This window comes from Aquarana catesbeiana, linkage group LG03 (genome assembly GCF_042186555.1).
Source record: "Aquarana catesbeiana isolate 2022-GZ linkage group LG03, ASM4218655v1, whole genome shotgun sequence".
Lineage (NCBI taxonomy): Eukaryota > Metazoa > Chordata > Amphibia > Anura > Ranidae > Aquarana > Aquarana catesbeiana.
In genome coordinates this window covers 576877993-576950081 of record NC_133326.1, presented here as the reverse complement: position 1 = coordinate 576950081, position 72089 = coordinate 576877993, and the positions used below count along the sequence as shown (strand labels likewise).

At 45.0% G+C, this 72089-nt stretch overlaps 1 protein-coding gene across 1 annotated transcript; it reads left to right on the top strand.

The window, feature by feature from the left end:
• The first annotated feature begins 36545 nt into the window (after positions 1-36545).
• On the top strand, positions 36546-69520 carry LOC141132936 (patatin-like phospholipase domain-containing protein 2). Its single transcript, XM_073621945.1, has 9 exons — positions 36546-36820; positions 55578-55810; positions 57712-57777; positions 58978-59187; positions 60141-60201; positions 61766-61966; positions 63284-63416; positions 64330-64431; positions 65967-69520. The coding sequence occupies exons 1-9, from the start codon at positions 36634-36636 to the stop codon at positions 66235-66237; spliced, it is 1464 nt and encodes a 487-aa protein (XP_073478046.1). The 5' UTR covers positions 36546-36633; the 3' UTR covers positions 66238-69520.
• Positions 69521-72089: the final 2569 nt, after the last annotated feature.

Genomic DNA, 72089 nt, shown 5'->3' with positions numbered 1-72089 from the left:
CTGTTGTGCCTCTCGTGCCCACGATCTCTCGTGGCCGGCGGTCATCGCGAATGCCGGTCATGAGCATTGGCACCCCCACTGTGCAGCGCGCGCCTGCTATCCCGCTTAAAGGAACCGACGTATAGCTACGATTGACGGCAGCTGGTCGGCAAGTGGTTAAACCCTTCCCAGCTGCGCTATAGCCAAAAGACGGCTACAGAGCAGAGCTCCAGTTCTGGGAGGGTGTCCTTGGACGTCCCCCCAGAACTGCACCCCCCCTAGGGTGCACATCGGATGCGCTCTGTGACCGCTGTGTCCTTTGGACACAGCTGATCACCGATCATAGTAAAGAGTCAATCACAGCAGCCCTTTACTATATGATCAGCTGTGTCCAATCACAGTTGATCACATGTAAATAGACTTGCCACTTATCGGCATTTCTTTCTTCCCATGTTGTGTCTGTGTGAAGAAAGGAGAGCCGGTAACCAACAAGGCTGACAGGGCACAATTAGTACATTCTTTACACTGATAATCAGTGCCCTGGTTGTCAGTGCAGCCCCATCAGTGCCAATCAGTGCAGCTTATCAGAGCCACCTGTCAGTGGCCATCAGTGCCACCTCATCAGTGCCCATCAGTGCCGCCTCATCAGTGCTTATTAGTGCAGCCTCATCAGTGCAGCCTCATCAGTGCCGCCCCTCAGTGCTTATTAGTGCAGCCTCATCAGTGCAGCCTCATCAGAGCACATGAGTGAAGAAGAAAAATTACTCATTTGCAAAAAAATTTAACATTTTTTTTTTTTAAATATTCGCTTGTTTAGCAAAAAAAAAAAAACAAAACCCCAGTGGTGATAAAATACCACCAAAAGAAAGCTCTTTCTGTCTCAAAAAAATTATAAAAATGTCATATGGGTACAGTGTTGCATGACCGCGCAATTATCATCATTCAAAGTCTGACAGCGCTGAACGCTGATTATTGGCCTGGGCCCCCTGTACACTTGGATAGGAGGGCGGCGGCATGCAGAGGAACCGATCCCTCCATGTAGCTGCTGAATGTCCACTTCTCCTCCTCTCCCTCCCACAGGCATTCAGCAGCTGCAGGAGGGAAACAGAGGGCATTGGTTCCTCCACATGCTGCCTCCTGTGTGCTTCCCTGCCCCCCCCCCCTCGCCAACACCCCCCCCCCCCCCCCCGCAGCACTGCTGGGTTTCCCTTTGCAGTCGGCTGCTGTGGAGGATCTGTCAGGATGGAGAGCGGGAAACAGCCGGTAAATGTGTAATTTACCAGCCCCTATTTTGTCTTACTGAATAGAGTCAGTGATCAATAGTGTATTTGTTTTTTTATTCATTCATAGCTGAGGCATAGTAAACTGTGATTACTATGCTTCAGTTTATGAATGAATGGGAAGCTCTGTACAGAGCTATTCCTGTTTATGCATTCTGTGTAGCTGGGGCTGCAAAGGATGGGACTGGTGAATCTGTTTTCAGTCCCCTTCTCTGTCTCAACAGTGAAGCATCATGGGTCTGTTTAGACCCAATATTTCACCAAAGCCCCCCAAGGGGTCCTAAAAATCTGTAAAAAAAAATATTTAAAAAATTGTAAAAAAAAAAAAAAATAATATAGAATGGTAAAAAAATTATTAAAAAATAAAACAACAAAAATGAAAAAAAATGTGTTGTGCTGTTATATCCTATGCATAAATCACTGTGAATGACTTATTAGATGACAACACCAGTAATGAAATAAAATTAATAAAACCAGTTATTAGTAAGTGTCCATAGAGTCCATAGAAGGAGATTCACAATCAAGTGCAGATGTCCTCCGGATCTTAAATGGTGCAACAACCAGTGCTCCCCATAGGAAATAAGGGCAAATATATCCTCTTACCAGATTCTGAGACCTTTCAAGGTCTGTACTCCCAAAATAAAAAAACGGCTTACACCAGTGGTGGAACTACCAGGGTCACAAAGGTCGCACTTGCGACTGGGCTCTGGAGTAGGGTTGCCACCTCATCCCTTTAAACCCGAACACATATTAATTACACAGGTTGTGTGGCTGATTAAGGTGGAAATTAAACTCACTTGGTACCTTATCTGAATTAAATTAGCCTCAAAACCTGTGTAATTCATATGTAAAGAGGTAAAAAGGGCCAGATGGCCAAATGCTGCACTAGAAATATACACTTAAAATATAAAATGAAACAAGAATGAAAAGCTGCCAGCACCAAGAGTCTACAATACAAAACCCAAAATCATGCAATAAAAATTAGTGCAGCGCTAAAATCACTGAATTGATATTTCCAAAAGAAATTTCACCAAAAATAAATATTGACATAATGAAATGGTGAAAACAAGCTGAAAGAAGAAAACTAAAGCGGAGTACTAACTCCAAAAAAATGTTTGTACTTTTATATTTCTGTGTTCTGGTGTGCTAGTGAGTAGAAATTGTAAATATTAAATTACCAATTATTGAGGGCATTCAAAATATGGGTATAAAATAAATACATCAAAAGTATATTAAGTGTATTCATATAAACAAGTGAAAAATAATATGTCTCAATATTATTGTGGGTAAAAACACTCAAGATATAAATATCTCTGGATCTAAATCATGATACTAATCTTAAAATCATAAGTGAAAACATAAAAATTAGAAACACTGTAGTGATGAAAATTTAAACGAGTCCCATTAATCTTGCAAAAAGGAAATTAGCCAGTGAATGATGCAGCAAACTAATCGTGAAAAAGAATCCCTCATCCAGTGAGACGGAACACCCAAGGTGAGTATGTATTCTCCTTACCAACTGAAAAGACTAATACGTTGGTCTCACCGAGCCCAGGGAATTCGGTCTCCCAAAAGCCTATAGGACATCTGGATCTGTATCAATTTGTGTCACTCAAAACATAAAAGCAGAGAGGGCTCCCATAGTGTAGCATTTGAGTAAAATGTTATTGCGCTCAAAAGAATTGCACTTACAGAAAAGCAGCTGAATGAACATGATCAAACACAAGCATCACAGTGGATCCGAACGGCGGCATCTCCCAAGGCTTCCTTCGCTCACTGTCCGCTAACAAACCTTCACCTCTGAAGAGGCAGTTGTGATGACGTCAGAGATGCATGCTCCTACCTACGCGTTTTGTCACTAGCGGACGTCGTCTGGGGATATGTGTTCGGCTTTAAAGGGATGAGGTGGCAACCCTTCTCTGGAGTTCTGCCACCGTGGGGGACCTCAGGAAAGGCGGCCCACTGTGGGGCAGTAATAAAGGTTCCCACAATGGGAGTAGAGGGTCTCAGGATCAGTGGGAAGGGGCTCAGTCAGGGGCCAGGGGGGCCCTTCATGGTTTTTTGCATCGGGGCCCTGAAGGTTCTAGTTACACCTCTGCATCTCGGTCTAACTGAAAATCCAGGCAGTGCTGTTTTGTGCAGAGCAGAGAGGTCGGAGGGGGTAGGGTTCTCCTCTGACTCATTCAGCTGTGAGCATAATACCTACATAAACGAGGAATGATAAACCCCTTTATTACCAGATTTAAATGCTTCTCAGGGGTAGTACAGTCTGTGGAACACCCTGAAATGTAGGAGGAAAATTTTACTGAGGAACGTTTTTAGAGGTGACTATGGAAAGGGTGACGTTTTCCTGCAAGGGGCTTTATTGCTTCAGAACTAGAACTGTTATTTATCAAGGTTATTTTGTTTGTTTGCTCGTGTACAGTGCAATCTCTTGCCATATGCAATATCAACTTAAATGATGTAACCGCAATAAAAGATTCAGGATCCAAGTTCACTATCCTATCATGGCTCAGAAAATGAAAGAGTCAGCGTCTCAGACTCAGGATTTCTTCCCAGCCTTATTAGGAGGAAAAGTACCTTCTGTGTCCCTCTCTGATTTAGTTTCACTTTGCTGAGGCCTGATTTACAAAAATGCAGCTGAAATCTGACAGTCACATTGTACTAGGGGCGGATCCAGAGCCTAGTCTCGGAGGGGCACTGCCAGAAAATATATTTTTTTGGGGTACATCTATCAGGGAAATGGCTGGTGTTGGGGCTTCAATCATCACGGCACCATGGTTGTTATGGTGTCAGGATGATTGAAGCGCATTATTACTATTATTACATTGTTATAAAAAATTAAATAGTTAAACTCACCATAATGCAGAATCAGTGGGAGCCCCAAGTGTGTCACTTGCCACATCGCCTGCCACCAAATGCAGATTGTCACTTGCCATGTCACTTGCCACGTCGCCTGTCACCAGATGCAGATTGTCACTTGCCACGTCGCCTGCCACACGTTGCGGATTGTCACTTGCCACGTCACCTGTCACCAGATGCAGATTGTCACTTGCCACGTCGCCTGCCACATGTTGCGGATTGTCACTTGCCACATCGCCTGTCACCAGATGCAGATTGTCACTTGCCACGTCGCCTGTCACCAGATGCAGATTGTCACTTGCCACGTCGCCTGCCACCAAATGTGGATTGTCACTTGCCACGTCACCTGTCACCAGATGCAGATTGTCACTTGCCACATCGCCTGCCACCAAATGCGGATTGTCATGTGCCACGTCACTTGCCACGTCGCCTGTCACCAGATGCAGATTGTCACTTGCCACATCGCCTGCCACCAAATGTGGATTGTCACTTGCCATGTCACCTGCCACACGTTGTGGATTGACAGTCACTTGCTGTGTCACTTTCCTGCTAAGGTGGTCTCTTGTGTCCCAGAGTCAGGCAGCAGAGAGATGACGTAATCTCTCTGCTGCCGCGGCTGCCTGCATGGTGAGGGGGGAACTGCAGGGATGCAGGGCGGGCGCTGGGCAGTGAGAGATGATGTCCAGCAGCCCACAAACACATCGAGCCGCACAGCTGCTCATCCGCTCTTTCACCTTCCCGCTCACCAACTGAGCCGCCGGGCCCGCCCGCTGTCTCTCACCTATGGAGCCGCCCGGTGGCTCCCTCATCCGCGGAGCTGCCCGTCGGCTCTCTCACCTACGGAGCCACCCGCCGGCTCTCTCACTCACCCGCATTCTCGGAGGGGGCAATTGCCTCGTTGCCCCCCCCTGGATCCGCCCCTGCATTGTACTTGTAATTAGAACCAGTATTAACAAGAAATGAATGGCCCATTATAAGATTTAACAGCAAAAACAGCTTTTGCAGAGATTTCCTCCGCAGAATCTTTTTTTTGCCTCTAGATGTCTTCAGTCTGATGGCCAGTATTAATCAAACCCCTTCCTTTGAGCCCAGGTTTTCCTGCACCTGCAAACAAACAAAAGATTTCCCAGCACACTTACCAGCCAGCCAGCAAAACAACTTGCCGACCGGGCACTTTCATCCCCTTCCTGCCCAGGCCAATTTTTTTGAGACAGATAGAGTTTTTTTTTGTTATTTAATCACTACTGGGTTTTTGATTTTCTTGTTAAACAAACCAAAAAAGACCAAAAATATTGGAAAAAAAATAGTTTTTCTTAGTTTCTGTTATAAAATTTTTTATAGATAAGTAATTTTTCTCCTTCACTGGTGGGCACTGATAGGCTGACAATGAAGCAAGACCCCTGTGTCAGGGTCTAACATTGCCTATGACACAAATTAAACTATATTTATTATATTATTATACAAGATTTATATAGCGCCAACAGTTTGCGCAGCACTTTACAACATGAAGGCAAACAGTACAGTTACAATACAATTCAATACAGGAGGAATCAGAGGGCCCTGCTTGTATATGATTTATTAAATGATAACAAAATGAATGACACATGAGAGAAAAACACATCCACTACTAAAAGGACACATTATAAGCAGATGCACACATTTTATAGGACTGTATAATTAGGCAACCAGTATTTTCAGGTTTTGTGGACTTTAGCCAATCTGCCAACTGAACTTGTTGGAAGTAAGATAGCTTACCATGCCAAACCAAGATCAATATATTATCTATTAGCTCATTCCAAATCACTTCTGGCAGATTCATAACCTAGGTTACTGATTAAAAGGAAAAGGAGTGCTCTAGGCAGGGGCATTTACTCAGTGCAGTGGGCCTGTGTGCAAGGGCCACACTAAGCAGCATATATGCGGCCATTGATTTGTGCCCAAGAAATGCCTGTGCTCTTTATCTCTCAGACCTTTGATTAAAGTTACAGATGTGGCTGCAGATCAAAAGACAATGTCATGGGAGGAGCACTTCCTATAGTGTGCACAGTGCCCCCCCCCCCCCCCCCCCTGGGGCCTGTGTGTATTGCATCCATTAGGAACACACTAGAGGCTCCAGGTCCCTTTGCATAATAAAGCAGAGCTCCACCCAAATGAGGAAGCTCTGTTTGTTTGCTTCCTACCCCCCTCCCCTGCTACATTTGCCACCTTTCGAGGGTGGGGGGAAGGGAGGGGGCGGGTACCTGTTTTTGACAGGTACCCGCTCCTACTTCCAAGTGACTTTGCCGAGGCGAAGTCACTCAGAAGTTTGGACCCCCTACTCATTCCCTGCCGCCAATCCATTTTTAAAGTGCAGCACACTCTCGCGCATGAACCGGCTGTGAAGCTGCAAGGCTTCTCTGCCAGTTTACCTTACAAGAAATGGCAGTGGCAGCACCCGAAAGCAATTGGAATATGGGCTGGGGTGCAGACATTGCGAGATCCCTGAACAAGTAAATGTCCTAATATTAAAAGTTAGCAGTACAGTATTTGTAGCTGCTGACTTTAACATTTTTGGTGGGGGGACTGGAGCTCCGCTTAAAGGTTAAGGGTTACTTTTCAGTATAAGGGCCCATTCACACCAGAAGCTGGGCTAGAACACAGGCACAGGTGTGCTGTAGGATGACAGCGGTACTGATGCTCCGATCAAGGCGCATCATACTGTTTACATTTTTTTTTTTTACGAGCTTTATTAAAATGTCAAAAGTTGCATTTCTTTAACTCCTATTGGCCCCTTTTAAAGAAAGAATATGCATAAATAAATGAAGTGTAACATAGAACCAACAAGGAGTGCAGCATAGCAAGGAACAATATAAAACGAAAGATGCTGAGTATGAGTCAGTGTGTGATAAAGTCTTGGAACTTTGGATTGGGTTTACACACTCTTCCAGATCGAGTAACAACTTGTGTGGCTTGCGAGTCTGAAACCTCTTGCCTGTTGCCATCATAATTTTGTTGTGGTCGTGTGTTACATCTGTTGATGGAAGTGTCAATTGACACAGCAGCAGACGGGTGTGCTTGGGGTCCTGAAGTGATCATAGGCAGCGGCAGTACAGTATGATTCAGGTACTTGTAGGAGCTGATGGTGGTTCCTTACATAGGTCCTACCATCAGAATGGACAGCATAGCTGTTTGGTTGGCAGGCCTTTCCATGAACCGTGGCCAGTTTGTCAAGCCCACGGTTGTCTCCATCCTTACCACCTGCCCAGGCTCCAGATGGGAAAGGCGTCAGGCCGATATATCATGGCTTGTCTTTCATTTTTTGCCTGAGTGTAAATAAAGCAGCCTGAACATCAGTCTCAACTCTTGGCAGGAGCTGGGATGGGACAATGGGAATCAGAGTCCTGGTTCTTTGTGATAGTAAACGTTGTGCCGGGGAAGGCATGCCATCACTAGGTGTGTTGCGGAGGTTGAGTAGGGCTGCATGTCAGAACAATCACGTGCACATTTCTCTAGGAGATGCTTGGCCGATCTTACACTACGCTCTGCAAGACTATTGGATCTGGGGTAATTGGGACTGTTAGTGACATTCTGAAAATGCCATTGGTGAGCAAAGTTCTTGAATTCTCTACTTGAAAATGATGTTGCATTGTCAGTCATCAATTGATAGGGAATTCCATGTGTGAAGAATATCAGCTTTAATGTCCTGATCACTGTGTTTGGGAGGACATCAAATTCCCACCAGCCAGAGTGCGAATCTACCAAGACCAGGTAATCCTTGTTTGACCACTCAAATATGTCAGCTGCTGTGATAGACCATGGTTTGTCAGGTATTTGGTGAAGAGTTGAAGGTTCTCTCATCTGGTGCTGCCGTAGAGAATTGTATGGTGCACATCTGGAAACTTCTCTTTCAATGTCAGTGTATATAGTGGGCCAAAACATGGTTTCACGTGCCCTTCGCTTAGTGGAATGAATGCCAGGGTGACCTTGATGGAGCTGTGTCCAATAGTATTATTGAAGAAAGTGAGGGATTACATATCTCTTACCACGCAGGATTAATCCATCATCCACTGTCAATTCATCCCTCAGAGTAGAATGTCGGATATCATGTGGGAATTCTTTAAAGAAGTCAGGCCACCCATTGAGCATAATATCCATGACACACTGACAGGTGGCATCTGCCTGTGTTTCTTACTTTGGTTCCTGTCCTGAATCCTTCTGGATGACAACACCCCATCCAGAGCCAATACATCATAATCCTCAATAACTACAGAGTTATCAGAAGTGGGAAGGTGCGCACGTGAAAGAGCATCCGCAACAAACAGTTCACGGCCTTGTTTATAGATTACATTCAGGTAGTAGTGTTGAAGCTTTAACATCATTCACTGGATGCGCGCAGATGCTGTGTGCAGGGGTTTTCTCAGTATGGTTGTTAGTAGCTGATGATCCATCTCCACAGTCTCAGGGCGGCCATAGATATAATCATGAAATTTTACACAGGCAAATACTAGTCCTAATAGTTCCTTCTCAATTTGTGCATAGCGTGCTTCAGTCTGAGTGAGCGCACTTGATGCAAAAGCCACAGGCCCCCCCTCTTAAAGACAGGCTGCGCCAAGACCATGCTGGGAAGCATCAGCAGACAATACCACCGGCTTATGCACATCTAAATACTGTAGTACAGGTGGACTAGTTAATTGTGCTTTCAATGTGAAGTAATTGTACAATTACAAAAGTACAATAAATATTATTCGAGGGTGGTTACGGATTCCCTCTAGTTATTGCATATATGTATTAATTAGTCTATTCCCATAGTTAGCTAGTCTATTAAAACTCTGATAAGCACAATGATATAAGGTTAGCTATGAAAACAAACACACTGCTTAGTAAAACAATGTCTTATTTATTTCCCAAGAAAATAGGAATATACTAGCATGAAAATACTACGGAGAATTGTACAGAGTATATGACTAAAGAACATCAAAGATCACAATACTTTCCTCAAGATATTGTTTTGTCAGCTGGGCTCAGGATAGCAAAAGAGGGCTCTGTGCCTCAGTCAGCCCTTTTTAAACCTCAATCACACACTGTCCAGACCCACCCCATTGCCAGCCCATCTCGGTTTTTGGACGAATCAAAGTGTTCACGGGGCAGTCCTCCTCAATAGATTATATTACTGTCCTTCCTGCCATATTGGCCTCCAGGGGCAGCAATGTCCATGTATCATCTCTAAGTGCCTGTTGATCCTTTGATCTTTGTCACCCACCATCATCAATCATCCTGGCAGCCATGGCTCTCTTTGAAGGTTGCTTGCAGTGTATTATCACAGCAGTCGGCCCGGAGCCAAGCTCTCATTACAGCCTTGCTAGCTTTCAGATGCAGATTCTGATATGCTACAAGGCTTTGATGCGTAACTGGTAACATTCCAACTTGGGGCCATCTTCCTGTATCAACCAGGGAATGAAATACCAGAAATATAATATTAAACCATGTTGCCTCCCATCACAATGTATCCACAGCAACAGCATGTTGTTCAGTCCAACACCAATCGGCATCTTGGCGCAGAAGCTGACGGAGCTGAGATGTATCTCCCATACAGCGTCATAACTGTTGTAAGTAATGATGATTACTCATCCAGAGGGATTTGCCAGAATTCACATTTTGCATCTAGAATGCTGAAGACCTTTGCCTGTGGCATGTCAGCAATCACTTGCTCTACAGTTTTGTTTTTAATGGGTAATAAGGCCTCAGAAGAGCCTTACTGAGATAAACAGGACCAATGCATATGCAGACAGTGCCATCTTTCTTGACTACTGCTGCCATGGCAGACACCCAGAGGGTAGTCTCCTGCACTGGTGCAATGATGCCCAGTCTAGTCATCCTTTTCAATTCTTGCAAGACTTTGTCTTTTATAGCCAGTGGGATCCTTTGAGGGGCAAACACGGTAGGCTGTACTGTTTCATCTAAGCACGTGTGATACATGACTGGAAGCTTATCAACAGTGTCAGTTCGAAATAAGTCCTCATAAGTGGTCATCTCAGGAGCCTGTTGTTGTACTGCATGTACTTCTGGACTGAGTTGTATTAGATTTAAGCGCATGCTGTCTGGTAAGCCTAGCAAACTCTTAACATTTCTATCCACAATGTGGAATAGCAGCTTGTCCCCTGATAGATCCAAGGTAGAAGTGCCCAGTATCTGAATTGTTTGACTGCCATAAGCTATCAGGTTTTCTTTATTTGACTGATCAATTTTCAGCTTTGGGGTCAGTGTTGTGCAAAATGGATAAGGACATGACATTGCTTTTGGCACCAGTGTCAATTTTCAACTTGACATGTTTGTTGCATGCTGTTGAGAGGGTGGTGAATATTTCTCCCTTATTTGCAATTAGGTCCACACTTTCACATTGAAAACAGTTTTGGTGATCATCACTTTCCACTTCATTAATTCTGTGCACATTTTGTTGTTTAGTATGAATAGATAGTGTCATTTATGCACTTCTATTTTGAGGCTTGGCCCTACAACATTTTTCAAAATGATTCCATTTGTTGCATGAGTTACACCTTTTGTTAAAAGCCGGACAGTTGTTGCGCTCAGTAGCGCATTCACTACCACAGTTACTGCATTGCCTTTTCTTCTTTTGCACCACAAACACTTCTCCCTCTCTTTTTAGTTCCTTAGTGGCCCTTTCAGAATGTTCAAACAACATACATATTCTGATGGCTGTTTCCAATGTTAAATCTTTCTCCCTGAACAACTGAGCACGATCTGCATGATTGTAGATACTACATTCAATCCTGTCACATATCAGTTCATCTGTTAACGCACCAAAATCACATTTTTTAGCCAGCGGTCTCAGTGTGGCTGCATAGGATTGTATTCCTTCATCAGGTTTCTGAACCATCACGTTAAATGCATGTCTGTCTATTATCACATTACACTGTGGTAAGCATATCTCATCAGATTTCTTGATTAACCACTTCAGCCCCGGAAGGATTTACCCACTTCCTGACCAGGCCATTTATTTTCGATACGGCACTGCATCGTTTTAACCACTTTAGCCCCGGACCATTATGCTGCCTAAGGACCAGAGGTCTTTTTCCAATTTGGCACTGCGTCGCTTTAACTGCTAATTGCGCGGTCATGCAATGCTGTACCCAAACGAAATTTGCGTCCTTTTCTTCCCACAAATAGAGCTTTCTTTTGACGGTATTTGATCACCTCTGCGGTTTTTATTTTTTTGCGCTATAAACGGAAAAAGACAGAAAATTTTGAAAAAAAATGATATTTTCTACTTTTTGTTATAAAAAAAATCCAATAAACTCAATTTTAGTCATACATTTAGGCCAAAATGTATTCAGCCACATGTCTTTGGTAAAAAAAATGTCAATAAGCGTATATTTATTGGTTTGCGCAAAAGTTATAGCGTCTACAAACTAGGGTACATTTTCTGGAATTTACACAGCTTTTAGTTTATGACTGCCTATGTCATTTCTTGAGGTGCTAAAATGGCAGGGCAGTACAAAACCCCCCCAAATAACCCCATTTTGGAAAGTAGACACCCCAAGGAAATTGCTGAGAGACATTTTGAACCCATTGAATATTTATTTTTTTTGTCCCAAGTGATTGAATAATGACAAAAAAAAAAAAAAATTTACAAAAATTTGTCACTAAATGATATATTGCTCACACAGGCCATGGGCAAATGTGGAATTGCACCCCAAAATACATTCAGCTGCTTCTCCTGAGTATGGGGATACCACATGTGTGGGACTTTTTGGGAGCCTAGCCACGTACGGGGCCCCGAAAACCAATCACCGCCTTCAGGATTTCTAAGGGTGTAAATTTTTGATTTCACTCCTCACTACCTATCACAGTTTTGAAGGCCATAAAATGCCCAGATGGCACAAAAAGCCCCCAAATGACCCCATTTTGGAAAGTAGACATCCCGAGCTATTTGCTGAGAGGCATGTTGAGTCCATGGAATATTTTATATTTTGACACAAGTTGCGGAAATGTGACACTTTTTTTTTTTTTTTTTGCACAAAGTTATCACTAAATGATATATTGCTCACACAGGCCATGGGCATATGTGGAATTGCACCCCAAAATACATTTAGCTGCTTCTCCTGAGTATGGGGATACCACATGTGTGGGACTTTTTGGGAGCCTAGCCGCGTACGGGGCCCCGAAAACCAAGCACCGCCTTCAGGATTTCTAAGGGTGTAAATTTTTGATTTCACTCTTCACTGCCTATCACAGTTTCGGAGGCCATGGAATGCCCAGGTGGCACAAACCCCCCCCAAATGACCCCATTTTGGAAAGTAGACACCCCAAGCTATTTGCTGAGAGGCATGGAGAGTATTTTGCAGCTCTCATTTGTTTTTGAAAATGAAGAAAGACAAGAAAAAACATTTTTTTTTTCTTTTTTCAATTTTCAATACTTTGTGACAAAAAGTGAGGTCTGCAAAATACTCACTATACCGCTCAGCAAATAGCTTGGGGTGTCTACTTTCCAAAATGGGGTCATTTGGGGGGGGGGGTTTGTGCCACCTGGGCATTCCATGGCCTCCGAAACTGTGATAGGCAGTGAAGAGTGAAATCAAAAATTCACGCCCTTAGAAAGCCTGAAGGCGGTGCTTGGTTTTCGGGGTCCCGTACGCGGCTAGGCTCCCAAAAAGTCTCACACATGTGGTATCCCCATACTCAGGAGAAGCAGCAGAATGTATTTTGGGGTGTAATTTCACATATTCCCATGGCATGTTTGAGCAATGTATCATTTAGTGACAACTTTGTGCAAAAAAAAAAAAAAATTGTCTCTTTCCCGCAACTTTTCTCATAATATAAAATATTCCATGGACTCGACATGACGCTCAGCAAATAGCTTGGGGTGTCTACTTTCCAAAATGGGGTCATTTGGGGGGGGTTTGAACTGTCCTGGCATTTTATGCACAACATTTAGAAGCTAATGTCACACATCACCCACTCTTCTAACCATTTGAAGACAAAGCCCTTTCTGACACTTTTTGTTTACATGAAAACATTTTTTTTTTTTGCAAGAAAATTACTTTGAACCCCCAAACATTATATATTTTTTTAAAGCAAATGCCCTACAGATTAAAATGGTGGGTGTTTCATTTTTTTTTTTTCACACAGTATTTGCGCAGCGATTTTTCAAACGTTTTTTTTGGGGAAAAAACACACTTTTTAAAATTTTAATGCACTAAAACACACTATATTGCCCAAATGTTTGATGAAATAAAAAAGATGATCTTAGGCCGAGTACATGGATACCAAACATGACATGCTTTACAATTGCGCACAAACGTGCAGCGGCAACAAAATAAATACATTTTTAAAAGCCTTTAAAAGCCTTTACAGGTTACCACTTTAGATTTACAGAGGAGGTCTACTGCTAAAATTACTGCCCTCGATCTGACCTTCGCGGTGATATCTCACATGCATGGTGCGATTGCTGTTTACGTTTGACGACAGACCGCCGCTTGCGTTCGCCTTAGCGCGAGAGCAGGGGGCAACAGGGGTGCTTTTTTTTTTTTCTTTATTATTTTTTTGCTTTTTTTTCCTATTTTTGAACTGTTCCTTTGATTTTTTTTTTTTTTATCATTTTTATTGTTATCTCAGGGAATGTAAATATCCCCTATGATAGCAATAGGTAGTGACAGGTACTCTATTTTGAAAAAATTGGGGTCTATTAGACCCTAGATCTCTCCTCTGCCCTCAAAGCATCTGACCACACCAAGATCGGTGTGACAAAATGCTTTCCCAATTTCCCAATGGCGCTGTTTACATCCGGCGAAATCTAAGTCATGAAATGCTCGTAGCTTCCGGTTTCTTAGGCCATAGAGATGTTTGGAGCCACTCTGGTCTCTGATCAGCTCTATGGTCAGCTGGCTGAATCACCGGCTGCATTCTCAGGTTCCCTGTTGAGACAGGAGAGCCAGAGAAAAACACGGAAGACGGTGGGGGGGGGCATTCCCTCCCACTGCTTGTAAAAGCAGTCTAAAGGCTAATTAGCCGCTAGGATTGCTTTTACATGAAAGCCGACCGCTGGCTGAAAAGAATGATACCAAGATGATACCTAAACCTGCAGGCATCATTCTGGTATAACCACTCAAATCGTGAATGGCGTACCTGAAGACATAAAAATGGTTAACAATAAAACACAGTAAACGGTAAAGTATAAAAAATTGCATACCTGAAAAGCAAACCTGATAAAACATAATAACAATAAAACATTGCAGAATAGAATACAGTAAAAAAGAGCAGAACAATAGAGAGAGAATAGAGAGAGATAGAACAATAAAACGACAACTATTTTTTTTTTTTATTTTACATTTTTTTTTTTTTTACACTTTTTTTTGTAACTAACTTTTATAACTGTAACCGGTTCCAGGTTCGGGTCTCTCAAAATGCGATGGCATCTTGGGAGACCTTGTGAAAGTGTGCCTAGTCTGTGCAGTGCTGTACCCTACGCTAATACTCAACTAGTGAATGGTAGCGTTCAAAACATTCACCAATGCAAAGACCAGGATTGTCAGGACAGGAGGGACAATAATAGCGGGTGTCACGCCTATATCCGCGCTTGCTACAGACACAACATCTTTTTTGGGGGGGTTCGTTGGGTAGGGGTACTCGGGAGGACATTAAGAAAATGCCTCTCATGCAGCCGACTGCATTTGGTTGGGGATGTGAATGGGGGAAGTACGGGCGCTGCAGAAGCGGTGGGTTCCCAATTAGGATTGCCGAATGCAGCAGGAAGGGCATTATGGGCACGTCGGACCTGTGTTTGTCTTCTTCTTGGTGGCAGCAGGACACTACTTGTGCTTGCCACCTCACCAGCTTGAACTGCACTTATGGGACTCGCCACGTCACCAAGTGTTACTGCAGTGCTGGTTTGACTACGACCGGGGTGTACTAGGCCGCTGGTGCTTGCCAGTTCACCAAAACGCTACCAAAAAAACTGTTAGCGATCGCAGGGATCAGGCCTGACTCTGCGAACGCTGCAGTTATGCGTTTAGAGTTTTGTAAGTGACAGTGATCGATTGATACTGCACTTGGGTAGGCTGGGCTGGGCCGGGCGGAGGGGCAAAACACAGGTGCTAGCAGGTATCTGGGCTGATCCCGCTAACACTGCGTTTTTGGGAACCCTAAACTGCTGGGGATGCTAGTATAGATCTGATCGGATCAGATATTGATCCGTTCAGATACTATACCACCAAGGGAGCTGTACGGTGCGTGTGTGGGTGTTAGCGGTACTGGCGCTAACCTGACGCTGCCTGGGGCTGGTGCTTGCCAGTTCACCAAAACGCTACCAAAAAAACTGTTAGCGATCGCAGGGATCAGGCCTGACTCTGCGAACGCTGCAGTTATGCATTTAGTGTTTTGTAAGTGACAGTGATCGATTGATACTGCACTTGGGTGGGCTGGGCCGGGCGGAGGGGCAAAACGCAGGTGCTAGCAGGTATCTGGGCTGATCCCGCTAACACTGCGTTTTTGGGAACCCTAAACTGCTGGGGACGCTAGTACAGATCTGATCAGATCAGATATTGATCCGTTCAGATACTATACCACTAAGGGAGGCGTATGCTGCGTGCGTGGGTGTTAGCGGTACTGGTGCTAATCTGACGCTGCCTGGGGCAACGCATATCACCGCCGGGCGATCAGGGGGCTAAACCTTTATTCGGTAATAAACGGCGGGTGCCCTGACACTATAAAAAATAAACGAACTAACCAGCGTCACCCGTAACAGTTATACGGTGATCAGTGGTGAAAGGGTTAACTAGGGGGCAATCAAGGGGTTAAAACCTTTATTAGGTAGTATATGGGGGTCCCTGTCGCTATAAAACGCTGACGGCGAACCTAAATATTTACCTCCCTAATTAGCGTCACCAGCGACACTAATACAGCGATCAGAAAAATGATCGCTTAGCGACACTGGTGACGGGGGGTGATCAAGGGGTTAAAACTTTATTGGGGGGGTTAGGGGGGTACCCTAGACCTAAAGGGGGCTAACAGTAACTGTCCCACCACAGTAACTGTCACAAACTGACACCATGCAGTAATCAGACAAAAAAAAAAAAACCTGCTTGGTGTCAGTGTGACAGGGGGGGGGGAGGGGTGATCGGGGGGTAATCGGGGGGGGGGATCGGGGGTGTATTGTATGCCTGCCATGTTCTACTGTATGTGTGTGTGTTGTGCACTCACATTCCAGTCTTCTCTCCTCGGCGCCAGAACGGAAAATGCCGAGCCGAGGAGAGATGACATCATTTCCTCTGCCTCTGTGTACAATACAGAGGCAGGGAAATTATCCCATTGGCTGGGAGCGATCGCGAGGGGGGGGCCACGAATGGATGGCCTCCACCTCACCACCGATCGCCGGGCAGGATTTGACGACTGCTGCAGGCACTGGCACAATTTTGAAAAAAACCCCCAATATTTCTTGCTTTTGCAATAATAAATATCCCCCCCCCAAAAAATGCAAAAAACGAATTTCTTCCTCAGTTTAGGCCAATATGTATTCTGCTACATATTTTTGGTAAAAAAAATCCCAATTAGTGTATATTGTTTGGTTTGTGCAAAAGTTATCACATCTACAAAATAGGGGATAGATTTAGGGCATTTTTATTATTCTTTTTTTTTTTTTACTAGTAATAGCGGCGATCTGCGTTTGTTAGCGACATTGCAGCGGGCAGATCGGACACTTTTTTTTGGTACCAGTGACATTTATACAGCAATCAGTGCTATAAAAATGCACTGATTACTGTATAAATGACACTGGCAGGGAAGGGGTTAACGCTAGTGGTGATCAAGGGGTTAAATGTGTTCCCTGGGAGGTGTTTCTAACTGTATGGGGGCTGGGCTGACTGGAGGAGAGAAATCGCTGTTCGTAATCACTAGGAACAGACTATCTCACTCTACTCCCCTGAAAGAATGGGGCTCCCCCTCTAGCAAATGGGCACGCGGGCACACCCACAGATGTACAATAACGCCGATTTGCGCAGCCGAGCCAACCTGACGCATTATAACTGTGGCCGCTGGTCAGCAAGCGGTTAAGACATCAGAGTCCCCTCTGTCCTCATTATCTTGAAAATGAAAGGACTCACATTTATCTACTGAACCAGCAAAATTGAATGTAAGCTTGTATCTTTTTTGACTTGTCTGAGAGTCCTGCTTTGCTGTACACTTCCCATTGCCTTTTGAATTTCAGAAAGTTGTTAGCAATGTCATTATCAGATTAGATTAGGGATATCTCCCAACTTTTTGAAATGGGAATGAGGGACACCTATCGGCAAAAGCATGCAGGCATAGGACACACCCCTTGTCACGCCCCCTTAAAGGAGAATTGTACAAAAAAACAAGATTGGTTAAACCCACAAGTGCTTTTTTTTACCACTACTATTCCTTTATATTGGCTTTGGAATTTACAAATGCAGCTATTTAGAAATCAGATGAAAGGTTTACAATTGGAAAACACTTTTGGATAGATAAAAAGTGCATTTTTTTAACCCTTTCATGACTAAGCCTATTTTTGACATTTGGTGTTTACAAGTTAAAATCCGTATTTTTTGCTAGAAAATTACTTAGAACCCCCAAACATTATTTATATAATATATATATATATATATATATATATATATATATATATATATATATATATATATTTAGCAGAGAATCTAGAGAATTAAATGGCAATTGTTGCAATATTTTATGTCACACGGTATTTGTGCAGCAGTGTTTTAAACGCAACTTTTTGGGAACAGGGACACTTTCATGAATTTTACAAAAACTAAACAGTAAAGTTAGCCCAATTTTTTTGTATAATGTGAAAGATGATGTTATGCAGAGTAAATAGATACCAAACATGTCATGCTTTATAAATGCACGCACTCGTGGAATGGCGACAACTACGGTACCTAAAAATCTCCATAGGTGACGCTTTACATTTTTTTACGGTTACCAGGTTAGAGTTACAGAGGAGGTTTAGTGCTAGAATTATTGCTCTCACTCTGACGATCGCGGCGATACCTCACATGTGTGATTTGAACACCGTTCACATATGCTGGCGCGACTTCCGTATGGGTTTTCTTTGCTGCACGAGCACACGGGGACGGGGGCGCTTTAAAAAATTTTTTTTCTTATTTTTTTTTATATGAATAAATTCTGTTTAAAAAAAAAAAAAATTTGATCACTTTTATTGCTGTCACAAGGAATGTAAACATCTCTTGTGACAGTAATAGGTGGTGACAGGCACTCTTTATGGAGGGTCTAAAAGACCCCTGATCCCTCCTTTACACTTCAAAGTATTCAGATCGCCGTTTTTGGCGATTCTGAATACTGTATATTTTTTTAAAACCGGCGCCATTGGCAGCCGAGTAAACGGGACGTGACGTCATGACGTCGCTTCCGTGTTTACAATCAGTAGACTGGCATGAAGCTGTTTTTCGGCTTCGTGCCAGTCTGTCTCTAGCCGCCGGAGGTGCATAGTTGCCAACATTGTAAAAAAAAAATGTGTGACACTTTTGTGGCTGTAGGCGGAGCTGTCCAATAATTAGGGGGCGGGGCATTCACCAGCAGGCGCGGCCTATCAAAAACAGACAAGTGCGGCGCGCGAAGCGCGCCGCGCCGAAAAATAGGCGTGGTTTACGCGAAATTGTGGGCGTGGCTTAAATGGGCGTGGCTCTAGAGGGTGTGGTTAGAGTCTGAAATGAATGAGGGATGGAGAGGGGGGGAGAGGGGGAGAGAGAGGGAAATGACGGGACAGCAGCCCCAGATCCTACACAATAAAAATATGTGTATTCTAGAAAGTTTAACAATCAGCAGATAAAGATACTCCAAACACCTGGTGTTAATGCTTCAATCATCCCGGCACCATGGTTGTTATGGTGTCAGGATGATTGAAGCGCATTATTTCTATTATTACATTGTAATATAAAATGAAATCATTCAACTCACCATAATGCCGAATCAGTGGGATCCCTGAGCGTGTCACCTGCCACGTCGCCTGCCACCAGCCGTCCGTCCTTGCTTCAGATGTCCGAGCAGAGTCCGTCCTTGCATCAGGTGCCCCCAGCGGAGCCCCCCTCACACCAGGAGTCCCCGGCGGAGCCCCCCTCACATCAGAAGTCCCCAGCGGAGCCCCCCTCACATCAAGAGTCCCCAGCGGAGCCCCCCTCACATCAGGAGTCCCCGGCGGAGCCCCCCTCACATCAGGTGTCCCCGGCGGAGCCCCCCCTCACACCAGGAGTCCCCAGCGGAGCCCCCCTCACACCAGGAGTCCCCGGCGGAGCCCCCCTCACATCAGAAGTCCCCAGTGGAGCCCCCCTCACATCAGAAGTCCCCAGCGGAGCCCCCCTCACACCAGGAGTCCCCGGCGGAGCCCCCCCTCACATCAGGAGTCCCCGGCGGAGCCCCCCCTCACATCAGGAGTCCCCGGCGGAGCCCCCCCCTCACATCAGGAGTCCCCGGCGGAGCCCCCCCTCACATCAGGAGTCCCCGGCGGAGCCCCCCCTCACATCAGGAGTCCCCGGCGGAGCCCCCCCTCACATCAGGAGTCCCCGGCGGAGCCCCCCCTCACATCAGGTGTCCCCAGTGCCCCCGCCTCACATCAGGTGTCCCCAGTGCCCCCCCCCCTCACATCAGGTGTCCCCAGTGCCCCCCCCTCACATCAGGTGTCCCCAGTGCCCCCCCCTCACATCAGGTGTCCCCCCCTCACATCAGGTGTCCCCAGTGCCCCCCCCCTCACATCAGGAGTCCCCGGCGGAGCCCCCCCTCACATCAGGAGTCCCCGGCGGAGCCCCCCCTCACATCAGGAGTCCCCGGCGGAGCCCCCCCTCACATCAGGTGTCCCCAGTGCCCCCGCCTCACATCAGGTGTCCCCAGTGCCCCCCCCCTCACATCAGGTGTCCCCAGTGCCCCCCCCACTCACATCAGGTGTCCCCAGTGCCCCCCCCTCACATCAGGTGTCCCCCCCCTCACATCAGGTGTCCCCAGTGCCCCCCCCACTCACATCAGGTGTCCCCAGTGCCCCCCCCCACTCACATCAGGTGTCCCCAGTGCCCCCCCCCACTCACATCAGGTGTCCCCCCCTCACATCAGGTGTCCCCAGTGCCCTCCCCCCCTCACATCAGGTGTCCCCAGTGCCCCCCCCACTCACATCAGGTGTCCCCAGTGCCCCCCCCTCACATCAGGTGTCCCCAGTGCCCCCCCTCACATCAGGTGTCCCCCCCTCACATCAGGTGTCCCCAGTGCCCCCCCCTCACATCAGGTGTCCCCCCCTCACATCAGGTGTCCCCAGTGCCCCCCCTCACATCAGGTGTCCCCAGTGCCCCCCCCCACTCACATCAGGTGTCCCCAGTGCCCCCCCCCCACTCACATCAGGTGTCCCCTGTGCCCCCCCCCCACTCACATCGTGTCCCACAGCGGTGCGCGCGCTCACCCCCCACCTAGAACCCCCGCCCCTTTCCATAACAGACTGGCAGCGGGGCGGGGGGTAGGCGGGGCGAGGCGGAGCGGGGCGGGCCGAGGCGGGGCGAGGCGGAGCGGAGCGGGCCGAGGCGGGGCGGGGCGGGCCGAGGCGGGGCGGGCCGAGGCAGGCCGAGGCGGAGCGGGGCGGGCCGAGGCGGAGCGGGGCAGGGGGTGGGCGGCGACGCAGAAGCTTCGTCTAGCCCCCCCCAGCCGTCTTCCTGAACTCCAACAAAATGGCGGCCGGCGGAGACAATGTCTCCGCCGGCCGCCGACCTCTAGCGGCGGCGGCGGCGGCGGCGGCGGTTTCAAAAACCGGAACCGAATTTTTCGGGACATTTCCCGGGACGCCACAAATCCGGGAATGAAGTCCAAGTCCCGGGAATGTCCCGGGAAATTCGGGACAGTTGGCAGCTATGGAGGTGGTGGATTGTCGATCGGGTCTCCTGGTGGACCGGGAGGCCCGTTGAGAGCGGCGGGAGGCGGCGGGAGGGGGGAGTCCCCTCCCGCTCCCCTGGTATAACAGCCGAGCGGCTTTTAGCCGCATCGGTTGTTATCCATAGAAAGTCGATTGCCGGCTTTTAAAAACGGTACGGGGATGATGCCTGCAGCTGCGGGCATCATCCCGGTATAACCCCCGAAAGCTGAGGCCGCACATCTGCGTACGCTCGGCGGGAAGGGGATATACATCTATACAGATCAAACCAAAATGAGGGACAAATGAGAAGGAATGAGGGACAGAGGGACATTGCACCAAATCAGGGACAGTCCCTCGAAATCAGGGACAGTTGGGAGCAATGGATTAGGGGTTGTATGCCGCGTAGGTTCTGAGCCATGATGTTTCAGCGATTCCACTTCTGTCACCATGTAGGTTTTGTAGAAGCAATGATGAATAGTCAGGTAAATCTTGTGAAGAGCTTGTTTATTCCAGCCAGCAGAGAGCCACGTGTAAAACCTTTTTCTTCTAGTTTCACTTCCTAACTCCCTTCTTCCTGTTTCCATCCCGAGGTCCTAACACAGCTATGTAAATACAACACATACATATTCTACAGGGGTTAAAGCGGTATTAAACCCAAAACCAAAAATATAATCCATACCGCCCAACTTCTGAGATGGGAACAAGGGACACCTATTAGCAAAAGTATGTAGGTATAAGACACACCCCCTGCCACGCCCCCCCCAGGGCCGCTGTTTGGAATCGTACAGCCTACCTGATGGGCCCCTCCCCCTTTCTATCAGCACAAATCCCCCCCAATCTCTTCTATTAGCCCCGAATTCTCCCACCCACTCCTGGCACAAAATCCCTCCATCTCCCCTCCCAGCACAAATATTCTTACATCAGTCCCCCTCCTAGGACAAATTCCCACAAATCCCACAACCCGGTCTAAGTTACTCTTCCCAGCACAAATTCTTCCTCCCTACCGAAATCCCCCCCAGCACTAATTCCCCCCCCCCCCAGCACAAGCATCCCCTCTCCTGGTTTAACCCCCCACCCCCTACCCCCCTCCTCCTCCTAGCACATATTACCCCTCCCTAAATCCCATCAATTTTACCAACACAGATAGCTTCCCATCCCCCTCCCCCAACCTACAGGGGGAAGCCACTGCTAGCCAGCAGGAGGTGTGCTGTGTTCTGTCCTGTCCTGTCAGAAGAGCATTCACCTACAGTATACAGGACATGAGACCGGATCTTACTGTAGATGGCATTGCACTGTACACACACAGCACCCCCTATCTCCTCCAAGGCCTGTTCTTCTCCCCGCAGCAGGAAATGTGGATAGGGGGCACTGTGTGTATACAGTGCAATGCGATCTACAGTAACAGTGATCTCATGTGCTGTATAGTGGAATGCTCCTCTGATAGGAAGAAGAGAAGAGCACAACACAGCGCACCTCCTCCTGGATGTCTCCTCTCTGCTCCAGCCTCCCGTCTCCTTATCCTAGCTGTGAGTGCAGACGGGGGGGGGGGGGGAAGGAGCTCAACAGTGGCCGGTGTCTTGCCGAGAAAGTTCCCCCGGCGGATAAGGACCCCCCCTGTACTGCGCAGGCGCGGCGCCTGCGCAGTACGAACTACTATGAGCCGCCGAAGCTGAAAATCTTCAATCAGCTGTACACGGCGCCTGCGCCCTAGGTCCAGGTTCAAGCCCCACCATCCAAGTGGACCTAGAGGGGGAATAAAAAAGAGCCGAGCGAAGCGAGGCTGTGCCCGAAGCGTGGCGAGCCCGCGAGGGGCCCTCTTACAGGCGCCGTGTACAGCTGATTTCCAACTATTCAGCTTCGGCTATTTCCGCCGGATCCTAGAGGGGGGTCCTTATCCGCCGAGCGGAACTTTCTCGGCAGAACATCGGCCAGGCTCATCATCCCTCTGTGTCTCTCACCCAGCAGATAAAAGCTGGCGGGAGGGAGAGGGGGAGAAACCTGGGTGAGAGACACGGGGGACATTGTTTTCCTCCGATCTTCCTGCTGTCCGGGCCCCTTTGTCTACCGGTGGTCCCCCCCTATCAGTGGCCCTGGCGCCCCTTTAAAGAAGAATTGTACAAAAAAAAAAAAAGATTGGGTAAACCCTTTTTTTACCACTACTATTCCTTTATATTGGTTTTCGGAATTTACAAATGCAGCAATTTTGAACTTGGCTGAAAGTTTTAGGAAAATGGAAAATACTTTTTGATAGATAAATAGTAAATTTTCTATACAACTATATAGATCAGACCAAAATGAGGGACAAATGAGGAGGAAAGAGGGACAGAGGGACTGTGTTCCAAATGAGGGACAGTCCCTCAAAATCAGGGACAGTTGGGCGCTATGGTAATATATTGCAGCTCACCAATCCTTAGATGTGGTGGCTGCATTAGTTTTCTTTTTTAGGCTTCCCCCCTCTGTTTTCACCCAGTGATCTGGCCAAAAAACCACCTCCTGTATTAGAGTGCCCCTACACTGGATAAAGGAGCACGGGGGCACCTTTGGACAGCAGCCTTGTCAGTCTTGGGGAAGGGGAGTGTTAGAGGTTTTAGCAGATTTAAATACACTAACAAATTAAAGCTGAACTCCAGCTTACAATTTATATTCAGATACAGCAAACAGTTGTTTTCTTTTGGGATAAAGGTTTTACATACATAAATAAAAGCTGATCATTGAAAGCACCTGTCATTGGTAAATAGTTTGTCTTATCCCTGTAACTGCAAGAGAGCTTTTCTGTTGAAAAACAACAGACATACTGGCCAGATCCCCAGATGAAAATAGAAGAAAGAAAGCCTAAAATAAGAAAACAAATGCAGCCATGTCATCTAAGAAATGGCAAGCTGCAATGTTTGCTTTTGGGCTTAACACCGCTTTAACCTATTAGTATCATTTTAGATTGTAGAAGTAAAACTCCAGCAAGCATGGGGAGAATGAAAAGATCCCACAAATAGTGGGAAATCATCCCAGAACTCCAGTGCTGCAAAATTAATGCTAATTACTATGTCATCCTTGACTGGCGTGACACTGAAAATCGAGTAAGGTTGGTGCCATGACCTGTCTATCTTTTGGGTCACCTACAGATGATAAACCCTCCCCAGGATTTAGTAATTAAAGAGTGTTTTGTTTATTTTAGGTAGTTACTGCTGTACTTTGTACATAAAGAAACAATGATAATTACAATTTATTACAGTAATAATCCATAACAATGATAAGTGACAACGATAGGTCACCAAATCACTCCGCATTAAAGATGTCTCCATTATATATTCAAAGCTCATTCAAAGCCCAGGCAGATTTAAAGGACACAAATAAATGTAGCTTTGTAATCAGTAATATTATTATAATAATCATTAAATCTATTATTTTTAGATACAAAATGTCCAAGTACTTGAATATGACCTGGTATGTCACATTCAGGTGTATTACACAGCAGAGCTCAGAGAACCAGGCCTGGGCTGAATCTGGGTCAAGGATGAGTGATTCAGGGAGGCTGGGTGACTCAGCAGGCAGCACCTCTGGTAACTTCCCTGCTCTCTCGGAACCTTGGAGAAGATTCTAGAGGTAAAGGTGGAGTCTAGGAGGAGCTGCTTGGAGTATTGAGAAGGGCCCCAGCCAATCCCCAGCAAGTGGTCTGGCAGGGGGTGGACATCTCTTAAATACTCTGGGGTCATGCCAGCAGGGGCAGTTGGGTGAAAGAAGGAGATGGAGTGCTGAGGAGGCTGTCGGTGGCCCTTGATGGTGCCCCCTAGTCTGGGGGGAGGGTGGGTGACCTCGGGCCTTGAGGGAGGGTGCTGGAGGGACCCTCTACAACACACGGAGGAATCCTGCCTTGGATGCACAGGAGCAAGTGTGAGGACAGCGGGTGAGAGTCAGCATGTCCAGGAGATTTTCTGAGGAGTCAGCCATGTCGGCTGGTGAGTGAGCAGTCTGGGAGGCAGTGGCGGATAGCGTTTTTTTTTTTGGGGGGGGCGGAAAACATCCCCTCCTGGGCGCCCGGCGGTTTGGCACTACCCCAAAGCCCCCCCGTCTGCCGGTCGGTCCGGTACTTACCCCGTCTAGGTGGCGGATTGCGGGTGGCGGCTCTGGTGCTTATTTATATTTATTCGCTATCTTCACACACCTGAGTGGGCTCGGAGGACAGTGCTCTGCTTTGAATTTTGAAGCCTATTAGAACCTTTGGCTCTAATCACATGCTTCAAAAAAACACACCCCTCCCCCATTAGAATCTATAGTCCAGCGTCTCTGTATGTAGATCAGGATAGAGGGGGCGGTGCCCGTGCGCCCCTAATGGAGGGGCCGCCACTGCTGGGAGGACTGTGGAGAAGTAGCCAGGAGGGCTAGTAAAAGGGGCAGCTGCAGCCAGGTGGCCTAGCAGTGCCTGAAGGGGTGGTGCTGGGATCAGTAGCCACAGGGATGTAAGCTGGACACTTGACATCGCTACACAACGTAGGGACCCATGGTCCATGCCTGTAAAAAGCTTTTGCTTTGATTTTGCTGAGTGCTTTGCCAGATCTAGACGTGCAGTCCGTTTCGTCCGGAATTGAAATTCTAACAAATTTTTCGTTATTTGGAAATTTGGATGTATCTGAATTTCCAAATTACATTAGTAACGATTTTAAACAAATCTGAAATAATGAAACTAAATTTCGAAATGAAATTCAAATTTGAATTGTTTTCTAATCGAATTTCCGAAGAGAATAAAATAGAATAGAAAATGAAGTAATAAAAAGAAAATAATCTAATAGAATAGAAATTAAAGGAATGGGGTAACATAGAATAGAATAGAATAGAATAGAATAGAATAGAATAGAATAAAACAATACAATAGAATAGAAGGAATTAGAAAGAATATAAATATAAATTCGAATTTCAAATAAAATAAATTTGAACTCAAATACAATAGAATCAAATAAAATAGAAAGAATAGAATAGAAAAAGAAAATAGAAAAAAAGAATAGAATAAAATAGAAAGCACATAACCTTCTTCTGAAATTCAAATTTTGAATAGAATAAATTCAAGTTTTGAATACAATAAATTCAAATTTGAAAAGAATAAAAAAGAATAGAATGAAAAATACTGTAAAAGGATAGAATAGAATAAACAATAAAAAATAATAAAATAGAATAGAAAGAATATAACAATATAACTGTTTTCAGAAATTCGAATTTTGTATAGAATATATTTTAATATAAATAGCAAAGAATATAATACAATAGAAAATAAAAGAATAGAACATAAAATAATAGAATAGAATAAAATAAAACAGAATATAACCATTTCCCAAAATGTCAATAAAATAAATTTGAATTTGAATAGAACAGAAAATAATTGATTAGAGTAGGACAAAAATAAAAATACAGAAAAGAATAGAATAGAAAGAATATAACCATCTTCGGTAATTCAAACTTTGAATAGAATAAATTTGAATTAGAATAGAATAAAAACCAAGAAATATAATAGAAACTAAGATAGAATAGAATAGAAAATAGAATAGAAGAAACAATAGAAAATAATAGAAAAGAATAGAATATAATAGAAAAGAATAAAATAGGAAAAAAAACAATAGAATAGAATGGAATAGAAAGAATATAACCATCTTCCAAAATTTTAATTTTAAATAGAATAAATTTGATTTGAATACAATTTGAATAGAATTCTGAATCAAATCGATTAGGAAAATTCGAATTGATTCGAATCTGAATAAACAGAATGAATTCTGAAAATGAAATAAACAAATTTATGTAAATAACGAATCGAAACAAAACAAATGTTTTTGTTCTGCACATGTCTAGTCAGATCCACTAATGTTTTCCAGCTGAAGTTCTGCAAACAAGTGTTCTGGAGGCAGTGAGGAGTGTAAATACAGGGCCAGCACCAGCATAAGGCAGCCCAGGCGGCATCTGAGGGCGCCAGGAGAAGGGGGGGGGGCACTAAAGCCAGGGTTTTGCTCAAGAAAAGCTTATGCTGGCGCCACCCCCACTTGCATGGCACAGCAGCGCACAGTGACAGGCAGCACTGCCCCGGGCACTGTGACTTCAGAGCTGCCAGCACACACATTTCCCTCTGCTCCCTCGGACCCTGCTCTTTCTATCGCAGTCAGTTGCAGGGCAGACGAAGGCTGTTCCTTTCTCCCCCTCCAGCCCTCACTATAATCAGTCCCCTGTCATGGACTCCCACCTCCAGTCCAGCACAGACACAATCGCCGCTGAAATGGAGATGATTCACATGAGAAGGAGCCCAGGAGACCAGGGGGAGGAGCCGAGTGAGAGCAGGGGGCGGGGCCAGCAGGCACAGGAACTGGAATGGCACAGGTGAAGTTCCTCTGTGGAAGGTAGGAGGGCATGGATTATATGCCTTTCTATGTGTGACTGTGTGTGCTGCTTATTATACAGCCCACTGCATGTACATGGGGACCCTCTGTAGGGTGAACACCAGGGCTCGAGTCCCACGGGAATGCATGGGAACAACGTTCCTGTACGTTTTCTACAGCAGGAATGCCATTCCCATTAGCAGCCGCGTCCTGCAGGACTGGCCTCTAGCATGGGAGCTGAGGCAGGTGGTGTGCGGGAAGGAGAGAGCTTCCGTGCAATATAGGAGCCAGGACTTTGTTACAGCGGCCGCCGGAGAGGGAGGAGGACCAAGGGAGAGGAGGACGGGCGGGCTAAGATATACAAATCCTAGATCCAGACACTGATCAGAGTGGACTGCATTGCTGGACACTGATCAGGCTGCATTGCTGGACACTTCCTACTCCCCTTACTCTTTAGTGTCAGTACTGTGACCTTCTCTATGGATTCCATCATCCACTTTAGGTCCACCATCCCACCCATGATTGGCTATGTTTTGCAGAGGATGCTTGCACTTTGGGGATGATGCCGATGTGTGCCTGTCTTGCGCTGGATTTCCTGCCACCCCAGCTCCGGGGGAGAGCTATTCCCTGCCCAGTCCCTGCCCTGTACCATAGTCTGGTGACATTGTGAGTACCCAGAAATTGACACATTGTCCTTTCTGGTTGTATTTTTTTCTATTCTTTGATGGCTTCATACTTTGTAATTTCAGAAATCCTGTAGCATCCGCCCCTGAAGAAGTGTATTCACAGAAACGCGTCGGTCACCAAGGATGCAGCCACTGGGCTTTTAATTGGATTTGACAGTTATTAATGTTTTGATGTACCTCTTTATTTTATTTTCATACTCATTTTTTACATCATGTGTTTTGTGCTCCCCAGTATAGATATATGTATTTATTGTACAGTGTACATCTGCTACAGTTATATATGGTTAGACATACTATTTTTGACTGTCTGTATACATATGCATTCATGTAGGCTATGGCTTGTGCGCATGCACACGTAACCCTTTACATGTGTTGTATACCCAGAATTTTCCACCAATAAATTTGTACACATTTTTATCTTACTCCAATCTGTCTACTGCCTCATTTAAAGTCCCACCTGGCCTCCGGCCTTCCCTTCCTCTTTTTCTTGTATTCGGGATGGAGGCACAGCCCCACGCCTCATTTAAAGTCCCAAACCTTTTCCATTAAACTCTAACAGGGATGGAGGCAGTAGACAGTTGCTAGGCAGTTTTCCCCTGCTGGCTTTAATTGGGGTTTTTTATGTGTGGTAGTGCACCTCAATGGTCCACACACATATTTGTGTGCAACTATATGTTGCTGCAATTTTGGGCGCACCTTACACAATCCAGCATGGTGGCTGGGCTCTGGGCTTCGGGCTGTTCTTTTCCCGGAGCTGCGATGCGCTCTGCGTGCCCTCCCCATCCCCCCCACGTCCGCCCCTTGGCTTTGGGCTGGTTTGGTGTGGGGGATCGGGCGGGTGCACACACCGCATCAGCGCCACGCAGTGCTCCCGCACATGACGTCACCAGTTGGCGCCGTTGTGCGGGCGCATAGGTTTCCATCTGGTGTCGGCGTAGCTGTACGCAGTGACGTCAGCCTGGGCGGGTCCCTGCCGTGAGCAGGGATCCCCGCCCCACGTACCGCCGGCCTGTCAGCGTGACGTCGGTGGCAATCACCGGCGCGGCCGGGACGCATATTAGGCGTCGCCCCAGGCACATTTTTTCCTCCTCTGCTCTCCACAACAGAACAGACGCCATAGCGTTGGTCAGCCTCGGTTTTAAGCACCTCAAGGTAACACTATATGAATATACTACAACTTCCTACTCCCCTTACTCTTTAGTGTCAGTACTGTGACCTTCTCTATGGATTCCATCATCCACTTTAGGTCCACCATCCCACCCATGATTGGCTATGTTTTGCAGAGGATGCTTGCGCTTTGGGGATGATGCCGATGTGTGCCTGTCTTGCGCTGGATTGCCTGCCACCCCAGCTCCGGGGGAGAGCTATTCCCTGCCCAGTCCCTGCCCTGTACCATAGTCTGGTGACATTGTGATTACCCAGAAATTGACACATTGTCCTTTCTGGTTGTATTTATTTCTATTCTTTGATGGCTTCATACTTTGTAATTTCAGAAATCCTGTAGCATCCGCCCCTGAAGAAGTGTATTCACAGAAACTCGTCGGGCACCAAGGATGCAGCCACTGGGCTTTTAATTGGATTTGACAGTTATTAATGTTTTGATGTACCTCTTTATTTTATTTTCATACTCATTTTTTACATCATGTGTTTTGTGCTCCCCAGTATAGATATATGTATTTATTGTACAGTGTACATCTGCTACAGTTATATATGGTTAGACATACTATTTTTGACTGTCTGTATACATATGCATTCATGTAGGCTATGGCTTGTGCGCATGCACACGTAACCCTTTACATGTGTTGTATACCCAGAATTTTCCACCAATAAATTTGTACACATTTTTATCTTACTCCAATCTGTCTACTGCCTCATTTAAAGTCCCACCTGGCCTCCGGCCTTCCCTTCCTCTTTTTCTTGTATTCGGGATGGAGGCACAGCCCCACGCCTCATTTAAAGTCCCAAACCTTTTCCATTAAACTCTAACAGGGATGGAGGCAGTAGACAGTTGCTAGGCAGTTTTCCCCTGCTGGCTTTAATTGGGGTTTTTTATGTGTGGTAGTGCACCTCAATGATCCACACACATATTTGTGTGCAACTATATGTTGCTGCAATTTTGGGCGCACCTTACACAATCCAGCATGGTGGCTGGGCTCTGGGCTTCGGGCTGTTCTTTTCCCGGAGCTGCGATGCGCTCTGCGTGCCCTCCCCATCCCCCCCACGTCCGCCCCTTTGCTTTGGGCTGGTTTGGTGTGGGGGATCGGGCGGGTGCACACACCGCATCAGCGCCACGCAGTGCTCCCGCACATGACGTCACCAGTTGGCGCCGTTGTGCGGGCGCATAGGTTTCCATCTGGTGTCAGCGTAGCTGTACGCAGTGACGTCAGCCTGGGCGGGTCCCTGCCGTGAGCAGGGATCCCCGCCCCACGTACCGCCGGCCTGTCAGCGTGACGTCGGTGGCAATCACCGGCGCGGCCGGGACGCATATTAGGCGTCGCCCCAGGCACATTTTTTCCTCCTCTGCTCTCCACAACAGAACAGACGCCATAGCGTTGGTCAGCCTCGGTTTTAAGCACCTCAAGGTAACACTGTATGAATATACTACAACTTCCTACTCCCCTTACTCTTTAGTGTCAGTACTGTGACCTTCTCTATGGATTCCATCATCCACTTTAGGTCCACCATCCCACCCATGATTGGCTATGTTTTGCAGAGGATGCTTGCGCTTTGGGGATGATGCCGATGTGTGCCTGTCTTGCGCTGGATTGCCTGCCACCCCAGCTCCGGGGGAGAGCTATTCCCTGCCCAGTCCCTGCCCTGTACCATAGTCTGGTGACATTGTGAGTACCCAGAAATTGACACATTGTCCTTTCTGGTTGTATTTATTTCTATTCTTTGATGGCTTCATACTTTGTAATTTCAGAAATCCTGTAGCATCCGCCCCTGAAGAAGTGTATTCACAGAAACGCGTCGGGCACCAAGGATGCAGCCACTGGGCTTTTAATTGGATTTGACAGTTATTAATGTTTTGATGTACCTCTTTATTTTATTTTCATACTCATTTTTTACATCATGTGTTTTGTGCTCCCCAGTATAGATATATGTATTTATTGTACAGTGTACATCTGCTACAGTTATATATGGTTAGACATACTATTTTTGACTGTCTGTATACATATGCATTCATGTAGGCTATGGCTTGTGCGCATGCACACGTAACCCTTTACATGTGTTGTATACCCAGAATTTTCCACCAATAAATTTGTACACATTTTTATCTTACTCCAATCTGTCTACTGCCTCATTTAAAGTCCCACCTGGCCTCCGGCCTTCCCTTCCTCTTTTTCATTCCTGGACCCTGATCAGGCCGCATTGATGGGCACTGATCAGACCGCATTGCTGGGCACTGATCAGGCCGCATTGCTGGACACTGATCAGACTGCATTGCTGGACACTGATCAGACTGCATTGCTGGACACTGATCAGACTGCATTGATGGGCACTGATCAGACCGCATTGCTGGGCACTGATCAGGCCGCATTGCTGGACACTGATCAGACTGCATTGCTGGACACTGATCAGACTGCATTGCTGGACACTGATCAGGCTGCATTGCTGGACACTGATCAGACTGCATTGCTGGACACTGATCAGACTGCATTGCTGGACACTGATCAGGCCGCATTGATGGGCACTGATCAGACTGCATTGCTAGACACTGATCAGGCTGCATTGCTAGACACTGATCAGGCTGCATTGCTGGACACTGATCAGGCTGCATTGATGGGCACTGGTCTGGCTGCATTGATGGACACTGGTCAGGCTGCATTGATAGGCAATGATCAGACTGCATTGCTGGGCACTGATCAGGCTGCAATTCTGGATACAGGTCAGACTGCATTGCTGGACACTGATCAGGCTGCATTGCTGGACACTGATCAGACTGCATTGCTGGACACTGATCAGACTGCATTGCTGGACACTGATCAGGCTGCATTGCTGGACACTGATCAGGCTGCATTGATGGGCACTGGTCTGGCTGCATTGCTGGACACTGATCAGGCTGCATTGCTGGACACTGATCAGGCTGCATTGCTGGACACTGATCAGACTGCATTGCTGGACACTGATCAGGCTGCATTGATGGGCACTGGTCTGGCTGCATTGATGGGCACTGGTCTGGCTGCATTGATGGGCACTGATCAGGCTGCATTGATGGACACTGATCAGGCTGCAATTCTGGATACAGGTCAGGCTGCATTGATGGCCACTGGTCAGGCTGCATTGCTGGACACTGATCAGGCTGCATTGCTGGACACTGGTCAGACTGCATTGATGGGCACTGATCAGGCTGCATTGCTGGACACTGATCAGGCTGCATTGCTGGACACTGATCAAGTTGCATTGCTGGACACTGGTCAGACTGCATTGATGGGCACTGATCAGGCTGCATTGCTGGGCACTGATCAGGCTGCAATTCTGGATACAGGTCAGACTGCATTGCTGGACACTGATCAGGCTGCATTGCTAGACACTGATCAGGCTGCATTGCTAGACACTGATCAGGCTGCATTGCTGGACACTGGTCAGGCTGCATTGATGAGCACTGATCAGGCTGCATTGCTGGGCACTGATCAGGCTGCAATTCTGGATACAGGTCAGACTGCAATTCTGGATACAGGTCAGGCTGCATTGTTGGACACTGATCAGGCTGCATTGCTGGACACTGATCAGGCTGCAATTCTGGATACAGGTCAGGCTGCATTGTTGGACACTGATCAGGCTGCATTGCTGGACACTGATCAGGCTGCATTGCTGGACACTGGTCAGGCTGCATTGCTGGACACTGATCAGGCTGCATTGCTGGACACTGGTCAGGCTGCATTGCTGGACACTGGTCAGGCTGCATTGCTGGGCACTGATCAGGCTGCATTGCTGGACACTGATCAGGTTGCATTTGATGGGCACTGGTAAGGCTGCATTGATGGGCACTGGTAAGGCTGCATTGATGGGCACTGGTAAGGCTGCATTGATGGGCACTGATCAGGTTACATTTGATGGGCCCTGGTAAGGCTGCGTTTGATGGGCACTGATTAGGCTGCATTGATGGGCACTGAGGAGTGGACGGCCCAGGGCCTGGGCCCCACTTTACACAATAAATACAGGCAGACTGAAGAGAGGGGCCCGTGCCGGCACACTCAGCACACCTGGCCTTACTCCTCTGCACAGAACAACACATGTGTGCGCAGACACCTTGAGGCAGGAGGGGCCTCACATATCGGAGCCTGCATAGAAACATAGTGCAGGAGGGGCCCCCAGATCTCAGAAAGACCATAGAGACAGGGAACCATTATCATGTATTGTGGTGCTTTTTTTTTTGTTAGTATAGTGTAGCAGAATCTCTAACCTCTTCCAGTCTAATGAGAACGTTTGAGGCCACGGACCACTGACATCCTTCAATATGTAGTGGGTTGTGAGGCATAGTGGGTGCAAAGATGGTGAAAGTCATTGGACGCCAGAAGCTTCTTGGATGCAAAAGAGGTTTTATTTCTTTTAACATTCCTTTTTATATTTTACAAGGGAAAGAGGGTCAGGGCCAGGACACCCTTAAGTGGTTGCAATTTCAATAGGCAGACCCGTGACTTCAATAGGAAGACAGCCTTACAGGGAAAGGCCGCAGCAAGGTGCCATGTCTGCACGTGCAGGTTTGCTGTCTCCTTTGGCAACAGTATTTAACAGTTCCTAACGCAAAGTTCAACAGTTCTCTCAGCTTTACTACAATGTCCACTTGTAGCTCTTCAGCCCCTTGAGCTCCTAGTCTCTCACTGGACTCTCTGATTCGCTGACTCTGAATCCTGTGAGCTCCTTAAGGCTTTTGCGGTGGTATCCCCCTAAAGCGTCACCCACGCTTCCTTGCTGGGTCCCTAGCTTGGCACTCCAGATACCCCTTAAGCTTCACACCTGCTGACCGGCTAGGTTCCTGGCCTAAAACACAAGGCTGCTCTCCAAGCATCACCTCTGTGGGTTGGGTCCCTGACTTGATCACCGCCTGAATCTTCCTGATTCTCCACCGAGCCCGTTTGGTGAGAATGTTACTCCGGTACTTGCTTCAGTTACTCACTGTGGTCTCTGGTAAAGGTGGTTGGTCCCTTAGTGCCGACAGCTTCCTTTGTACCTCCGACCACAACAGGTTCTCCAGCCGGCAGAACCGTCACTTTTGGTTGGACTGCAAGCCGCAATCCCAACCCTGCGCTGCCCTCTTACTTCTGGATAGCCCCTCATACAGCCTGGCAGCCAGATGCCCCCAGGATAGGCCCAATCTCTGGCCTAGCAGCCTGGGGCAGGCGACACACATCCACCCAGACACAAGTCCGGGTGGCACAGAACATGGATCACCTGACTCCACCCAAATATATAGGTTCTCCCAGCAGGCTAAGGGATTCAAGAAAACCCCTGCCCATTGGCTGAGATATCCTATATACCCATAACTTGACCTTGAAATGTCCTTCTCACATCTCATGCCACCAAGTGCCTGGCCACCAAGTGGCATAAGAGAAAAGTACAACAAGGCCAAACTTAGGGAGAAATAAATGGATCTCTAACAACTATCCACAGTAGCTACTCCTGACAAGGAATTTTGTGAGGAGCTCCCTGACTAAACCCCAGGGCGCTACATCAGCACGCAGGTTAAGTTATTTTGTTGATACATCCAGTGGGGGATCTGTGAAAGGATGGATGGAGCCCGTTCTGCTCTATGGGTGGTCAGATGTAAACAGACTTTGTGGTCTATTTACACCCAACTGAGGAGAACAGATCCCCTTCCGTTTGTTTTTAGTGGATTGGATTGGAGATTACACCCGCTGCTCCAAGAGAAGAGAGGCTCCAATTGGGTCCGCCTGGAAAACAGATAGGCAGATCCAACCAGACTTCTCATGTAAAAGTACCTAAAGTGCAATGTGATAGATATAGAGAATAATGAATGTATGTACATCCAAAGTGCTAGTGCAATAAGTACATTTCATACAAAAAGTCCAATAAAATTGTGTCATGATAAACTTGTGTAGATCCACTGTAAGCTGTTTTCACCGACTTCAGTGTAACATCACCAAAACAAAGCACACACACATCTGCTTACCAATAAATGTGTCCTCTTAAAATTATGAGGTCATGTGTGCTTGTCACCTGCCTTATATTTGCAGCCACTTTACTCAAAAATCAACAATGCAGGTATGATGACTTTCTCCCAAAAGTGGCTTTTCACCACTCCGTCCAGTCCAGTGCCAACCGCAGGAAACCCTGTATATACAAGGAATAAAGCATGCTGTAGTGCATGACCAAGGCATACTGTGCTGTTTTATTAAAGTAATGTACTTACAGCAAAGTTTACTGGGATAAAGAGACACGTTGTTTACTTGTCCTGGTCATGCACTACAGCGTGCTTTATTCTTTGTATATACGGGGTTTCCTGTGGTTGGCACTGGACTGGACGGAGTGCTGAAAGGCCACTTTTGGGGGAAAGCCATCATATCTGCATTGTTGCTTTTTTTTAGTAAAGTGGCTGCAAATATCCAGCAAATGACAAGCACACATGACCTCATAATTTTATAAAGTCAATTTATTTGGTAAGCAGATGGTATGTGCTCTATTTTGGTGATGTTAAACTGAAGTTGGTGCAAACAGCTTGCAGTGGATCTGCACAAGTTTAACACAGCACAATTTTATTGGACTTTTTATATGAAATGTATGTTTTATGCATATATTTTATTGCACTAGCACTTAGGAATGTACATGTACTAATTATTCTTGATATCTATCACATTGCACTTTATTGTGGTTCATGCTTATATGATGGATGTTTTTTCTTTGTTCCTTTGAGTTCCATCCTTCCGGCAGAGCTGCTGTCTGGGTTCGGGGGGTTTGAAGGATGATGGGGGCACCAAAATGCACCTTTGCCTTTGTACCCAAAGATCCTGGCACCCACCCTGTGTATATAGACTGTATATAGACTGTATATAGGAGAAGTTGTCCCTGAAGAATTTTTCTGAAGTCAAGTGGGCATCCCATAATACTCCTCATCCCCATCCAAGTTTTATCCCCTCAATAAACACACAAAGTAGTGGACTGTCGTGTGACTCTGGGGGGATCATTGGGTGTGCAGGGGGGGGACCCCATTTCACCAGCGGCTCCTATGTGGGGTGCTCTATGATCACACAGTGACCGGGAATACATGGAAGATCAATAGAAATGTAGGATATGATCCCAATATTGTGCACTGTGATGTAATTAGATTGATCACTATTAGGTAAGTCTGATTCTGTGGCATAAGCGCCCTGTGTTATAACTCCAGCCTGCATGACGTCATCCCCCTAATCCTCTCCTTCCAGACCAGCGCTGGGTGACGTCACTCAGGGGATCCTTACGCGCAGGGCAGGAGGCCGGTCTCCTCTTCGGTGCTCTGATTTGCTGCTGCCTCTCAATGTAACGCCTCCAGAGGGCGGAGCTCGGTTGTCACTGTGGCCGGTCCTTTAAATGTTGAACAATCGGAGCGCTCGGCTCTTCCTATTCATATCATCTGATTGATCGGGGCTGTGCCGAGTACAGACACCATGTTCGATCGGGAGTGGGGATGGAACCTGTCCTTCGCCGGATGCGGCTTCCTCGGGGTCTACCATGTCGGGGTGTCCAGCTGTCTGCAGGAGAGAGCGCCCTACCTGATCACCGAGGCCACCAAGATCTATGGGGCGTCTGCCGGGGCTCTGAATGCTGCCGCCCTGGTGTGCCAGTGCTGCCTGGGTGAGTCCTATGGAGAGAAAGGGGGGGGGGGGGGGGGTCCTCTGTGTCCTACTGGATCTGGCATGCAGTCTCCCCCCCCCCCAATACTAGAGCGGACATACAGACAGTGCCCCCCCCAATACTAGAGCTGACATACAGACAGTGCCCCCCCCCCCAATACTAGAGCGGACATACAGACAGTGCCCCCCCCCCCAATACTAGAGCTGACATACAGACAGTGCCCCCCCCCCAATACTAGAGCGGACATACAGACAGTGCCCCCCCCCCCAATACTAGAGCTGACATACAGACAGTGCCCCCCCCCCCCAATACTAGAGCTGACATACAGACAGTGCCCCCCCCCCCAATACTAGAGCTGACATACAGACAGTGCCCCCCCCCAATACTAGAGCTGACATACAGACAGTGCCCCCCCCCCCAATACTAGAGCTGACATACAGACAGTGCCCCCCCCCCCCCCCAATACTAGAGCTGACATAGAGACAGTGCCCCCCCCCCCCAATACTAGAGCTGACATACAGACAGTGCCCCCCCCCATACTAGAGCTGACATACAGACAGTGCCCCCCCAATACTAGAGCAGACATACAGACAGTGCCCCCCCCCCCCAATACTAGAGCTGACATACAGACAGTGCCCCCCCCCCCAATACTAGAGCTGACATACAGACAGTGCCCCCCCCCAATACTAGAGCTGACATACAGACAGTGCCCCCCCCCAATACTAGAGCTGACATACAGACAGTGCCCCCCCCCCATACTAGAGCTGACATACAGACAGTGCCCCCCCCCACAATACTAGAGCTGACATACAGACAGTGCCCCCCCCCCCAATACTAGAGCTGACATACAGACAGTGCCCCCCCCCCAATACTAGAGCTGACATACAGACAGTGCCCCCCCCCCCAATACTAGAGCTGACATACAGACAGTGCCCCCCCCACAATACTAGAGCTGACATACAGACAGTGCCCCCCCCCCCAATACTAGAGCTGACATACAGACAGTGCCCCCCCCCAATACTAGAGCTGACATACAGACAGTGCCCCCCCCCCCCCCCCAATACTAGAGCTGACATACAGACAGTGCCCCCCCCAATACTAGAGCTGACATACAGACAGTGCCCCCCCCCCCCAATACTAGAGCTGACATACAGACAGTGCCCCCCCCCAATACTAGAGCTGACATACAGACAGTGCCCCCCCCCCAATACTAGAGCTGACATACAGACAGTGCCCCCCCCCCAATACTAGAGCTGACATACAGACAGTGCCCCCCCCCCAATACTAGAGCTGACATACAGACAGTCCCCCCCCCCAATACTAGAGCTGACATACAGACAGTGCCCCCCCCCCAAATACTAGAGCTGACATACAGACAGTGCCCCCCCCAATACTAGAGCTGACATACAGACAGTGCCCCCCCCCCCAATACTAGAGCTGACATACATACAGTGCCCCCCCCCCAATACTAGAGCTGACATACAGACAGTGCCCCCCCCCCCCCAATACTAGAGCTGACATACAGACAGTGCCCCCCCCCCAATACTAGAGCTGACATACAGACAGTGCCCCCCCCCCAATACTAGAGCTGACATACAGACAGTGCCCCCCCCCCAATACTAGAGCTGACATACAGACAGTGCCCCCCCCCCCCAATACTAGAGCTGACATACAGACAGTGCCCCCCCCCCAATACTAGAGCTGACATACAGACAGTGCCCCCCCCCCCAATACTAGAGCTGACATACAGACAGTGCCCCCCCCCCCCCCAATACTAGAGCTGACATACAGACAGTGCCCCCCCCCCCCAATACTAGAGCTGACATACAGACAGTGCCCCCCCCAATACTAGAGCTGACATACAGACAGTGCCCCCCCCCCCCCCCCCAATACTAGAGCTGACATACAGACAGTGCCCCCCCCAATACTAGAGCTGACATACAGACAGAGGCCCCCCCCAATACTAGAGCTGACATAGACAGTGCCCCCCCCCCAATACTAGAGCTGACATACAGACAGTGCCCCCCCCCCAATACTAGAGCTGACATACAGACAGTGCCCCCCCCCAATACTAGAGCTGACATAGACAGTGCCCCCCCCCAATACTAGAGCTGACATAGACAGTGCCCCCCCCCCCAATACTAGAGCTGACATAGACAGTGCCCCCCCCCCCAATACTAGAGCTGACATACAGACAGTGCCCCCCCCCCTACATACTATACTACAATACTAGAGCTGCAGTGTTTCCCTCTGCTGAAGTCCTAGTTACCCCCTCATGTATAGTGAAGAGTACCCCTTTTGTATCCTGGAGGAGCCATACAGATGGTGACCCCTTCCTGTAATAGAGGCGCTAGGAAGGTGCCCTTATCCTGTATACGAAAGGTGCCCTACTGACCGGGGGGGGGTATCTCGGTGGTACAATAGAGAAAAGGGGGGCCCCCATGTCTGTATCCTGGAGGTGTCATATAGTCTAGTACAGTCAGTTCTCCATAATGGACTCCTTGTCCATTGTAGTCTTTTATAGTGGTCAGATCAGCACAGAAATCCAAGGATCAATTGATGCATCCCATAATCTGGGAGTGGTGGAAGCCAATTTTAATCTCTGATTTATAGCCTGTGCCCACCCATAAGCTCTTTTCAAACTGAATACTGTGAGAGGACAAGAATTGAGACCATGTAATCCCCAGTGTCCTCTTCCCAACGGATTTCATTTTTAATCCTTCTCTGGGAATAAAGTCCTATTCTGATTGGTTGCCCAATGTCTTATCTGGAACCTTAGCAGCTCTGAACTGTAAAGGATTGAAGTGTCCTATCAAACACTGAGTCATCCATCACCCACCTTCCATCAAAGAGAGCTGTATACACCTCAGTTCTAAATCCATTGTGTGTATACAATGTAACAATTTTAGGTTTTACTAAATGAAATCTAATCTGTACATTAGGAAGCGGGGACATGTCTGGAGATCTGACCTGATCTCATCTCAGGCTGCTCGTTGAGTCAACCAGATTCCTTGTCTGTCTACTGCGTGATCACCTAAGTTATGATGATTTGGGTATTTTGCAATTTGAGTTATACGCTGCATAATAATGCTGGAAATGTAGTCATACTTGTATGGGCAGTCATGTGACTGTGTGTGTACAGTATGTGTGTGTGTTTGTATAAATATATATTCTACACATGTTATACACTATATTACCAAAGGTATTGGGACACCTGCCTTTACACGCACATGAACTTTAATGGCATCCCAGTCTTAGTCTGTAGGGTTCAATATTGAGTTGGCCCATCCTTTGCAGCTATAACAGCTTTAAGTGCCGGTTCACACTAGACGCGGCACGACTTGCAGGTCGCCTCACCGAGGCGACCTGCACACGACTGCCGGGGCGACTTGCAAGACGACTTCTGTATAGAAGTCTATGCAAGTCGCCCCCAAAGTAGTACAGGAACCTTTCTTCTAAGTCGGAGCGACTTGTGTCGCTCCAATTAGAACGGTTCCATTGTACAGAACGGGAGGCGACTTGTCAGGCGGCTAGGTCGCCTGACAAGTCGCCCCCGTGTGAACCGAGCCTAAAGGGGTTGTAAAGGTTTGTGTTTTTTCACCTTAATGCTTCCTATGTATTAAGGTGAAAAAAAACATCTGTCAGTGAACGTCCTCCCAGCATCCCCCCCCCCCCCCCCCGTTTTACTTACCCGAACCCTCAAACTTGTCCACGGGGACGTACCGTCTCTCTGCTAGGGGGTTTTCGGCTGTTGATTGGATAGATTGATAGCAGCGCAGCCATTGGCTCCTGCTGATGTCAATCAAATCCAATGAGGAGGGCCGAGTCTTACATTCTTACATTCAGCATTTATGGATGCCGAATGCTGGACTCGGGAGCGCGCCCGCAAGTTTTTGAAGCCGAGACCTGTCAGTTATAAAAATCTCCCCCCCCTCAATTAATTGTCTGCAGATTTAGGCCACATGCACACTTGAGCTCCTAAACACCTGTTTTACAGAAGTTTGACTTTTTTGTTTTCTGCCCCCAAACACCCCTCTATGTTGGCCTGTGTCCATGCACACATAGGCATTTAGAGGAGATCAGTGGCAATGGAGTTTAGTGGCTGAAATCTGAACGCACCAAATCTGCGCTCAGGTGAGAACGTCTTGACAAAAAACGATTGTGTGTAAACACGTCTAAATGTGCATTAATGCTAGGCATATTTAGTGCTTGAGCATTACTTCATTTCAGTGGCCATATTGAATTATTATCCTGGCCAATGACCTACATTAACACCCATGCGCTTGATGTGCCTTAATGCATTCATTACTGCATTTCTGCGCATCAAGCGTGTTTTTTTTTTTTTTTTTTTTTTTTTTTTTTTCTGCTGCCAGGTGTAAGACTTCTAGCAGAGTTGGCCGACACGTCCAGTGTGAAGGAGGCCCTAACTTTCTCTCTCCCTTGAAGAGACATGCCTAGAGGATAAACTGCCCACAAAAATGTGGGTGGTTGGCTAGGGCACTGGTTTCTGCAATGGGCAGCTGCGTGTTTGATTTTTTTTTTTTTTTTAACCTGCCGTTATGTCTACACCCTTTAAGAAAATCGGCCGGAAAATTTCATATTCTAAACGATCACTCGATTAGTCAAAAATGGATAAAACCCTGGCATTATTGTAAAAATGGTCACATAATATAGCCCTTGAGGATTGTGTGCAAGCAAGAACGCTTAGTAAAAAAGTAATTGATTTTAAAATTAAATTTTTTTTTTTCCCTTTAAATACTGTTGTAAGGTGCACATCCACTATGGATTCTGTATTTTCATTACTTAGAGGATTAATAAGGCCAGGCAAGGGAGTTTTTGGACTTTTTTTGAACCCATTCACACAGGGGCAACACGACTTGCAGGTCGCCTCAGCGAGGCGACCTGCAAACGACTGCCCGGGCGACTTGCAAAACGACTTCTGTATAGAAGTCTATGCAAGTCGCCCCAAGTCGCCCCCGAAGTCGTACAGGAACCTTTTTCTAAGTCGGAGCGACTTGCGTCGCTCCCCGGTTCCATAGTCGTCCCTGTGTGAATGGGCTCTTAAAAAAAAAAAAAAAAAAAAAAGTATAGTTTTTTTTTTTTTTTTTTTTTTTTATCTTTCTTTTTGTCTATTGGAAGGTCAAATCTACACAGATGTGAGTGATGAGGCCCCCCAGTATGGTGCAATGTCCAGCATGTATACAGGAAGCTGGGATCCTTTTCATGAACACATGTTCATTCTTTGCGGTTGGAAGCTTTTTTTAAAGAATGTTGAGTTGCAGAGCTGACCTGTGATTGGACGTGGCTGGTGAGCTGACTTGTGGGTGTGTATCCCCCCTCCCCCCTCAGTGTGAGATTACAGCTGGTCAGTCGGTCATCACTGGGCTGTTACCATAAGAATGACACAGATCTATAGGGAACAAAGGTCCCGGGGTTACTCCAGTTCAGGCAGACTGTTTCTATTGCAGATATTGCATACCTCCTGTCTTTCTATTTACCAACACAACTCATCTGACCGCAAACTGAACAAAGATCACATTTAAATAATCTAATTTATGTAAATCTGCACAGGGAAGGTGACAGTACTGTATTACTAAAAACAAAGCCTAGGAATACTGATAATATGTAATAATTATATGTCTGATAATGTGTCTCTTACTATGTGTGCCTTATACAGACATAAATCCCATCTAAAGCCCCGTACACACGATCCGAAAATCGTACGAAAAATTCCGCATTCGAATCGATCGTACGATAATCGGAACGTTAGTACAGAGCTTTCGAGAGCCAATCAGGACAGTTCATCCGATATTATTCTATCGGACATGCACGGAAATTTTTTTCATACGATGCCAGATCGTACGATTTTCGTTTAATCAGTACACCTATCGTTCGAAAATGCAATACAAATGCATTACAACACATGACATCACTTCCGAATTTTTATGCTGTCGTACGGGAATTTTCGTGACTTTAGTAAACTCATCAGATTCGACGTGAGATTAGCATGCAAAAAAAGACGATCATTCGTCCGATAATCGGATCGTGTGTACCGGGCATTAGGCCTGGTTCACACCTAGACATTTTTTCAGTTTTGCAGAAACACACTATGGTCCATTTAACATGGTTTCCTATGGATGCAGTTCACATCTGTGCATTTTATGAAAAGGGCCAGGGATTTTTTTTTTTTTTTTTTGGTTCTATAGCCTTCAATGGATCAAAAAGTGTATTGAAAAAAATGCACCTGGAATATGCAAACTGCAACCTGCATAGGTGTGACCCACGGCTAAGGCCGGGTACACACTGGTACCACAAATCCTCCGACATTGGGAGCTCATGTCACATGACATGTGAAAAATCAATGTTTCCCTATGGGAGTCGTCTTAACTGGTCTGACACAAGTCGGTCCGACTTTGAAAATGCTCCCTGGACTACTTTGGTCTGACGTGGTTCCTACTTCAGCCCATTGATCATCACTGAAGTCAGATCGCCCTCTTAGGCCCCTTTCACACGATCGGACCGTTCAGGTCCGCCTGTCAGTTTTGACGGCGGACCTGAACGGGCGCTCCATGTTAGCCTATGGAGCGTCGGATGTCAGCGGAGACATGTCCGCTGACATCCGACCCCGTCCGATCCGCTAAAAGCAGACGGATGGCCCTACGTCCAGATCCATCGCTATCGGATCGGGTGAGATCTGACGAAAACGGACACGCTGTCCGTTTTCGTCCGATCCCTCCATAGGCGGCAGCGGCGCCTGACAAGCCCCTCCCCGCTCAGTGAGCAGAGAGGGACCTGTCATCCGCCGGCTCAGCGGAGATCAACGGACAGATCTCCCGCTGAGCCGGCGGACCGAGGCGGGCTCCGTAGAAACGGAGTCCGCCTCATGTGAAAGGGGCCTTAGGCTTCATGTACACGGGACATTTTTACAACATCTCCTGGACGATTTAACTTGACAGATAGTAATCCATGTTTAAAACGTCAGTTTTGCCGCAAAAAAAATCACATTTTTTAAAAAATAGCCAAAAATGAAAAACGCCTGTAAATGAAATGGGCCTAAATGCGAGTTAACATGTATAGCTGCGTTTAGAAGCGTTTGGCTCTTGAAATGCCTCCAAACTCAGCTTCTGATCACGTTTTTTTGCATTCCAAAAAAAGCCGCTAAAATCAACTGCCTAGAAATGACTGTAAGGCCTCATTCCCACGAGGCGGATCCACTCAGCTCTGTCCGCCAGCTCAGCAGATGATCTCTCTGTTGATCTCTGCTGAGCCGGTGGATGACGGGTCCGTCTCTGCTCACTGAGGGGAGGGGCCTGTCAGAGCGCCGCCGATTTCTATGGAGGGATCGAACGAAACGGACAGCATGTCCTTTTTCATCAGGTCTTATCCGATCCGCCAGGATGGATGAGAACGTAACGCCATACGTCTGATTTTATCAGATGTCAGCGGACATGGTAACCGCTGACATCCATCGCTCCATAGACCTGCATGGAGCGTCCATTCAGGTCTGCCTAAAAACTGACAGAAGGACCTGAACGGTCTGTTCATGTGAAAGGGGCCTAAACTACCCTGTGTACATGTACTGATAAGATAACAGAGGAGAGTTCAGGAGGAGTTGAAAAAAATGCCCAACTGCTCCTAAACATCCGTTTACCAGCAGCAGTGTACATGAGGCCTTAACTGGTCCGACTTTGGCATGCAACTTTTTTCGGCGTGGGGGTTCCCCTTTAAAATCCATACCAGACCAAAGGGCCTGGTATGCTGCTTGAGGGGGAACCAATGATGTGTTGTGGGTTTTTTTTTTTTTCTTTTTTTTTTTTTTTTTTTTACATTATGCGTGGAGTTCCCCCTAAATATTCATACCAGACAGTGCTTGGTATTGTTGGGGATCAAAGTCGGACACATGTCGGATTTCAAGTCGCAGGGCGAAGTCCGATCCAAAAAGGTACAACAGTTGTGTCGTACCAGTGTGAACCCGGCCTGTGGGCTCATTCACACCTATGCATTCTTGGTGCTTTTTGCATTTTGCAGATTTGCACTACAGGATGTGTTCCATTGGAAATGATGTTAAATGGATTGTAGTGCAAATCTGCTTAATGCAAAAAGCACTAGAAATCCATAGGTGTGAACCAGGCCTAAGACGTCATACACACCTTATCTATTGAGCTGCATAGATCTACATAAACCAGCCCAGGGGTATGTAAAAAACAATTGTTTCTATCTGCCCTGTTCCTTCTATACAATTGTGGTGTTCTGCATATCAATCTGTCTGCATTTTTGCACATTACACCTCCCCATCTGTGCAGGTGAATGAAGTTTCATTTTGTGACACTTTAATTAAGTTCGGGCTCGCAATGGATCACTTTTCAGAAGGCAGTTGACGGGTACGTTGCTTCCTGGACACTGGTTTTATCCCTCGAAGGACTGCAGCATCATGCTGCATGCATTGCATGTGGTTACGGTGTAGCCTGTCCACTAAAATTGGAAGCATTTGTCAGTGGTACTGCCTGCTACACACAACATGCCGTGTCGGTTTTGACACAAAACACAACATCGTGGCTACAGTATGTGTACCTCCCCCTCCAGCTGCCATTTTTACCCAAGGTGGGCAGCCAATGAGATGGAAAAACCTCAATGTATCATACCATCCCTACACAAAGGCGTGTGCGTGTGTGTCTGGTTTGAATGAGCTCTAATAGAACAGAGCAGAACATTTTAATATGTTTTAAAATGCTGGCTTAGAAAATGTGTACAGTAGCTAGATGCTATTCTACTTGTAACAATGTAGTAATTCTTGATGTAACATTTCTATATTTTTCACGGTCATTCATTCTGATGAGACTTCAGACCAGCAGAGTTCAACTCTCAGGGTATAGGGAGTCTCCCTTACTATCACATAGAATATATAATGCTAAAGATGGCTCTCCAGACTGTGGACATCCCTGAGGCTAGGTTCCCACCTATGTGAGTGATTGCCACTGTGGGACCGCGCCACCCAGAAAAACATGCTGCCACTTAGATGTGTGGGGCTGCATTAATCCTAATGGCACCCCTACTCACTGGAAACCTCAGCACGCCTTCCTTCACCGGGAACCGTACCGCACTTGCGGTTTTTGTGTAGGCAGCGCTTTAAAAAAAATGGAGCAGGGACCTTTTCTGTGTGTTTTCAAGCGGCACAGCAGCACAATTAAATGAATAGGCTGTCATGCCCATGCAAAACGCAGCCCACAAAGCCACACAAGTGTGAAACTAGCCTTGGGAGAGTGTCAGAGAAGATAAATGTGCTGCTACTATGGTAAAAGTCCCTTTTTTTTTTTTTTTTTTTTTTTTTTTTGGCCTCCAAACACATTTCTGTATTAGCCATACACCTTGTAGGGGTTTATTTGTTTTTTAGAGCAGTGTTTAGTGCTCTAGCCAATAGAATGCAATTATGCGCATAAACTCACATCGATGCGTGTAATTGCGCACCAGATTGAACCTTTTTTTGGCGCTGGATCTTTCTGCCAGCTTTTGAGACCAACAATGGGGCGTTATTCCTCCCACTAACACCAACAATAGGGTGCTATTATATATAAATAATATAAATATATTATATTATTATAAAAAAAAAAATTCCTCTCCCCCCAAGGCATTGTTTAATGTCTAGTGTCTGATTCCCCCCTAAAGTCTGAAGGACAATTAACTGGCTCTTTTTGTTTAGAAAGTTTGTCTTTGAGAATATTTTCTGATCCCGAAGTTCAGTGATCTGAATCTGTTAGGAGTGTTTGTATACTTTGCCCTCAGATAATAGGCCGCTATAACACTGGTAATGATAATGCAGTTGTTTGGCTTCTCTGAAGATTTCCAAATGTGACCTTAGCAGGTCAGGCCATCCTCCGTTTGTCCTGGTAAAGTGAGGACATCCACGTCCCTGTAGTTGCTGTGAACGCGGAGTGAGATGAGGACGGTGACCTGACATGAGGTGCTATGAAGCCATGACACGTGGCTGTACAAGCTTACATAGACTGTTGTTCAGTATTGGAAAATTAGATTTTAGGAACATGAGAGGAAAAAACAAAACCTTTCTTGCTGAGCTGTTTGGTATTTGGCTCAAAACCACGAGGATACTGAAATGCAAATATGCTGATTGTTTTGAACCAGCTAGTCAGAATAATTCATGACCTTTCAGTGCTGATCTCAGCCTTTTCAGCCACTTCCTGTCTATAGGCTCCAGTGTTGGCTGCATGTCATTGCTCTGCAATGGTGACAACAGTGAAGCGTGCCTGTGTTGCGTCAGAATCTGCGACCCATCAGATTGGGGAACGGAAGTGACATTATGTCAGCTGCGTATGTGTCCACCGCTACCAGGTTTGCTCATCTGACAGAACACCTGCAGTCAGAAACAGCAGCGGACATCTTGCTACACTCAGCTACGTCTTGAATTGCATAGTTTTAGCAAACTGAGTGTCTATAAATAAGTATGGTGTGTTGACATCTGTGGTGATGTTTGGATGTTACATTTTGAAAAAATCTAAATGCCAGTAGTAGGAAGGTGGTGGTGGTCATGTTGGTACACTTGCATTGCTCAGCGCTAAACATTTAGGCTTTTTAAAAAAAAAAAAACCTTCAGACAGCATCACAGATTTCATACTATATTTACAGTATCACAAGTGAGTACACCCCTCACATTTTTGTAAATATTTTATTCTATCTTTTCATGTGACAACACTGAAGAAATGACACTTTGCTACAATGTAAAGTAGTGAGTGTACAGCTTGTATAACAGTGTAAATTTGCTGTACCCTCAAAATAACTCAACACACAGCCATTAATGTCTAAACCGCTGGCAACAAAAGTGAGTACACCCCTAAGTGAAAATGTCCAAATTGGGCCCAATTAGCCATTTTCCTTCCCAGGTGTTATGTGACTCGTTAGTTTTACAAGGTCTCAGGTGTGAATGGGGAGAAGGTGTGTAAAATTTGGTGTTATTGCTCTCACTCTCATACTGGTCACTGGAAGTTCAGCATGGCACCTCATGGCAAAGAACTCTCTGAGGATCTGAAAAAAAGAATTGCTGCTCTACATAAAGATGGCCTAGGCTATAAGAAGATTGGCAAGCCGTGAAACTGAGCTGCAGCACGGTGGCCAAGACCATACAGCGGTTTTAACAGGACAGGTTCCATTCAGAACAGAAGTTGAGCGCACGTGCTCAGCATCATATCCAGAGGTTGTCTTTGGGAAATAGACTGCATTGCTGCAGAAGTTGAAGGGGAGGGGGGGGGGGTCAGCCTGTCGGTTCTCAGACCATACGCTGCACACTGTATCAAATGGGTCTGCATGGCTGTCATCCCAGACGGAAGCATCTTCTAAGGATGGTGCACAAGAAAGTTTGCTGAAGACAAGCAGACTAAGGGCATGGATTACTGGAACCATGTCCTGTGGTCTGATGAGACCGAGATAAATGTATTTGGTTCAGATGGTGTCCAGAATGTTTGGTGGCAGCCAGGTGAGGAGTACAAAGACAAGTGTGTCTTGCCTACAGTCAAGCATGGTGGTGGGAGTGTCATGGTCTGGGGCTCTATGAGTGCTGCTACAGTTCATTAAGGGAACCATGAATGCCAACATGTACTGTGACATACTGAAGCAGAGCATGATCCCCTCCCTTCAGAGACTGGGCCGCAGGCCAGTATTCCAACATAACGACCCCAATGACACCTCCAAGACCACTGCCTTGCTAAAGAAGCCAAGGGTAAAGGTGATGGGCTAGCCAAGCATGTCTCCAGAGCTAAACCCTATTGAGGATCTGTGGGGCATCCTCAAACGGAAGGTGGAGGAGCGCAAGGTCTCCAACATCCACCAGCTCCGTGATGTCATCATGGAGGAGTGGAAGAGGACTCCAGTGGCAACCTGTAAAGCTCTGCTGAAATCCATGCCCAAGTGGGTTAAGGCAGTGCTGAAAAAATAATGATGGCCACACAAAATACTGACACTTTGGGCCCAATTTGGACATTTTCACTTGGGGGTGTACTCTTTCGTTTGCCAGCGGTTTAGACATTAATGGCTGTGTGTGTTATTTTGAGGGAACAGCAAATTTTCACTGCTATACAAGCTGTACACTCACTACTTTACATTGTAGCAAAGTGTCATTTCTTCATTGTCACATTAAGATATAATAAAATAGTTTTAAAAATGTGAGGGGCGTAATCACTTTTGTAAGATACTGTATGTATGCTCACTTCATTGCTAAAATTACTGTGAAATTCAAGACTTAGCTGGGTGTACTAAGATGTCCGCTGCCTTCTTCTGGCTGCAGGTGTTCTGTCAGATGAGCAAACCTGGTGGAACACATGCGTAGCTGACAGAACGTCACTTCTGTTACCTAATCTGATGGGTTGCCGATTTCTGACGGAACACCTGCACAATGTGTGATGGCACAGCTTCAAGTAGTCTCTATCAGTAACACATCATATAGGGTGACAACATAGGAGCATAATTAGGACTTGTTCACATGGATGTTTTCAGACATGAATTATACTTGGCGTAAAATTCCAAATGTTTTTCTGCCCCCTCCCGAGGTACCGCAGCTGATCTGTACAGTAGTAGGCCACAGAAATTAATTTTACTGTATGCCTCTATTCTAGTGGCACTCAGCTTGTGAAACGTCTGCATTTTGGGAAATTGTATGCACATGTGCAGGTAAACACCGAAGCAGAAGCTGAGCATCCTCCTTTACACTGGTACATGGTGTACAGCCATTCACGTCTGTGGCTGGCTGTACACTCTGCTTCTCCTGAACATAATACATTGGAAGGTCCGCAAACCTGTCCAGCCCTGTAATCCTTTACCTTACCATTCTAGGGCTCAGGTGATGGTGGTACCCGAGGGTGGTCAGGTCATGCATGCACACAGATTACCTTTTAGGCGTCTATAGGCTCTCTTTAGAGGAGCAGATGACTACCTGATGATGAAGGTCTTGAAAACCTCTCATTGTGGGATCCACACCTAGTCTGCAGTGTTTGCAAGGAAGTGGATATGCATCCTACTTGCATATGCACAGTGGCGAAGCTAGACATTCTTTCACCTGGGGCAAAGATTCAGTTCAGTGACCCCCTCTCCCATGGTGTTGGTAGGGCAGTGGCTGGTAGCGGTAGAGCTGTTGATAGTGGCTGGTGTCAGTAGGGGATTTATATTCTATAGCAGTGATGGCGAACCTTGGCATCCCAGATGTTTTTGGAACTACATTTCCCATGATGCTCATGCGCTCTGCAGTGTAGTTGAGCATCGTGGGAAATGTAGTTCCAAAACATCTGAGGTTCCAAGGTTCGCCATCACTGTTCTATAAGGATCACCTGGGATTTAGACACCAGTCAGGAACACACAAATCCCAACTCTTAGATTTCAGATTCCTACAAAGCTGAGTCAGCTGATCACCTGTGGTTGAAGGAAAGAAAGTTGCATAATGTATGGCCAACCTAAGATTGTTAGGTCTATTGGGAGTCTGTAAATATTAATTTTTTCCCATGGTCAGTTCTAAAATGGTTAGTTATTTAACAAAAAGTAAATACAAAAGTAAGCAAATTGTATTATTCAGGATTTTTATAGCGCCAACAGTTTGCGCATTGCTTTACAACAGTACAGTTACAATACAAATATAATAAAAATACTCAAGCGCTGTTCTGGGATGTTGGTATTAAAAAAGGTGAAAGAGCAGCTGCAACAATTCAATAGTGATCTGACCACAACTAATTAAGTTAAATTATGTGAATAGTGCGCTAAAACAAAAAACCTTGTGTATGAAGATGTGTATAATAACACAATATATATCAGTGCCACATATACATGAATATAAAAAGTGTATAAAGTCCACATGCAATCCAGTTACAATACAATTAAATACAGGAGGAATCAGAGGTCCCTGCTCGTAAGAGCTTACAATCTAGGCCCTTTTCACATGGTGGGCTCGGTTCTGATCAGCAGGGGATTAGCTCGGAGCGGGCGGATGACACATCCATGTCCAATCAGCTTCTGCAGAGCGGACACAGACCGAGCCACCCACCCTGCTCTATGGGCGGCCAGGTAGGGGAACACAAGTCCATTTATACCCTCATGTCCATAGGGATGAATGGACCTTTTGACCTGATGCTATGGGGGGAAAAAGGGCCATACATGAACAATGTGTGGTTTATATTCTTTTGTTTTCGTTCTCGGCTAGGCAGATGTGTGTTTTTGTATCCCTTTTGCATTTATGACAAGAGGTGTAAAAAAGACAGGTCTATTCCAAAGCAAAAGAACTGAGCGGTCTTGTGTGGCAGCAGTCCCAGTGCCGTTGCGTTTTCCAGGCTCTGATTGGCTGAATCGTGTGAGCTGACTGCTCTCTCGGTCTGGTCTTTTCATGTTTCCCTGGAAAGTTTTTAGCATAGGTCAGGAACGTGTGCCTAATAAGCAGTTAAGATTTCTCAGCAGTTCAAGGCTATTTAATTTTTGTTTTTTTTCTGCGTAAATTCAGGGCTAGGAGTACTGAGAGAGTTTTGAGAAATCGCTCTGATCTTCTTCTGAGAAACAAATTTAACGTGACTCACCAAGGACAAAGCATGTAAAGTACAAGTTATGATCTAGAATACAAAGTTCAGTAGTAGCATGTTTAAAGATATAAATCTATCATTGTTTATATGGACTTTATCTGTATTATGTAATCTGGAGAAAAAGCAGTACTTTGTAACTGACATAGTGAAAAAACCATGCAAAAGGTAACAACTGTGACTGAGCGCTGTGCCCGGCTGATGCCCGCTCTCCTCTTACTCTTTCAGTGCACACAGGTAGCAGCAGGTGCTAAAGGTTCTTGCTGCTGTCAGTCAGATCCTATGAGGATGGAGCAGTGGTTGTGGCCATGCCACACTGTGTGTGTCTATGGATGCACACAGCCCAGGTCAGGAGCATGCCTTTTTGGCTGCCCCATAGCACACAGTTTGCTGAGGGGGTACATGCAGGAGAAGAGGGGCAGACCGTGTTGGCGGGGATCTCCAAAAAGGGAGGCAAGGGCCTGCTCTGCAATACAACCGTACCCCATCCCTGACAATTATTTAAAACTAAACCTAATATTTATTGCATAGTGTGCCTGAAATGGTTCAGTGATCTGTAAACACAGCGACTGTTGGTTCACCAGCTAGGTAGATGCATGTTCTGCATCTTTTTGTATTTTTGGCAGGTGTAAAAAGGGAAATGTTGTTTTTTTCCAGGCCAAGGAACTGTCCACTTCGGCACCAGATGATGTGCTGTGGATGTGTTGGGCTCTGGCTGAATTGTGGGCTGACAGTTCTCAGGTCTGCTCTGCTCATGTTTCCTCTGGTAAGCTTGGCTGGGGACATAAACTTGAGCAACATTGTGATGGATTACGATTCCTCCACAGTTCATGGCTATCTTTATTTTGTCTTTCCTTATACATTCAGGGCGGCAAGTACTGAGAGATTAGAGAAATCGCACTGATATTCTTCTGAGAAACTGGTTAATGCATCTGATGTGACTCACAAAGGGCAAACCATATAGAGTAAAAGTAGTTCTAGAAATCCAAGTTTGTTAGTTTATCAGATAATTTTGTTGCTCGTTCTCCTTTATCTGTAATGTTATATAATCTGGAGGCAAAACCGTATATATGGTCCTGCTTTTAAGTGTGTGTAATGTACGTTTATATATTATACATACAATATACACACACCGGCCACTTTTTTAGGTACATCTTGCTAGTACCAGGTTGGACCCCCCTTTTGCCTTCAGAACCGCCTTTGTTCTTTGTGGCATAGATTCAACAAGGTGTTGGAAACACCATCATGACATGATGGCATCACACAGTTGCTGCAGATTTGTGGGCTGCACATCCATGATGAGAATCTCCCAATCCACCACATCCCAAAGGTGCTCTATTGGATTGAGATCTGGTGACACTGGAGGCCATTGGAGTATATGACCTCATTGTCATGTTCAAGAGACCAGTGGTGAGATGATTTGAGCTTTGTGACATGGTGCATTATCCTGCTGGAAGGAGCCATCAGAAGATGGGTACACTGTAGTGATAAAGGGAAGGACATGGTCAGCAACAATACTCAGGTAGGCCGTGTTTTTTTTTTTTTTTTTAAACAATGCTCAATTGGTACTAAGGGGTCCAAAGTGTGCCAAGAAAATATCCCCCCACACCATTACACCACCACCAGTCTGAACCGTTGATACAAGGCAGGATGGATCCATGCTTTCATGTTATTTACGGCAAATTCTGACCCTACCATCTGAATGTCACAGCTGAAATTGAGACTAGGCAACGTTTTTCCAATCTTCTATTGTCCAATTTTGGTGAGCCTGTGCGAATTGTAGCCTCAGTTTCCTGTTCTTAGATGACAGGAGTGGCACCCGGTGTGGTCTTCTGCTGCTGTAGCCCATCTGCTTCAAGGTTGGATGTGTTGTGCATTCAGAGATGGTATTCTGCATACCTTGGTTGTATTGAGTAATTATTTGAGTTACTGTTGCCTTTCTATCATCTCAAACCAGTCTACCCATTCTCTTCTGACATCAATAAGGCATTTTCGTTCACACAACTGCCACTCACTGGATATTTTCTCTTTTGCGGACCATTCTCTGTAATCCCTAGAGAAGGTTTTGTGACAACCCCAGTAGATGAGCAGTTTTTGAAATGCTCAGACCACCCTGTCTGGCACCAACAACCATCCCACGTTCAAAGTCACTTAAATCCCCTTTCTGATGCTCGGTTTGAACTTTAGAAAGTCGTCTTCACCACATGTAGATGCCTAAATGTATTGAGTTGCTGCCATGTGATTAACTGATTGGCAATTTGTATTACCAAGCAATTGAACAGGTATACCTAATAAAGTGGCCGGTGAGTGTAAATAATATAAAATGACCAAGGCAGTGTACATAAGGAAATAAACTTGTGTAATCTTCAAAATTACAGGTAGGATACTATACAAAGCCTGCTATGTTAAGCTCATTTGTGTTTTTTGCTTTTTTCCTTTTTCTATAATCCCAGGCTTAACACAGGCCTGGAACAGCTGAGGTGTTTGTGGAAAAAAAAAATTATGAAACAGATAACACACCACTCTAAATTGCATATTTAACAGACTAGAATAAAAACAAGAGATCTTCATGTTCATTCAAGTGAATGTATGTCCTGGAATTTTCTAGGAATTTTCTAGGAATTTGCTTGTCAAATATAATCATCATGTGAATGCCAAAATCCAGTTATCAGAAAAACAAATTCCACAATACAGATGACGATAATTTACTTAAAGACTTAATTTACTGTAAGAGGCCAGCCCCCCAGAAGATATGACGATTTAATGGTCACATTGTGTTCTGCATTGCCCAAGTCCCTTCATCAATTATGAACCGGCTCTGCCAAGACTGAAGCATGTCCACTCATGGTCATTATTCTCTCGTGATTCTTTCACCACATTAGATGACAAAGTTGGGCAGGACGAATAATGATGCATTTTCACGAATGTTCTGAGAATGTTTTGCATGCTGAAGAGCAACGAAACATTCTAATGGTAGCAGAAATAAAATTGGTCCATTGGTCAACATTCCTACTTCAGAAGAGGGCACCAGCTTTGGGTTTAATGAGTAATCAAATGTTAACTTCGAAGACCACAGTTATTAAGTACTGAATTCTAAATGCTAAAATGTATGCACTCAGTAGATGTAATGCCATAGTCTAATGCAATCAATTAGTCTTACGCAATCATTGCGGGCAAATCTGTCCAGCAAAAGTGAGAATGACAGAGGTTTGGATAAACTATAATCTGTAGCCACAATTTTTTTTTTAAATTGCAATTGCACATTTTTAATCATCATACTTTTACCCACTGTCCTGGTGTTGGCTAAAATGTTCCCTCTAACTTGCCTTGCTGTTTGCTTCCTGGATTATTCTGCGTGTTTTTTTTTTTTTTTTTTATGTATAGATGGCTACCTTTTACAGTGAACATGAACAAAACGGCAGGGTTTCTATATTGTCCTTCTCCCTTAGTGGCTCAGGTCAGGTTTCCATTTGGAGCCTTCGAAAGGCTGATGGTCTTCTAACCCCCATGTAACCACATTCAGCTAATCGGAGCACATGCAATGTCGCCTACTCCTCTATATGCCGAAGCACTGGGTATTTTATCACTACCCAAAACTGAACGGAGTGCTAGGTCAGTGAAGGCAAGGTATAAGGATCAGGCTTAAAGGAGAAGTCCAGCCTAAGCTTGTTTGCCTGGGCTTCTCCTATGGATCACAGGAGTGCAATTCGTTTTGCAATTCGTTGGAGCCCAATTCTAGCTTGGGTCAAATAAAAAAAAAAAATAAAAAAAAAAATCCACCAACCAACTCTTATAATTGCAGCTCCATGGTATATGGTGTCGTTCTCCAACATTTATAATCTTCCTACCTCAGGTGTAAGATGATAGGGAAGAGGATGTGACCTAACTACACTAAAGACATTTGGGAAATGGGGTATGTGTAGGGTGTTTGGGGTTTTTTTTTTCCCCAGGAGTGATCCAATGGTGGGTAAATGGCATGGAAAGAAAGGGTGCCGGGCTGGTGACCCTGGAGTTGAGGAATGTTTCTTTTCCCTGCCTCCCTCTAATGAGAATGCAGGCTGTATGTTCAGTATTAACTTCATATTAAACTATTTATTTGTTTCCTCATAAATGGGGGTAATGCCCAAAAGACTGGGCTCCTTCTGCAGAGGTTATATTTGGCATAACAATTTACAGATGCTCTCCATGCTTTCTCATTGCAGCTCAATGTTGTTCAGATGTAATGGAGGTGGCCAAGGAAGCCAGAAAGAGAAACCTGGGCCCGCTGCACCCTTCATTTAATCTGGTCAAGATCCTAAAGGACGGACTCTACAGAAACCTCCCTGAAAATGCACATGAGCTGGCATCGGGCAAACTGTGTGTATCCCTAACCCGGGTCTCCGATGGAGAGAACGTCCTGGTGTCGGAGTTCAGCTCAAAGGAGGAGCTTATTCAGGTAAGCTGCATGTCAGTGGTGTACAGTACTGAATGACACAAGATGACTTCCCTGATGTACAGGTTTTATAAACCAAGCACCAGCAAGATGGTGAACAGGAAGTCGAGAAAAGATCTCCTTTGAGCATAGAGATGTCTGCTCTCTTGAAATGTTTTTTTTTTTTTTTGGTTTGTTTTTTTGTTTTTATGTATGTTCTTAAAATGGACCAAAAATGTGGGCTTCATAATGTAGGCAAAAATGCAATTGATTGGGGGGAAAAAGATCTTGCACTATATGCCTGGTCACAAGCACCCTTGGCAGCTCCCTTCCTTTTTAGATGCATCTTGGGAAATGCTTTATTCTGATGAATTCAGAATGATGTAGCCTCAAGGTTCACTACTTGTTTGAAAAACAAAAAAAAAAAACCTTGCAGTCTGTGCATTAAAGTAAAAAACCTTCTGCTGCAGGATCCCCCCTGCAACTCCCATTAGACCCCTTTCACACTGAGGCGCAAAAAATAGCGCCTGTAAATCGCTTCTCCTGTCACTCCAATGTGAAGGCCCGAGGGAAGTCCGTCAGAGGTTCTGCTAGCAGCTTCTTTGAGGCGCTTTAGGAGCCTTTTGAGGCGCTTTGCGGGTGCTTTTAACTTTCGGCTTTTAACTTTGCGGGTGCTTTTAACTTTTTAACTAACCCTTTACGGCCTTTAGCGGGAGTTAAAAGTGCCCCGCTAGCGGCTGAAAAGCGCAGCAAAAAGACGCTAAAAATAGCGGCGCTTTACCATCGACGCCCGGGCGCTGTGAGTGTAAAAGTGCCCTTATTACCTGAGCCCGATCCGATCCAGCTACTTGCACGAGAGCATGGCACAGAGCTAGTAAGTATAGAGATGTTTGTTTAAAAAAAAAAAAAAAAAAATTTAAAGAACCTGATAAAAAACAATCCATTCTTCATTGGGAAGAATGCCACCCTTGCAGTGGTGTCAAAAGCCACCCTTATGGGCAGGCTAAAAAGATCATTGGTGTCCTACAGCTGGCCCTGTCAAGTGGTGTTGGCTCCTAAACTATGCAGGTGGGGGGCCAAATAAACACAGCTTGAGGAATCCTAGGGTTCCACAGAACCCTGGTTGAGAATAGCTGCTCCACATAATACTGGCAAAGGAAAGGGAGAGGTAATTTAGACAACGCTCACACTAGTGTTAAAAACCACTTCCAGCCCTACATGCACCTGCAGCCATAATCCTGGTATTGATCTTTACAGCCAGCAATGGGCTTTCAGCTCGGATCCCTTTTACAGGATGCGTAAGAGGGCCACTGCTGCCCGCTGATGTTCCTGGGCTCTCCCGTGCCATTGGGAAACCCAGGACCGCTGCATACCGATGGGCTACCTGTTGACAGAGGAGAATGAATGAAGCCGGAAATTACAAGGATCTTGTCACTTCCAATTTTGATTTGTTTACTAGCTGGTACCAGCTAGGCAAGTATCACCTCAAACCAATCTCAGTTTGATCAGATGCTTTTGTGCAGAGGAGAGATCAGGGGCTTAATAGACCCCAGATCTCACCATAAAGCATACCTGACCCTGCCCATGCAGCTATTATAGAAGGTTGTACCAATAAGTCTTGCATACTAAATCTGGCACTTTCTGGTGTAAATAATGGAAAGCTGGAAGTCTAGACATCTTGTCTTTGTGACTTTAAAAACCGTGTCCAGCACTTGATACCCAAGTCAGAAAACCCTTTTATGTTTTGGTCACTTTTTTTTTTTTTTTTTTTTTTTTTTTATGGGGGGGGGGCTTACTTGTAAAGACCACTTTTACCCATAAATGGTGGTTTTGCCTTTTGGGAAATGAAATGTTAAAATATTTCTGAATAATATCTCAACTGTTGGCCTGCTGTATAGGTAATTTTTTGTTTTGTTTCCCAACAGGCTTTAATATGCAGTGCCTTTGTCCCAGTTTACTGTGGGATTATTCCTCCTACATTTAGAGGCGTGGTAAGTGTTTGCTGATGTAGTTTTCTAGGAAAAGCAGGATTAAATACTAAACTGGGTGTTGTAAAAATAAGAGAATTATCGGTTATCTGCACTCTTCTTAAATGCTAAACCTATTTGTTATACTCCAAGCTAACAAGGCAGGAAACTGTAATGACCCTGGGAATCACACAGCCTTACCTGATCTTTGGACCTAGTGGTATTCCCACAGGCAGATGGACTGGGAAAACAACTGAAGTATATTGTGTAAGGGTCCTTTCACACGGGCATTCTGTTCTGTATGTCCATTTTTCCTCCATCTGTTGGCGGAAGAAAAACAGACATACATGTATCTCTGTGGGCTAGCAGACATTGGCGGATGATCCGCTGACATCCATCTCCACTAAGCTCCGTTTACGACGCAAGAAAACCATATTTTTTCTTCCATTAAAAACGTAACGTCCCAGCATGTGAAAGGACCCTTAGGGAAGATATGTAAATTAACCATTTAAAGCAGAACTCCACCTAAAACTGGAAGTTCTGTGTGTGTGTGTGTGTGTGTGTGTGTGTGTGTGTGTGTGTGTGTGTGTGGTTTTTTTTTTTTTTTTTTTTTTTTTTTTTTTTTTTTTTTTTTTTTTTTTTTTTTTTTTTTACAGGAACTCTGATGTAAGGTAGACTTTGATGGGGACCCTGATAAAAGGGGGACTCTAGGCTCAAATTTTGTTTGCTTTGTTTTACTGAAGTTTTGAATTGTATCATGCTGATTACGATAAAAGCTCCAAGTAACTTATCCATTAATTTACATTTTATGCAGTCATTTTTAAAAGGTATTTTAGTGCCCCCCCCCAATATTTGTAAAATAAGTTTGGAGACCCCTGCTTTGGACTGATGAGCGCTAACATTTACAGCATTACCAGCTGTCCCTGTGGCTTGATAGCATAAAATATATCTAAACCCCAAAATAAAAATTGTGATATTGCACCTTACCAGCTTTTAGATGTGGTGCTGCATTAGTTTTTCAGGCTCGTTTCCACCCGGCGATCCTGCCAGTAACATACTTCCTGCCCCTGGATGACTACACTCACTGTATCCTATGCAGTATTTCCATCTGCCTAATTAAATGTAAATGGTGCTTGCATTGAGGACTTTCAAGCCTTTGCAGCACTAGTGGCATTAGAGGTACATGTGCTCTCATTTTTAACTCAATTTTCTTTCTTTTTTCAGCGTTATGTAGATGGTGGCATTAGCAACAACTTACCTGAATATGAACTTAAGAACACCATCACAATCTCGCCTTTCTCAGGGGAGTCTGATATCTGCCCCAGAGATAACTCCACCAACTTCCATGAGCTCAGAGTCACCAACACCAGCATCCAGTTCAGCCTGGGGAACCTCTACCGGCTAACGCGAGCACTCTTTCCACCGGAGCCCAAAGTAAGTGACCTTCCTTTCTGTCCTGTCTCTCATAACAAGAATGTATGACTTTTTGTCCATTCGTAAGTGACAGGTTCTCTTAACAGAACACCCAGTGATGCCCCCTCACTTTGTGTTCAACTTTCAGAGCTCTCAGAAATGCCTAATACTTCAGGTATGGAGGATCGCGTGACCACCTCCCCTCACATTCAGGATGCAATGCTTGTCCGAATGGACAATAACCAGGCTCAAACACTGTCATGTGGGTAGGGAGAAGGTCATTACCCTGTGTAAGCTCTGACACTGCATATACCCAAGTATTGGACTCATGGCGAAGCAGCAGGGGAGCACAGAAAAGAGTGAAAGTGGGTGGTAGTGGCGGCTTGTTATAACATAGTGTTACTGATTCTCTTTAAAAGTTAGAATGGGGGCCTCTGGTCAGTATTTGAAGTGGTCTATCAATTTATACCCAGTGTAACCCTTGCATTGGATATGGTGCAACTAATTTTGAGTAGTCTGAGAATTTTCAGCATGCTGAAAATTCATCTGTGATCAATCCCTTCACTCTGTGTGCCAAAAACATTGACCAGAGGGTCTGTTTCTTTTAGCTCCTTGGTGAAACCTACAGCTTCTTCCCTTTTTCGGGCCCTTGTCTTGGCATCTAAAGGAATTTATAGTGGTTGTACAAAAAAATCTTAACCATGTTATGTCTTTCTCTGGGTCATATAGACACGGGGGCTTCATTTCCTAAACATGGAGATGAATGTTACTAGGAGCATCCAATCAGCTTTATATGCTTTCTTTTTATGCACTAAAGACAGAAAAAGCTTATTGGCTGCCTTAGTCAACAACGTCACTCTAATTTCCATTGTTTAGTGACTGCTAATGCTTGTGACTGCTAATACAATGGCAGTACATTTCCCTCAGTCATCCTTTTTTGTCCATTACATTTCATGGTCCTAATGTTTCTGCAGGTTCTGGGAGAGATGTGTCAACAGGGATACAATGATGCACTTCGATTCCTAAAAGAAAACGGTATGTGTTTTGTAGATTGAAAAATATAAAACCAATGTGCATTCTGATTTCTCTTAGAATGTTTCTTGTAATATTTCACCTTTTTGGTTGCCTCACTTCTACTACTGACTAGAACTCTGCTTTTCATGCTTCTAGTTTAAATGGAAAATACATTTAGGGGGATTTATCAAAATTGAAGCAGTCAGAATCTGGGGGAGCCGTGCATGGCAACCAATCAGCTTATAAGTTTCATTTTTAAAGCTTAACTGAACAAGCTGAAAGAAGCCGATTAGTTAATATGAACAGTCGCTCCAGATTCTGTCTGATCCAGTTTTGATGAAGTCCTGCCCTGGGATGGGAGGAGCCATAAAGAAAATTGCAGCCCTACAAAGTAGGAAGAAGCGTCTGCATATATAATGCAGTAATTTCACCAAGGGTGGCCTGTCCATTAAGGGCGCACGGGCGCTGTCCCCTATATGACAAATGGATGGATTCATGCATTGCATTGCATGAATCTCTCCATGGCCGCTGTAGCCACCCCCTTTTCGGGCCCCATTTTGGACGCCGGGCAACTGAATTCCAGCGGCTGGGGTGTTTTTTTTAAATTTTTTTTTCATTTTTTTTAAACACCTGATTAGAGCCATATAGGCTCTAATAGGCTTCAAAAAAGGTGGACTTGGAGCGCAGAGCATTGTGCTCGCAGTCCATCCAGGCTTATTAGAAAAGCAAATGAATATTTGCTTTTCTAACACTGAACCATCAATCACGCCAATCAAGAGGCGTGGGTCTAATACCGGTCACCTGATTGGCTGAAGGCACAGGGGATCCCGTTGGCCAGCTAGCAGAAGCGAAGAGACGCACGGAGGACACAGATGCCATCGCCTGAATCCATACTTCCCATCCCACAGCTCGTCGCTGTCACCTGCTGTCTGACCTGTCACCAAGATGGGGTAAGTGCCAGTCAGACAGCGAGCGGGGGGAAACAGTGGCTGCCTTTGGGGCACAGTGGCTGCCTTTTGATTTATTTGTTTCAGTAGTTTTCAGAATTTTTCAGTTTGTTTGCGCACACCCCCGCCACCCCCCCACTCAAAATTTTGAGCACCAGCTGCCACTGAAGAGCACTAAGCAACTTTGGCTGCCTCAATATACATCTAATGCCCACCTCTAAAATTCAAGGATTGTAAAAATAACCTGGATTATTGGATCGACTTATTTCATAAAACAAAAAAAAACTGCTTACATGTGCTCGAAATGCCAGTAAAATGGCAATATTTTAAAAAGCGCTACAAGAGTACATATTTTTCATTTGAAATGTATAAAAAGGGCCAAAATGCCCCCTGATCCCATCAGTACTTACAACTACAGCGGCGTGAGAAACTCTGATGTATTGTATCAAGTTTCTGTGATGCTGTTGGCTGGTATTGCTAGGTATACACCTAGAGGACAAAAAGCACACCACCCATAAATGTTAATTCATCAGAATGAAGACTTGATTGATCATGGACTTCTGCAACCTGTTAACCTATCAGGGCCTTCTAACCTAATTTTTCCTTCTTTTTTTTTTTTTTTTTTTTTTTTTCTTTAGGTCTCCTAAACATGCCATCACCCATACCAGATCTGTCTTTAATGGAAGAGAAGCCCATTACTTGCAGCAGTCAGGAATGCACCATGTCCTCCAATGTAAAGAAAGCAGAAGAAATGGAAGAAAAGAGGCCTCTTGTGAAGCAGGAGAGTTGGCATCTGGATAGAAGAATAATGGAAAAACTACCACCTAGACTCTGCAAAGGTAGCTAGAGTGGGAGTGCTGTCTGTAGCATATGCTGATGTGCCTAGGATTAATGGTTTGAATGTGTGACCAGACTAAAAGCATTCAAAATACCAGTTACAAGGACTCTAACCTAGTGTCAGACGATCTGCGATTGGATTTACTTTGAGTGGAAGCAGTATATTTCAGTTGTGTTCAGCTTTTAATTAATGACTTGGCCTTCATATATGTATTTTTCAACACCATTACATAATTGGGCTGAGAAGACACATGTCCAACTTCACCCAAAGAACAACCATAACAAATAAAAACCTTGCATGCTCCAAAACCACTGATACAAAGGAAGGTAAACCCCTTATAAAGCATCATCCAGTTTGTTTTCATAGGGGGAAAAATTATTCCTGATCCTTAAAAGCAATTGGATACTCCATAAATGAACATTCTGTAGTGTTTTGCAATAGCTGGTTATAGTGTATGCCTTTAGAAACACATTTGGCCCTTTAAAATAAATCTACTTAATGATTCAGCAGGAACTAACTTGCTGTAACCCCCTTTCCCTCCCTGCACTGCATGGGTTAAATGCTTGTTCTGTCCAGGGGTTAAAGTGCAAGCTGTAGTACATGCCTTGCACCCCTGCTCTGGTCATTCTCCTCCTCTTCCCAAAGCTCTGGCCTATTGGAGTAGCCTTGGTATTGTCATGTACAACACAAGGACATTAACCCTATATTTACTGAGGAGGCTGGAGTGCAACTGGAGCTGGTTACAAGGAGGACCAATGAGCTGGAAGGACCCTGCTGGAGAAAGGAATAGGGAATAAGTATTTACCCCATATTAATGCAACCCTAGATATAACAAATGTTTAACCCTTGCAGTGTTTTGTTTTTTTTTTTTTTTTTTTTTTTTTTTAATTCCTGAAGTTGGACTGTAATTGCATGTTCTCAAGGGAAAATTCAGTTTTGGTTCATCTTTCTTTGTAGCCAAGGTCCTCAATGCCCCTATGAGTTCAGTTGTACTCTTTCCAGTTCTGCAACAATCTTTTTTGAACCTGTGCCCAAAACTGAACTGTGTGTTTCTGATGTAGTCCTACTAATGCTCTGTACAGGGACTAAATCAATGCAATTTAAAGGTATGGACATCGGACAGATGTTATAGTTTAAAGGTTTATACCAACATTCTGCATTGAGAAATGGCCTGCATCCTTCATTTTTGGTGTGCTGACTTGTATTTTACCATTCATGTTGCTTGAATAGGATCCTTCAAAAAAGTGTCTCATGCACATGTCAGTGTATACATCCTGGTGTAACAAAGCACTAAATGTATTCCCAATATGTGTTTCAGCATTGCAGGAAGCCTGTAAAGAGAAAGGAGGACTCTACAGCCATATCACGGGTCTCCTGCCTGTGAAAGTGGCCTCTTATATGGCTCTGCCATGTACTCTGCCAGTTGAATCTGCATATTCTTTAGCTCTGAGGTAAGGACTGAGTGAATGGATTGTGTTTTTGTTTTAGTTGAGAGCCTTATATGTAACTAAAACATAAATTGCATACTTTCATGTCGGGTTATACTTGTTGGTGTCTGTTTCATTAAACATAGGCATAGGTGTGACATGTTTCATGTATTAAAGTAGGTTTTCATATAGTTTTGAAGTTAAAGGGGAACTAGCAGATGGTCCTGCTTTTTGCGTGTAGGTGTGCCCACAAGCTCTGCCTGGCCTTTGGGTCCTGGAAGAGCTCATTGGCACAACTGCTGAAGGCTTTGGACATACTTGGTACCAGGCTTTGCGCGTGCTTGGGAAACTGGCAAATGCGCAGATGTGCCACAGGGCTCTCTTGGAATCTAAGCACTGTGGCACATCTATGAATGCGCAGGAGGCTGGGAAGTTCTCACCTGGATGAGAGTTGATACTTTTCAGCACAAATAAAGCACTTAAAAAAACAAACTTCCACTTGTAGAAGAGGGGAGGAGGTGGAGGCAGGGCAGCACAATATGCCCTTTAGGGTGAAGGTCCACTAATTTTTATGCAAATATAACCCATCAGTATGCTGCTTCTCCTTTTGTCCAACCAAAAAGCCTGACGTTTTGTCCTGAACCAAGGTGTTCTGCTAGCTGCAGTGAGTGAAGTGTTCTGAACAGCCCCTGCCAGAGTTCATCATATTCATCATATAATTTGTTTTTTGATCAACCTGGTTGCAAATCCATTTTTTTTTTTTTTTTTAGTAATTTGAAGTTCTAAATATTTTCCTAACATAGCTACATTTTAAAAGCCGCAAAGCTTGCAAAGAACTTTACAATCTTAGGTAATACCACATAAAAATACTAGTGTATTACTGGTGTACCCTCATCAAAGTAACTTTATTGTTTTGTGTTTCTTTTCTATATTTTAGGTTAGTAGATTGGTTCCCTGATATCCCAGATGATGTTCGTTGGATGCGATCTGTAGCTGGCTCCGTGTATCACCAAGCAAGGAAAAGGTTGTTCCCATCAAGGTAAATGAGGCCATTTTGTTAAAACTAAGCTGATTATACCCACTTTGAAGAGCCGACTGCCAACCAAAGAAAAAAACTTTTTTAATTCCCCCCCCCCCATGTCTCCCCTCCAGCTTTTTACTTACTTTTCACAATTTTCCTCTTGGCTTTGGGGTTTGCACTTTCTGTAGACACAATTGGTTCAGGGCTGGTACTATTCTTTGCGTGAATTGCAGTGATTGGGAACTGCAGACCTGGTTCTGTACCACTGTAGGAAATCTATGAGCTGGCTTGTTGTACTGAAGTCAATCTATTGAACAACTTCAGTACAACCAGCCTATTGAGTTTTGTATACTATAGCCGCTGGCAGTTGGCATTGTAGTTTTTGAAGCAGCGAGAGGGATTCCCTCATCAACACTGACTGTGTTGATGGGGGAGTCAAACCGTTTTCTTTCCTTCAAACCTATGCTCAAGGAAAGAAAATTGCATGTTCTATGGCCAGCCTAAGTAAGTTTAATTTCAACATGCAGTCCCTTTTTTATAGCAGAGTTTAGACTGAGAGATGTGAGTAGCCCATCCGTTATACTGTAATGCCCATGTGCAAACCAGGAGCATGTTGGTAGGAGAAGAGAGCAAGAATGATGCACAAGAGCTAGTCGATCGGCTGCTACAAAGAGCACTTTCACACTGAGGCGCTTTACAGGCGCTACAGCGCTAAAATAGCGCCTGTAAAGAGCCTCTCCTGTGTCTCCAGTGTGAAAGCCCGAGGGCTTTCACACTGGAGCGATGCACTTGCAGGATGGTCAAAGTCCTGCTAGCCGCATCCTTGCAGCACTATAGGAGCGGTGTATTCCCCACTCCTAAAGCACCCCTTCCCATTGAAAACAATGGGGTAGCGGCGCTTTGCGGGCGGTTTTAACCCCTTTTCGGCTGCTAGCAGGGGTTAAAACCGCCCAGCTATCGGCCAAATAGCGCTGCTAAAACGATGGTAAAGCGGCGCTAAATTTAGTGCTGCTTTACCGCCTACAATGCCCCAGTCTGAAAGTAGCCTTAAACTGGACATTTGCCTTAAAGAAAATTGTAAGCAGGCAGGCTTTTTATTGTAGAAGAAACTTCTTTTCTGCAGTAAAAGCTTTCTACCTGCTTGTTTGCAATTTTTTTGTATGAGCATGGAGCTGTGCATGCACGGCTTGGTGAACATTCTTGGCATGCCATGGTGCTGGACAGGAGTTGAATCATCTGGGCCAGTCCAGATGGCCTAAGATGCCAGGGCCAAAAGACCATGCAAAGATATTTTTGCTGGTGGTGAAGCTTGTGAATATTGCATTACCGGAGGGAAAGTTGGGTATTGCAAACTTGGTTCTCCAGCCGGAGCTGTGATGTATGGCAAAGTTCTAGTTCTCTTGTATGTATGTATTTAGTGGTTTGCCTGACTTTACAGTGAAACGTTTGGTGTCTTCTGCGTGGTGTTTTTTTTTTTTTTTTATTTATTATTTATTTATTTTTTAATAACTGTATATAATTTAACTTTTTTATTTATTTTTTTTTCCCTACAGACCGCCAGTTCACAGCACCTTGAGAAAGTGCCTGAGCCTTCCATCTCCACTCCTGCAGGCCTCCACCTATCTGTCTCCCAATATCTACTCCTCCATGGACCTGGAGGGCTGGGTGTTTGACTTTTCCTCCCCTTTGAGCTCGGATGATCTGCATTCTGATTTATACACAAGGAAACTTGGCCTCCCCTCTTTTGACCCTGATGACTCCGGAGTAGACTTATCCCTCTCTGATGACACAAGCTCCTGTTCTTCAGAAGGGATTTTTCAGTAAAATCTAGAACTGTGTAATAAGTTTCTTTCGGTGCTGAATTCTCAGGATATGTAAAAAGCTTCATACTTTGATACTATTTTTTACAGCAGCCCACAAGCTACGCAGCACTACTATAAATCACTTTCTAGAACTGGCACTTGGAAAATTTGCATCACTTAAGTGTGAGCCTTCAAAGAGAACTCCACACAAATCAATTTTACAAAAGAAATAGAATTGGGGAAATGTATACGGGTTAATATTTACTCTGGGAGCCGCACTGTAAAGTTCCTCCATAGGGTTTATCTTAGTCTCACTTGAGTCTGAGAGTGGCAAGTAGGTGTGATGCGGAAATGAAGTGTCACATACGCAACTGCTCATTGGTGGATTTTTACAGCGGAGTCCCAGATAGAAGTTTAACCCTAAATCTATATAACCCTAGTAATCCCCCTGCCCACAAATTAATTTATTCATTGTGGATGGAGTTCTCCTTGAGTCATTTTCTGATCCTCCTCTGCTGTGAAAACTTTTTGACAACGACTTATGTCTGCAACTGCTACCACTTGGACAGGCCATGGTCCTTTGCTATGAGATTTGGTGTCTAAAAAGAATGCTTAAACTTGCTATATTCTTAAGTCTTTCCAATTCAATTGACAGGTTTTTCTTTTTCTGTATAAGATCATTTCTTTTTTTTTTTGTACTTACTAAGCACAAGATTTCATAAATGGTATACACTTTCGTGGGATCAAAGCGGCACTCGGTACACTGTTTTAGCTCAGTGTCTTATTTTTTATGAATCCACTTTGTCACCTCTCACCTGATAGGGAGCCTATATGTATAGAAGAAGTTTTAATAACTTGGTGCTTTAATTAGATATTTTAAGTAAAGCCAACAATGTAGCACTTTGACTTACAGAACAAATGTTCATGTACAGACAGTGAGATGACACTGGTGCTTCTGCGGTGTTCTTAAAGGCCAACTGCTCCCAAACTCTAGGTTTAGTTTGCTTGGCTGCTTGCGAATGAAATTATATGATTAATCCTGTCTTAAATCTCAGGTATTTCCCAGTTCTGTCCAGCTATTGCAGTTAATACAAAGTCAATGGACAGGTCACATTCCGCTTATAGCTATTTCACAACCAAATTCAGTCCAAATATCCACAAGCCCCAGTGCACCTCTTCCAGACTTTTAGACCTAAATTGATTTGGGGTGAAATATTGGATGGTGCTGCCAACAAGTGGCACAGTCCCAAGTATTGCCAGCACACCAATATTTTTTCACTGCCAACCAATGCAATATTTCTGAGCCACTAGGGTCCCCTTCTTCAGGAATTAGTGAATGACAGTTGTGGAGACCTTGTGAGAAGGCAGGGAACGGAATGCTAAGGAGAATTCTCACCTCCTGGCTTCTGAAAGTTATAAGAAAGTTGCAGAATTCAAGCTGTCAATGGCCAAAATGGCATCAGTTCTGTCTGGAGTCTTTTATGCTCCAGCTGCTGTAAAGCATCCTGTGATATACTGCCTAATTCTGCAGAAATTTCGATTTTTGTTTTTTTCTGTCTGGGTAATGCAGACTTTTTTTTTTTTTTTTTTTAGGCTGGCCATACATGGTCGAATGTTGAAAGAATTTTCTTTTGAAAATCAGAATTTGTTAGTTTTGTGATCCGATGGTGCCACCATTGATTTTGAAATTCGACCAACCATGTTGCTACAGAAAATAATTTTCGTGGCTGGGAATTTTTCTTTTCTTGCACATGCATATTTCTTTTTGGATTTACATTTCTCGCACGATTCTCCCATCATTGATTAGAAAATCATTAATTTTTCAAAATATTTCCAACATGTCCAGTTACTCAATTTCGATGGCCGCACAAAAATCGGCTGTTGCTGCAGCCCACTAACTGTGCGAAATACGAATGAAAATTTTTAGATAAGATTTTCAAAGGAGAATTTTTTTGACATTCGACCAATGTATGGCCTGCCTAAGGTGTTTACATTTCTAAAACTGCCAAACTATTATGGAACATACTGTAGTTTTAATAAGGAAAGCGGTAGAGAAACTACAAAACTATGTATGAAAACGTGAGCAAAACTAAAGCTGTCGTCTCTAGCAGCCAAAATACTTGGAAAGATAAAAGCTGGTTGGTTGTTATGAGCAGGTCTGTGTTTATGAACGTATTCAATCAACTACTGACAGAACCCGCAACAGGCCCTGAGCTACCGCTAAAGGGGAATGGGATATCCTAAATATTGCACCTTATTCTCCCAAACTGCGCTGGATACAGGAAAGGGAGAACCGGATTGTTGTGGATATTGAGATCTGTTCGGAGTCTGGTTTGGCAGTCTCCACTGTGTGGCAGTAAACCAATCTTTTATAGAAATTTTGTGGTGTGTTATGGTGGTGTGTTTTTTTTTTTTTTTTTTTATGTAAATGATTACTCTGCTTTCCTCCTTCTGCAGATAGCCTCCTGTTTACATGTGATGTCTCTATTTTATTTCAATTCATACGATTTTAATGGGAATGAATATACACAAGATGAATTCCATATTGGTGCATCATTTCGGCTGCATAAACAATCACTGACTCTCAGAGGCACTGCCTTTTCCAAACAGTGTGCACTGGGCCGCCATCTTTACACCTCCCCATTGACTTGTGCTAATTGCCTTTTGCCTTCTGATCAAAGTGAAGCCTCAGTGCCTGTGGAGATCTGGCCTTGGGGTTGGCCATCAGGCTTCCATTTTTTGTTTCTGAGTTCTTCTTCTTGCCAATATTCTGTTCTGTATTTCAGCATTTTTGTTCTGTGGACACCCAGCTACACCTGTGGGGACCTTTTTTGTTTTTACTGTGCAATATTCGACCTTCTGTTTTATTTAAAAGAATGTGCTGTGACTGGTGCTGCACACTTACATGGTATGCATATCGCCCTAACATGGGTGGCCATTTTGTAAGCCACGTGGATTTTAGAAAATGTATGGTCTGACAGCTTGCTAAGAGTTGTTTGCTTGTGACTGGTTTACAGGCTGGATATCTGCTTGGCACACAAGATGGCTCTCTGTTCTGTGTACCTCTAATGTATATATAAATATTACCAGATATCTTGCAGAAAACCTCATTGGGTCTGTGTAAAGAGAAAATATATTAATAATGTTGGAGAAATAATATTTTAACTATGCACAGCTGCTGATTTAAAACAGTAGCACTTTTCCAGGGCCATTACTTGGTTTATGTGTTGTATAAATTGTCTTGAACAACTGGAGCTAATGTTCAACTGCCTATGAGGACTATAAATAAATAAATAAATTAAATATAATGGTTTCTGTATGTTTCTTTTTTTTTTTTTTTTTTTTTTTTTTTTGTGAGAAGTGACAGTTTGAAAGTTTATAGCTGAAATCGAGATGGTTCTAATATACAAAATAAATGGAATTTACTTATGTAGGATATATATATATATATATATATATATATATATATATATATATATATATATATATATATATACAGCTACCTACATTTTGTCCTTATTGTCTTCCTATAATTTGCACAGCAGTAATCACATAGGGAGTGGGGGAGAATGAACCTGTAGATAATTGGGGCTTTGTTGCATTTAAGACGGTCTGTTCATCCCCCATGAGACCTTAAGGCCTGGTTCACATTGGTGCAGGAATTGATTTGGACAGGAATCACACTGCATTCACATTCAATTTGCATGCGATTATGCAGCAGTGCAATTTGAGCCATTCATTTTGTATGGCTCAAATCGTACCTCATCTACACCAAAAAAAAAGTCCTGCACGATTTTGATTTTTTTTTTTTTTTTTTTAATTTTATTTTATTTTCTGCACCAGAATCGGATTGCTAATCGATTTTTGGAGTGTTGTTAACTCACCCTGCCGTGGTTTGCATTAATGTGTTGTGATTTTGATAAGGTGCAGGAAACTCATGGAAGTCGCTGCGAATTATGCACTGCACTAGCACTGCAACTAACAATTATTTTCATAATCAATTAGTTGGCTGATTTATTGTTTTGATTGGATAATAACCTGACCTTAACCACTTCCATACCAGGCCTATTCTGGCACTTCTCTCCTACATGTAAAAATCTGAATTTTTTTTTTGCTAGAAAATTACTCAGAACCCCCAAACATTATATATGTTTTTTTTTTTTTTTAGCAGACACCCTGGGGAATAAAATGGCGGTCATTGCAACTTTTTATCTCGCACTGTATTTGCGCAATCATTTTTCAAACTCCTTTTTTTTGGGGGGGGGGAACTGTTTCATGAATTAAAAAAATAACGGTAAAGTTAGCACAATTTTTTTTGTATAATGTGAAAGAAGATGTTACGCCGAGTAAATGGATACCTAACATGTCACGCTTCAAAATTGCGCACACTCGTGGAATGGCGCCAAACTTCGATACTTAAAAAATCTCCACAGGCGATGCTTTGAAAATTTTTACAGGTTACCAGTTTAGCGTTAGAGGAGGTCTAGTGCAAGAATTGTTGCACAAGCTCTAACGCACGTGGTGATACCTCACATGTGTGGTTTGAACGGTGTTTACATATGTGGGCAGGACTTGCGTGTGCGTTCACTTCTGAGCGCAAGCTACCGGGGACGGGTGTTTTAAAAAAAAAATGTGTTTTTATTTTACTTAACTTTTATTTTATTTTGACACTTTTACATTTTTATTTATTTATTTTTTTGATCACTTTTATTCCTATTACAAGTATGTAAACATCCCTTGACAACCCCATTGAATCTGTCACAGGTCCTCTTTATGGAGAGATGTGGGGTCATTAAGACCCCACATATCTCCTCCAGGCTGGAAAGCATGAGGTCGGTGAAAAAAATTCACCGATCTCATGCTGATAACCGTGATCGCAGGTTTGTTGACATCCGGGAACCCGGGCGTGACGTCCTAACATCGCGCCCGGGTCGCCGACGGTCATAGAGATGACTGGTGACCGCAGTTTAGCTAAAATTGATATCCATTTACCCAAGGACACTACACAAAACTGAAGCATGGTTGGTGTGAGGAGGTGTTATAGGACCTAGGGCTGGGGTGAGTGTGAAATTTATACCTCGGGGGGGCCTGGAGTACTTCAAGTTTGGGGGCCCTTCAACATAGAAATTACATTTTATATGACAAATAAGTGAACTGAAATTAATACTAAACTGCACTTGTTCTAAAATATATATAAGTTGGGTTCCTGAAGAAGACACTTGTCTGAATTTTTTTTTTTTTTTTTTCCTCATTGTTATTGAGTAAGAATACACATTACACAGGTAATTGGAACTAGCAAGTAATACATCCGTTATGCATCACACTACAATATTTACAGTGCGTCCGGAACATATTCAAAGCGCTTTACTACTTACGCATGTTACAGCCTTATTCCAAAATGGATTAAATTCAATATTTTTCTCAAAATTCTACAAACTATACCCCTTAATGACAATGTGAAAGAAGTTCTCCCATTCTTCTTTGCAGGCCCTCTCGAGCTCCATCAGGTTGGATGGGGAGCATCGGTGTACAGCCATTTTCAGATACCTCCAGAGATGTTCAAGTCTTGGCTGTGGTTGGGACACTCAAGGACATTCAGAGTTGTCCTATAGCCACTCCTTTTGTTATCTTGGCTGTGTGCTTAGGGTTGTTGTCCTGTTGGAAGATTTAACCCTCACCCCAGTCTGAGGTCCAGAGTGCTCTGGAGCAGATTTTCATCAAGGATGTCTCTTCACATTGCTGCATTAATCTTTCCCTCAATCCTGACTAGTCTCCTAGTTCCTGCTTTTGAAAAACATCCACACAGCATGATGCTGCCACCACCATGCTTCACTGTAGGGATGGTATTGGCCAGGTGATGAGCGGTGCCTGGTT

What these genes read in the sequence shown, in the direction of transcription:
- LOC141132936 (XM_073621945.1), top strand. Translation starts at nt 36,634, where the DNA reads ATGTTCGATCGGGAGTGGGGATGGAACCTGTCCTTCGCCGGATGCGGC. An exon ending in TCGATTCCTAAAAGAAAACG is followed by an intron (nt 60,202 to 61,765) that starts GTATGTGTTTTG and finishes TTTTTTCTTTAG; the next exon opens with GTCTCCTAAACATGCCATCA. An exon ending in GCATATTCTTTAGCTCTGAG is followed by an intron (nt 63,417 to 64,329) that starts GTAAGGACTGAG and finishes TCTATATTTTAG; the next exon opens with GTTAGTAGATTGGTTCCCTG.